Source organism: Cottoperca gobio, chromosome 12, assembly GCF_900634415.1.
Source record: "Cottoperca gobio chromosome 12, fCotGob3.1, whole genome shotgun sequence".
Classification (NCBI taxonomy): Eukaryota; Metazoa; Chordata; class Actinopteri; order Perciformes; family Bovichtidae; genus Cottoperca; species Cottoperca gobio.
Genome location: NC_041366.1, coordinates 1375446 through 1445000, shown reverse-complemented (window position 1 = coordinate 1445000; position 69555 = coordinate 1375446). Strand labels below are relative to the sequence as shown.

At 40.2% G+C, this 69555-nt stretch overlaps 4 protein-coding genes across 7 annotated transcripts in view; 1 reads left to right on the top strand and 3 right to left on the bottom strand.

Annotated features, from left to right (window-relative positions):
- Positions 1-6624, top strand: part of LOC115016663 (stromelysin-3-like) — a 34110-nt gene extending 27486 nt beyond the window's left edge. The window contains exons 4-8 of the mRNA XM_029444599.1: positions 4133-4266; positions 4422-4636; positions 4763-4967; positions 6121-6381; positions 6497-6624. Of these exons, the coding sequence (XP_029300459.1) occupies positions 4133-4266; positions 4422-4636; positions 4763-4967; positions 6121-6381; positions 6497-6624 (943 nt within the window). The remainder of the gene's footprint in view (positions 1-4132; positions 4267-4421; positions 4637-4762; positions 4968-6120; positions 6382-6496) is intronic.
- Positions 6625-15873: 9249 nt separating this feature from the next.
- On the bottom strand, positions 15874-27549 carry LOC115016891 (SWI/SNF-related matrix-associated actin-dependent regulator of chromatin subfamily B member 1-like). 2 transcript variants are annotated; one of them, XM_029444974.1, is made up of 9 exons: positions 27524-27549; positions 24072-24183; positions 23552-23660; positions 23116-23253; positions 22019-22146; positions 21715-21881; positions 19483-19673; positions 19137-19268; positions 15874-18437 (listed from the first exon to the last, which is right to left on the bottom strand). In XM_029444974.1, the coding sequence occupies exons 2-9, from the start codon at positions 24163-24165 to the stop codon at positions 18398-18400; spliced, it is 999 nt and encodes a 332-aa protein (XP_029300834.1). In that variant the 5' UTR covers positions 24166-24183; positions 27524-27549; the 3' UTR covers positions 15874-18397. The 2 variants fall into 2 exon arrangements, with proteins under 2 accessions (XP_029300834.1, XP_029300832.1); XM_029444972.1 differs by lacking the exon at positions 27524-27549 and adding an exon at positions 27119-27376.
- Positions 27550-28021: 472 nt separating this feature from the next.
- derl2 (derlin 2) lies at positions 28022-36226 on the bottom strand. The gene is made up of 7 exons (XM_029445306.1): positions 36069-36226; positions 32361-32426; positions 30774-30847; positions 30403-30496; positions 29449-29644; positions 29229-29319; positions 28022-29019 (listed from the first exon to the last, which is right to left on the bottom strand). The coding sequence occupies exons 1-7, from the start codon at positions 36159-36161 to the stop codon at positions 28914-28916; spliced, it is 720 nt and encodes a 239-aa protein (XP_029301166.1). The 5' UTR covers positions 36162-36226; the 3' UTR covers positions 28022-28913.
- A 25663-nt stretch (positions 36227-61889) lies between these two features.
- shroom3 (shroom family member 3) overlaps positions 61890-69555 on the bottom strand; it is a 54190-nt gene continuing 46524 nt past the window's right edge. Inside the window, exons 21-25 of one of the 3 annotated variants that reach the window (XR_003833205.1) lie at positions 68777-68876; positions 68522-68687; positions 68262-68383; positions 66392-66971; positions 61890-62152 (exon numbers count right to left, since the gene is read on the bottom strand). Coding sequence is in view for 1 of the 3 variants with exons in the window: in XM_029444966.1 (XP_029300826.1) it covers positions 66567-66971; positions 68262-68383; positions 68522-68687; positions 68777-68876 (793 nt within the window). In the remaining 2 variants the exon portion in view is untranslated. Of the gene's footprint in view, positions 62153-64343; positions 66972-68261; positions 68384-68521; positions 68688-68776; positions 68877-69555 lie in introns of those variants that run through there. The other 2 variants (XR_003833204.1, XM_029444966.1) reach the window with 2 other exon arrangements.

Below are 69555 nucleotides of genomic sequence, written 5' to 3'. Positions count from 1 at the left end.
TGGTTATGAATCAGTCTCAATTCATAATACTAATGCCTCTATATGACCCACATAAGCAAACAAAGCATCGGTGAGAAGAGGCTGTTTCTGGAGGCCGGTCCACCCTGTCTTCACAGTTCTCATCCACATCACACTTGATGTCCTCTCTTCAAATACACCAAATAATCTTTTTGTACAAATGTGACATTTTGTACAATAGTATGTAAACATGTGCAACATGGAGTTTTAAGAGTTTGAGTGAGACAACAATTCATCAAATCTAAAAGATGTAGTAATTGAATACATTTGTTAATGAAAGGTTATCCACATTCTAGTCCACGTTGACTGCTTTTGTGCTCTGTGAAGAGTTTTGAAAAAGTAGACTTAGTATTGAGAGATATGTATAACCAATTGTAAGAACAGTAAATACCGACACAAAGTTGGCGGAAGTGTTTCCAGATGATCTTTTTAATCTAAACCCAAACATAAATCTTTTTGTCTCAGGAAAAACTAAACCAGATGTATCCCAGCCGAGCTCAAGGGAAGATTACAATCATGAATGAATGCAGAACAGGACTTGTTTGGCAGGGTTTTAAATGGTGTGCCTCCGGCTACATCTTTTTACCAGCTCAGATGAGTCATTTTGGCATTTGCTTTACGATACTTCCATGTCAAATCAACTCTTTTGTTTCGCTGTATGCTCCCACATTACAGTTTCTCTGTGAGGCACAGCACTGCTTGAAGCTAAATGCTAAGGTTGGCAGGCTAACATGTTCACAATGCAGAAGCTAACCTGCTTATGTCAAACAGGTATAAGGTTTAAATGGACCCACTGGTTGGAAGTCTTTGTTTAGCATGTTAGCATACTAACATTGACTAATTAGCACAAAATACCACACAGACAGGCAGTTTTAGTTTTAAGGTCAGGAAAATACCAAGTGGTCGCGGCGGTCATTGGGCCCCCAATAAAACACCAACTAGTTAGTTTCTAAATGATTTTAATGAGAAAAATAGAAGCCTGATAATAGGACGAGAATCTTGTCCTTGTATACAGAATGGCAAAACGCATCTTTCTGACATTCTTTCTTTTTACAAGGGAATCTTGAAATAAAGAATAAATCTGGGATTAGAAAAGGTTACAAGGCCCTCTGCTGTCTACCCTTCCTTTAGCAAAAAGGAAACAAGTCCCTTACCTGCCAAGAGCAATAATGCTGTGTACTTGTCACATTATGGTCTTTCGAGCAAACGCATATTGTGCATGTCAAATATTCACACATGTGACAGAGAATGTGACGGGCATATGGCAATGTTGTTTTAGAACAATCAAATTCCAGAACTGGCAGCTAATTATGGGGGTGTAATGCTGGCTTGTCTTGTGAAGTGCTTTGAGTGTCGCTAAGTCTAGAAAAGCATTTTATAATTGCAGTCCATTTACCATTTAAAAAATATTCAAAACAATATAAAAGAACACAATAAAAGTTGAGAAATCATCATTCATGTGGCCTATACATAAAACCTTTGAGGAAAACAAATGAGATGCTTAATTTGATACATTTCATAAAAGTCTGCTCCTGTTCATGGAAACTATCAAAGGAAAGTGTTTCTATCCTGGAGTAATGTGCAATTCAGCATTCAATCTCACAGGGTTTCAGCACGTCCTTAAAAAGTTTAAAGGCCATGTCGCACATATCCGTATGACAGAATCGTATGCCAGCGCATACGGAAATTTGTCAGCGTCCAAATACATCCAACTTTTCATCGGAAAAGTGAACTTATACAGATACGCATGTCTAACCTATTGATAGAGTATCACTTACTTATACAAAATGTATCATACGAATACCCAACAAATGCATAACGTATACAAAAATATGGCGTATATAAATATCGGCAACACGCTGGTGTACGTTGATGTAAGGTAAGGTACAAGTAGTATTCATTAAGAGCTCACTGTTATGCTGGGGTGTGTAGATATAAGGTAAGGTATAAGTAGTATTCATTAAGAGCTCACTGTGTTACGCTGGTGTACGTTGATATAAGGTAAGCTATAAGTAGTATTCATTAAGAGCTCACTGTGTTACGCTGGTGTACGTTGATATAAGGTAAGCTATAAGTAGTATTCATTAAGAGCTCACTGTGTTACGCTGGTGTACGTTGATATAAGGTAAGCTATAAGTAGTATTCATTAAGAGCTCACTGTGTTACGCTGGTGTACGTTGATATAAGGTAAGCTATAAGTAGTATTCGTTAAGAGCTCACTGTGTTACGCTGGTGTACGTTGATATAAGGTAAGCTATAAGTAGTATTCATTAAGAGCTCACTGTGTTACGCTGGTGTACGTTGATATAATGTAAGGTATAAGTAGTATTCGTTAAGAGCTCACTGTGTTACGCTGGTGTACGTTGATATAAGGTAAGGTATAAGTAGTATTCGTTAAGAGCTCACTGTGTTACGCTGGTGTGCGTTGATATAAGGTAAGGTATACGTAGAATTCGTTAAGAGCTCACTGTGTTACGCTGGTGTACGTTGATATAAGGTAAGGTATAAGTAGTATTCGTTAAGAGCTCACTGTGTTACGCTGGTGTACGATGATATAAGGTAAGGTATACGTAGAATTCGTTAAGAGCTCACTGTTACGCTGGTGTACGTTGATATAAGGTAAGGTATAAGTAGTATTCATTAAGAGCTCACTGTGTTACGCTGGTGTACGTTGATATAAGGTAAGGTATAAGTAGTATTCGTTAAGAGCTCACTGTGTTACGCTGGTGTACGTTGATATAAGGTAAGGTATAAGTAGTATTCATTAAGAGCTCACTGTGTTACGCTGGTGTACGTTGATATAAGGTAAGGTATAAGTAGTATTCGTTAAGAGCTCACTGTGTTACGCTGGTGTGCGTTGATATAAGGTAAGGTATACGTAGAATTCGTTAAGAGCTCACTGTGTTACGCTGGTGTACGGACAGACGTGCAATAGATGTCGTGTGTACAGGATAAACAACATAGTACAAATACAACATTTGACAGAAATTATGTTGTGTTGAAAAAAAAGAGAAAGTATGGATGAATCCAGACATGCGTATAATAATTTGTTATGTATACGTTATGTATACGTCAGCTACAACACTGCTGTGGAAAAGTTGGACGTATTTGGACACTGACAATGTTTGAGTTACTTTTCATATACGCCGGCATGTTTCTGCCGTACGGAACTGTGTGTGTGTGTGGCGTGTTCGGCGTATCGTCTGCGTCCTTCAAATGATCACAACTTACCCTTAATTTATATCAACCTATTCCCGATATTTCGTATGCGCCTGCATACGTTTCTGTCATACGGATATGTGTAACAGGGCCTTAAAATACAATAATCTGAATTTTACGCTCTAAATTGTCTTAAATACAATTTAGACCTGTCTAAAAGTGTATTAGATTATGAAGTTATCATTACTTTGATAAAAGTTATCATTTACTTTTTTGAAAGATTTGTATTGATCATGCTGTAACAAAACTATAACCCAAAACCAAAATGGAGCCAATTACCACTGATGCAAACTATGGTGCCTGCCTGTATTTATCTGAGCACACCAGCTAGTGTGTCGAAATGTGATGTGTGCTAACATGGCTCCTTCTATAAGTAATAAGTTCAAATAGTTTCTGTTAGCGTTACTTTCTTCTGACATGGGTAAGTTAAAGTAGATCTGGCTTGAGGCCAGTGCATTGAGTGCTTGGTATGCCAGTTGCTGCACCTTGTGCAAGATAACGCTCAAACTAGGAACTTTGGGTATAAATGCATTAGAGTCGCATGGGAAGTAAAAAAAACAGAAAGCCAAACATCTGCCATCACCCTATTGTTCTGTATTCATATCGATAGCATCACCAAGTCTGGCCCCAGCGTGACCCACTCTATACTCACAACGTTAATTCTGCTAAACATCAGTTATACCAAAGAAATGAAGACATAGGTGAGCTGTTTTAACCATGTTCCCTAATGGTCTTAAAAAGGGTTTATATTTAACATTCTGCAGTTTTATAAAGACGAAGGTTGGGATGGCAGCAGTTTGAACATGCATGAGAAGGGCATTCAGAAATGGTACACAGGCAGTCTAAATGATGCAGTTCAAAATGAGTGTGTAGAATAAAAGAAGTGCTTGTGTAGGTACTGGCATGGGGACAGCTTACCGTTCGATGGTCCTGGAGGAATCCTCGCCCATGCCTTTTTCCCGAGGACACATAGAGAGGGTGAAGTCCACTTTGACTATGATGAGCATTGGACAGTGGGCAACAACGTGGGTGAGTACATTTGAAATACTTTGAGGTAAACTGTGATCTTTTATGTTGAACAACCTGATTCCTTTAAAACAGCACCTCATTTGTGTTCCTCATTTGATAAGAGTAAATACTAACTTTAGTGTCACTGTCACTTTATTCTTCGCTGTCTTGTTTAGGCACAGATCTCCTACAAGTGGCAGCTCATGAATTTGGCCATGTGCTTGGCCTGCAGCACTCCATGGAGCCTGATGCTGTGATGTGTCCTTTCTATAGCGACTCCTATCCTCTGCAGCTCAGTGAGGATGACAAGAGGGGCATCCAGTATCTGTATGGCCCCCCTCGGCACCAACAGCCCGAGATGACGGAGACCAATGAGATTGACATTGGAATGGTGAGACGATAACACTGGGAATGGACCTCACATGCACTGTCTCTCAAGGTTTCACCAGTCTTGTATTGAATCAACATATTAGTCCGCAGAAAAAATATCCCTGCTGTGTATGTTGTTGTACCTCAGCTGGATGCCTGCAGAACAAACTTTGATGCCGTGTCCATGATAAGGGGAGAGCTGTTCTTCTTTAAGTCTCGATATGTGTGGCGTATCCGTGATGGGCAGCTACAAGCTGGCTATCCAGCCTTGGCTTCACGCCACTGGAGAGGCATTCCTGACCGCATCGATGCGGCGTATGAAGACAAGTCTGGCAACATCTGGTTCTTCCAAGGTTTGTCATAATACAGAAGGTGTGTGTGTGTGTGTGTGTGTGTGTGTGTGTGTGTGTGTGTGTGTGTGTGTCAGAACTACAACTAACAGTTGAAATCAGAGTTTAAATGGCACTTCAAATTGCAGTGCTGAAAGAAGTAGATCTTTGAGTTTAAAATTGAAAGGAAGCCAACCAAGTTAAACTGATTTACTAATTATATAACAAACATGACAAATGTAAGGGCCAAATGCTACGTCACGGGTTGGCTATGTTCGACAGATGTACGATAGAGACAGTGAAGGATGGAGGAGCCACAGGACACAAGAGATGACACTATTGTATTACTGCTAGCCTAAACAATCCATTTTCATTGACTGACTGTTCAAAGACAGTGTCACAGACAGAAAGCACTACTTTATTCTGATGTCCATGTTATAGCATTTTTGACATGTAACTTGCCTGTAGTTTCCTTGTCGGCTTTATTTATTATTAGCAAGCTGGCTACCTGGTTTCTGCTCAATAAGTATACCAAAACCACAGTCTCTAAATAAACTCATGTCAGCAATAATCCCTAGAGACGTTATTGGCCTAATGTTAACCGTGTTCTCCTCTCCGGTGGGCTAAGCCCATTATGTATTCAGTGCAGTTAGGTGATTTGGGCACGACAAGTGAAGCCGAAGTATAATTTACTTATTAGTTTCATAAGTGCTGAAAGGAGTTGCATTGTTAGTTAAAGAATAGATGAAACATTTAGCTGGAAGTCCTGCAAAAATAATAAGTGTCATTTCAAGTGTTTAAACTGAAATATATCAGCTGAAATATCAACTAGGAAGAGCAGTTGGAGTACAATGAGTATATATCAGAGGTGAGACAGAGCTCAACACCTGAACCAGAGAGGACAACCTGTCTGCTATCTGTTAATTATATAAATCTGTCAACATAATTCACTTAGTGGCAACTCTCACTGTGCAAAAACAGTGGGCTCAATAACAAGAAGTGTACATTATTAATGTGAATAATCTTATTACACAGGTATTGCTATAGAACGCTGTGGTCAGCTGTAAATGTTTTACCCTGAATAAGAAATAAAGAATCTTGACAGTAGTCTGATATATAAGGTTCAGGTGAATGAAGTCCAAATGAGTGTTTTGTTGTGCATCTCTTTCACCGACAGGTGACAGCTACTGGGTGTTTGATGCTGAGAGGAAGATTACAGGACCAGACTCAGTGCGGCAGCTGGGCCTTCCAGTTACAGATATCCAAGCAGCTTTGAAGTGGAAAGAGGACCGGGTGGAGAAAGTCTACTTCTTCAAGTCCACTTCTTACTGGCTCTTCAATCCTCAGGAGAATCGAGTTGATGATGTCCATCCTGGCAGCATGCACAAGTGGGGAGGAGTGCCCGCACATATTGATGCAGCCTTTCGGGACAGTTATGGTGAGGACTGGGATACGGAAAAGGCTGTTTTAACTTTTACCATTAGTTTTAATTGCGTCTGGCCTTGTGACTAAAAGTCCACAGATGACTGTTGCCTTCTCTCGCCCTCTGACAGGTTACGCCAATTTCCTGAGTGGGCTGCACTATTGGAAGTTGGACCCTATGGCGTTGAAGGTGCTAGAAGGCTACCCACGCAGCATCGGCAGGGATTTCTTTGGCTGTTCGGCCTCTCTGTCTAAATAAGTTCATACAGATACATCTGCTAAACTTGTGAAGAACAGTGTGTGTGTGGGGGGGGGGGGTTCTGCTCAAATCCAGATACAGAACATTCTGGCTATTTTGGACACCTATACATTAGGCTAATGTATTTCATTAAGATGACTCAAAACTCATATAAACACATCCAAAGTCACTGCACTGCAACCACATTAGTTCTTTTAAACAATGAATTTGCATTTTAAAATACATGAATACATCTACTGTGAGTAAGTTAGCAGTAACAGTCAGTCAGTATCTGTTTACCTTTGCAGGGCCAGGAATGATTTTGTCAATTTGAGATGACACATCTGGAGAAAGCTGGTTGGAGTTGTGGATGGTGGGGAAATTATGTCCCCAAGCTTAAGTCCCAAAACTCGCCTTGAATTGCTTGAATTTGTTCACATTTGAAAAGCAACTCCACTCTAGAGGAGGAGCAGCACTGCTGCCCTGACCTCTGGGGGTTGAAAGGTTCAAGTCAGTAGTGAGGGCCCATAGTACAATGTGAAGGGAGGTATAGTAATGGCCACTAAAAGTTGGAAGCAGGGTTACTAGACTGCGTGCAAGTACTCTTTCATGTCCGGGGTAAAAAAACTAAACGAATCAAGCGCTTCCAGGCTAACTAGCAAAGCTGAGACATGTATTAAGGCTTGAGTTTGCCCCAAGGAACCAGACAACATGTCCGACCACGTCTAAATGCAAACATGATTATGATATATGATATTACCACACCTGGAGGTGGGCCAGAAAGCCTTCCACTTCCTGGATGCATCTAGGTTTGAATACTGGAAATTGAGATCACTATATTCTCAGAAATGCTCCTCTGTCCTGGGAACATTTACATTACTCCGTACATTACTTTCAATACTCAGCACAGCACCATCAAAGGTGTGTTTAAAGCAGCCTGAGCTCACAGAAATACGTGAAATGAGCATGTCCTCTTAACACCAGATTATGCGGTGGTGGCACGTCATTTTAACGTGCAAAATCAAAGTCTGCATATTTATTTAAAATGACGTACGCACTGAAGTAACGTAACTTTTCTTTCCTAAACCTAAATTGTTTCTGTGTTGTGGGAACATAATTTGAACGCGCTATGTGCCACCACCACATAATGAATGTATTTCTGTACGATAACATTGTTTTAAACGACGCAAAACCTCCACACACACACACACACAAGTCTGGCTTCTGTATTAACACAAGTACAAATAGAAAACAAGATATTATAAATGAACAATTTACTGACCATCGTTCACACACCCTCCAACTCTGAAAAAGTCCTCTCATTACTGTCTTTAACTGTTCAGCTGTGCTGCTACATATTTGTAGAATGATTGTGAAAGAATGTGTAAAGGGAAAGTGCACGTTCTATCAGACATGTAGGAGGGAGGCTTCATCCCTGTTACTACTGAGCGTTAATCCTACAGAGCCTCAACACACCTACTCATCCACTCCACGCTAGTCTGGTCTGGGAACTCTGGATCACTTAGTTTTTCAGCGATTAAAATCATAACAAAAAAATAATAACATATCCTATTAATGATATAACAGTATTAGTAATACGTGATTATGTCAAAACAAACTGGTAATACGGTATTATGCACACACTGTAATAACCTTAGGTCAGCACTATATACACTCCTGTAACAATCATTGTTTTCCCCTTACATAAGCTGAAATATCATGAGGACATTTACATTAACACCTTTTATGATCAACTTGAGGAGCACTCAGAGAGCACAGACATCTGCCAAGGCCATGCACTATCTCGCAATGTTCATGAAAGGGAAAAATAATTTGTGTATCTGCCCCGTGATATGATTCTGCTCCAAAATGGAACAGGTTCTTCCTTGGCCCATAATATTTCAATCAAATCACATCAACCCTAGCTGCACCCCACTACCTCCTTGATATCCCGCCAAGAACTCTGTGTGTTTGTAGTCTATGTGCTGTGAATCATACTAATGGGGATAGTTCTCCCCTTGAAAGCATTAATGGTGTTGTACTCAATTGTAGACACACAAAGTGACTGAAATAGTTTTTAGTTAAGAGGTGTTTCTCTAAAGCATTGTAACAGGACACTCGTGCCTAAAGGCCCTGTCACACAGTTCCGTACGGCAGAAACATGCCGGCGTATATGAAAAGTAGCTCAAAAGTAGAGTCCAAATACGTCCAACTTTTCCACAGCGGTGTTGTAGCTGACGTATACATAACGTATACATAACAAATTATTATACGTATGTCAAACATTGATAGCTTATCACTTACTTATTTAAAACGTATCAGAGCGTCTGGCCAACAGAGCTGGAAAAGTGCTGTTTCACGTCATGCTGATGCTGGAGAACGGCTAGAATGCTGAACGTTAGCTGTACTGTAGAAACACGTTTAATAAGTTACTCCGTCGTCAGGCATAATGTGAACATAGGGTAGGAATAGGGTATCCACTCGTTATCAATAAGTTGGCTGTAGGGTTCACCGTCAGCCGACGTTGCCTATATCTAACGTTCCTCTAACGTAGTCACGTAGGTATTTACATACTCTATTTAGGTTGGTAAGTATTCACGTACTATATTTACGTAGGTAAATATTCAACTACGTATTCCGTATTCACGCATGTCTAACGTAACGTAACGTCTGGATATCTTATGAAGCACACGTCGGGTACGTCCGGTAATTTTGAACATGCTCAAAACATCAGCGTTCAACAACGTACACCAGCGTAACACAGTGAGCTCTTAACGAATACTACTTATACCTTACATTATATCAGCGTACACCAGCGTAACACAGTGAGCTCTTAATGAATACTACTTATACCTTACCTTATATCAACGTACACCAGCGTAACACAGTGAGCTCTTAATGAATACTACTTATACCTTACATTATATCAGCGTACACCAGCGTAACACAGTGAGCTCTTAACGAATACTACTTATACCTTACATTATATCATCGTACACCAGCGTAACACAGTGAGCTCTTAATGAATACTACTTATACCTTACATTATATCATCGTACACCAGCGTAACACAGTGAGCTCTTAACGAATACTACTTATACTTTACCTTATATCAACGTACACCAGCGTAACACAGTGAGCTCTTAATGAATACTACTTATACCTTACATTATATCAGCGTACACCAGCGTAACACAGTGAGCTCTTAATGAATACTACTTATACTTTACCTTATATCAACGTACACCAGCGTAACACAGTGAGCTCTTAATGAATACTACTTATACCTTACATTATATCAGCGTACACCAGCGTAACACAGTGAGCTCTTAATGAATACTACTTATACCTTACATTATATCAGCGTACACCAGCGTAACACAGTGAGCTCTTAGTGAATACTACTTATACCTTACCTTATATCAACGTACACCAGCGTAACACAGTGAGCTCTTAATGAATACTACTTATACCTTACATTATATCAGCGTACACCAGCGTAACACAGTGAGCTCTTAATGAATACTACTTATACTTTACCTTATATCAACGTACACCAGCGTAACACAGTGAGCTCTTAATGAATACTACTTATACCTTACCTTATATCAGCGTACACCAGCGTAACACAGTGAGCTCTTAATGAATACTACTTATACCTTACCTTATATCAACGTACACCAGCGTAACACAGTGAGCTCTTAATGAATACTACTTATACCTTACCTTATATCAACGTACACCAGCGTAACACAGTGTTGCTGATATTTTGTATACGCCATATTTTTGTATACGTTATGCATTCGTTGGGCATTCGTCTGATACATTTTGTATTAGGAAGTGATGCTGGAATTCTGCTCCTCTAAACTGTACACAAACCACTACATCTGTGAAACAACTGTGAAATAATATGGATTTATCAACGTAATGGATGGGACAATGGGCAAAGTATTAAGCGCCTTCAGGGCCTATGTTCTGCTAGAAGATCACTTGTGGCCGACCTCGAGAACTTGCCAACAGGATGTTGGATCAACACACCAGCTTTCTTGACATTGTCTACACTATGCGATTTTTGAGATGTGTGTGTCGACCCATAACCCCCCCCTCTCCGTAGATACGCAAATCTTTGCAAAAGCATACTTCCAGCTTCAGTATCGTTCCTCAGTGCCACCTGGGCACTAGCTTCAACCTTGGTTCACCATTTCATTGTTCCCTCATGTGACGTTAGTTTTGGAGGCATACACATTATCTCTACTCCGCCTTTTTTCATTTCCAAAACGTTTAATCTCATTTGTGCTTGGAAATGGAGGATTTTGAATCCTCTTTTAATGGTCACAGCACACAGAGACATTTAGAATCTGCATTTAACCCATCAGCTGTTGTATCAGCGCCCTGGGAGGGTGCCTTGTTCAAGGGCACCTCGGCAGTGCACAGGAGGTGAACTGGTACCTCTCAAAGTAACAGTCCACACTCCGTACTTGGTCTGTTCGGGGATTTGAACCCACGACCCTTCGGTTTCCAAGCCCCTACTGCCTGAGCGACCGCCGCCTCGACAGCTTCAGTTGTCACTACGCTCTTGTGCTTGCGGCCCCCTGTTGCCTCCTCAACCACAGACCGTTTAGCTCTGCACAAGTTATGCAAGCACACACAGAAAGGGACTTGCTCAATTTTTGGAGGCAAATCATTTTTCCACGAGAAATCAGAATCGGTCACAAAATGACATCTTGCTAATGCAGGGCAGCAATGTAATAATTATTATTTACAAAATTCTTCCAGTCAAGTATTTAGCATGAAGATAGAGAAAGAGTTAACCTGGTACTGACTGTCATAAAGAGTTGTGATGCTTCTTGTATTGTAGAGGACATGATTTTCATTGACAGTCAGTATTGAATATCAACTTTTGGTCGTGTGTTCCCGCTTATTTTTGTAAATTCACTGCAGCATGTCGAGAACGAATGAAAGTTTGCCACTTTGAATGTTTAAGGTGCTATTTAAAGTTCTATAAGGTAAAGCAGTCGGCTACCTCATATATTAGGCCTACACAAATTCAGAAAATATGTTCTTTTCACTGTTCAATGTGTTCTTTTTGTGCATCTCATAGAGCCATCCTATCGTCCTCTTCATCTGTGGAAGAGCTTTGTTTCAGTTTTTTGCTTGTTATTGGGTCTACATTAAAAAGATCTGAGACTGTATCTTTCTGAAAATATGAAAATCATATTATAGTTGGCTGATGTACATCATGTGTTTCATTCCTAATCAGAGAAATGAGACAGATCTTCTCTTTGGTTTGACTTACTGTATATGTTTTATGAATATTACATTTGGCGATTTGTATTAAAGTTGTTACTGTTTGCAATCAGTGCAGGACACTGGTTATTGCAAATACACTGGTGTGTCCAGTGTAGCGAGGACACAGTCACTTGTGATTTTAAAGTGTCAACATGTCCTGACGACAATGTTTTAAGATATAGTTTGATGTATTTTCAACATATACTGATCTGTTTTCCTTTATCTGCAATCATTTCAGTCAATATGTATTTGTTATTTGATTAAATGTGTAAAAGTTTTTGTTTACAATAAAACCAAAACATTAAAACATTTCAATTTGATTTTCTTTTTTCTACAAGTAATATATTACATGCTAGCAATTTAGATTCAGAGCAGGGTTGTACACTGTGCTGTCTGAGGTCCGTGCGACACAATGCTAGGGGAAACACGGCCTTGTCTTGACTTTTAATATTATAAAGACAACAGAACAATGAAAGGCACTTTTCAACCATTGCTTTGGTCTGAGTTTACTCTTCACTGATTGGTTACAGAAACTCTAAACATATTGGCTATGCAAAGCAGAATGACGGCTCTCTACCCGACGGAAATAGCATCAAATGTGCTATTATATACGTCATAACAAGGTTAATTATGGAATGCTGTAAATAACATTATTTTTGACGGGTTTTGCACCCTTGCATATTTTTTGACAGCTATTATGATGTAAATAATGGCATGCTGCTATAAAGCATGTGTAAATACAGCCGAATTATGGCTTTCCAGACACGGATGCATGTTGGTGTCAAACAGTGTCAAACTTTGAATAGCCCTGATTTAGGTTGTATGTACGTATGTAGTCTAGCATGGGCCCTTAGATGCACCACTTTATCATCTTGCCTTGAGCGTCTTAATGCACTGTACAGTATGTTAAATGACCAAAATCAGTCTGAAACACGTTTCCCCATCACCATAAATCCCTTCAGAGTACACTCAGTTATTCGCTGCACATTTGTGGTAAAGACACTAAAGGCTAAATGTGCTGTCTGCATTTTCAGCAGCAGGAACTCTCCCTGAGGGTTAACAGGCCTGCACATGTCCACACAGAAAGAATTGCATTTATCATTTGTAAACTTTGGTACCCTGGCTGCATGTTAAACATGGTCCCCCCAGTCAGTATGTGTAGGCAAAGAACATGTATAACTGTAGTGGTCTACAACACTATGGATGAAGTGCCCTCTTGGAGGCCATGTGGTGGATATAACATGATGATGTGGTGTAGATTAAAAACACAGGTTACACTTTTTAAAGACCAATAACTAAACTGAACTAAAAGCATCCATGAATCAAATCAAGTTTATTTATATAGCCCAATATCACAAATGACACATTTGTCTCAGTGGGCTTTACAGACTGTACAGGATACGACACCCTCTGTCCTTAGACCCTCACACCACACAAGGAAACACTTCCTAAAAGAAACCCCACAATTAAAGGGGAAATGTTCTAAACCTCAGAGAGAGACTGAGGAGGATCACTCTCCCAGGAGGACAGACTGTAATAGATGTCGTGTGTACAGAAGAAACAACATAGTACAAATACAACATCTGACAGAAATGATGTTGTGTTGAAACATGATGAGTAACTGAAGGGGGCTTCACTTAGTTTAGCCCTGGCACTGAGCACGACTAGCAGCCCACTCCCACTCCACCTGAGACGCTGGCAGGAGTGTACTCCTCGTAATATCCTCCCGATCACCTCACACCTTCACTCCTCCACTCCTCTGGGGTCAGAAATGACCCCACCTGGTTTGACTGTTATTTAAAGCGTATAGTATAAATTGTCAATCAATTCAGTGTAACACCTTTAGTCTTACTTCAGTCCAACACATTAACACACATTTTTCCCTTTGTTTTGGAATTTAGGGGCAATAGACCTTAAAATTAAGTTAAAAAATAAATGAAAGTATGAATTTAGTTGACTGTATATTATTGTGACTATTTGTCTTATCACAGACTGGTAAATGTCAACGTTTAGTATAGATGCTGTTTTTGAATCATTTACATTTCTTTAATGGCAACACATAATCACACCTGTTGTCCTCTGGGGTCAAAATTGACCCCGTCTGGCTTCACTGTTATTTAACATGTCTCTAATGTATTTTGTATGTTTTGAGTTATGAAAAAAGCAGCATTGCCTTATATTCAATTCTGTGGCTGACAGGAAGCCAGTGTGACTTGAGAATTGACTTGTCCGACCTTTTGGTCCATGGTTGCTATATTTATGCTCTGCATGCCGTACAACCTTTAAGGAGGGACATATGGAACATTTTAGTTTAGAACCATCTGTGGAGGAAAGTATTTTTAAATACATGTTTAATGGTGTCTAAATGATGTGAAACAGAAATTGTATCTTTTTTTATGACCTTATCATATGAGCTCACTCCAAAGTGACCGAGAAGACTTCTGGAGCTGAGACCAAGTCTGAGTGAACACTTAAGAAACTGTATGATGCAATGTGCAATTATTGTTAACTGTAAGAATAACAGCAACAATGTTTTTGAAATTTGACACATTTAAGAACAAAAAGTTTGTCCAAGCGACTTTAGATCTCTGAGAACGTCTTCCTTTCACTAGAATATATACAGCATCTCAATAAATTACAATATCATGGAAAAGTTTATTTCACTAATTCAATTCAATCAGCCTGTGGCACTGCTGAGGGGTTATCCTTCAGCTCGTCTGCATTGTTGGGTCTCGTGTCACTCGTCTTCCTCTTGACATTACGCCACAGATCCTCGATAGGGTGTAGGTCAGACGGGCTTGCTGGCAAATCAAGCACATTGATTCCATGGTCATTAAACCAGGCATTAGTACTTTTGGCAGTGTGGGCAGGTGCCAAGTCCTGCTGGAAAATGAAATCAGCATCTCCAAAAAGCTTCTCAGAAGAAGGAAGCATGAAGTGCTCTAAAACTTCCTGGTAGACGGCTGTGTTCACTTTGGACTTGAGAAAACACAGTGGACCAACACCAGCCGATGACATGGCTCCCCAAATCATTACTGATTGTGGAAACTTCACACTGGACTTCAAGCAACTTGGATTCTGTGCCTCTCCAGCTCTTCCTCCAGACTCGGGGACCTTGATTTCCAAATGAAATGCAAAATCTACTTTCATCTGAAAAGAGAACGTTGGACCACTGAGCAATAGACCGGTTCTTTTTCTCCGTAGCCCAGGTAAGACGCTTCTGACGTTGTCTCTGCTTCAGGAGTGGCTTGACATGAGGAATGCGACAGTTGTAGCCCATGTCCTGGATACGTCTGTGCGTGGTGGCTCTTCACTGACTCCAGCCTCAGTCCTCCCCCAAATGTTTGAATGGCCTCTTCTTGACGATCCTCTCAAGGCTGCGGTTATCCCTGTTGCTTGTGCACCTTTTCCGACCACACTTTTTCCTTCCATTCAACTTTCTATGGATACGTTTGGATACAGCACTCTTCTTTAGCAATGACCTTTTGAGGTTTTCCCTCCTGGAGAGTGTCAATGACTGTCTTCTGGACAACTGTCAAGTCAGCAGTCTTCCACATGATTGTGAAGCTTACTGAACCAGATTGAGAGACCAGGAAACCTTTGCAGGTGTTTTGAGTTCATTAGCTGATTAGAATGTGATATTTTCACAATATTCAAATTTTCTGAGATACTGATTTTTCATTAGCTGTAAGCCGTAATCATCAAGATTAAAACAAATAAAAACTTGAAATATTTCACTTTGTGTGTAATGAATCCATATAATATATGAGTTTCACTTTTTGAATTAATGAAATAAATGAACTTTTCCACGATATTCTACTTTATTGAGATGTACCTGAACATCTTCATTCATGTTGTGCAGGGTGAGTGATCCATAGACTCCTGCCTCTGCATCACTTACGCAAAGTTATTCACATCATAGTTGAGAGCAATTAACACAATATCAAAATGTAAAACATACACAACTAAACAAAGCAAAAATATGTCCAACAAGTTTTCTTTATTGTTATTTTTCATATAAAAAAAGAACTATAAAGGTAAAGCAATTTTACAAAAGAAGAGAACAAGAAGCGACAGTACATATGTTAACATCATTCTCTGGAATATGTTCAAATCATCACTTTAAAAAGACACCATTGGTTGTTGTTTCCCTCTCTACTACCCAAAACACATTTACCAGTAAAAAGGACCAGTCTGCTGACACTGATGCAATGTGAGGCACAGTGCACACAGACGTAACAATGGGAACAACTAGTCCCTCATGCACAGGGTTACACTATGAACTAGCTATGTGTTAGCATGCAAATGAACACTGGTGCACATAACCGATCAGAGTCGGTGAGTAAGATCGGGACGCAAAGTCTTCATGCGAAAATCAAACCAACTCTCCGATTGGCTGCAAACACTCGACAGCTGAGCAGGACACAAAAGTAACATTAGCAGGGAGTGTTGTAGTTAGATTATACACGTTATTTCTGTCAGATAAAAACACTAACATCAGCCTCTGTACCAAAGTAGTCAAAACACTTGGATGTGGCTCACTGACATTTATTAAAGCCCAGAGATGGAGGATTTACTGACTTAAATTTTTCTTACCAATTCACACGATCACAATGATATTTTCTCCCATGTTCAAACCATACACATAGAGGCATTATGTAGTATTCCTGGGGTACCCATCAACAGAGGTTTGATGTGCGCAGGTCAGTTTCAATTGTAAAAAATAAAATAACAAAAAGGCCATCACAACTTCTCAAAGCCCCGGGTCACATCCTCACACTTCTGTCTGACAACAGACGGAAACTCAAACTTATTCAGTTTACAGTGATATTTGACAAAGAACAGCAAATCCTTATTTTAGAATCAGAAGTTAATGTTTAACACCTTTTTACTATTTTCGAATGATCAATTATCAAAATAGTTCATGCTCACTTTTCAGTTGATTAACCGACTAATCTTTTCAGCTCTACAGGACACGCTGCCTCAAACCGCTGGTCATGTGGAACATCTCAATGTACCGACACTGTGAGCCTGTTTACACTCACTCACTTCATACCAGTGGATCGGACAGCTGCTCCATCTACCCAGATAGGATTGTTCACGCTCCTCCGGAGGACGTTTGAGCAGATTCCAGCCAGATGTTGAAAATGTGTAAATATATCCATCCCTCCAAGACTCTCTTACTATAATCTTTACTCCTCCCATCGTGGAACTATGTGAGTAAGCATCTGTGGCTATGTCCTTCATATATCCACGGTCTGTCTGCTCTGTCCTTGTGCAGTTGTTCTCTCAATGAATGAGAAACAAGGTGCACCAAGATGCTGTAGAGTTCAACCACTGAATGATCTGTGGGTGACACAGCATTTATCTGTATGGGTGAGGGGGGGCGTGAGTTAGAGCCTTGAAGACGGTTAAAACGTCTCGCTCGTCGTTTATAAATAAAATTCATTTGTACGTTTGTTTTAGCTTATGGATAGTTGTTAGTTAAAACTAGCTAAACTGCTGTAACCAAACGGCAGAATTGTAGTCTTCTTCTGGAGATGCAGGTGCACTACCAACTACTTCTGGCCTGGAGGAGTGCAGACCCTGATTTACATGTAGCCGGGAAAACAAAGACGGATGCAATCAGATGTGTGATCTGGCCACCAGAGATGCATACATGTGCCTGAGTGTAAATTAAAGTGTCTTCAGTAAAAGACATTTGAAATGAGAAGTGTAAATGGGGCGTTTGACTTTGACATAGCTGGAAGATCCCAGTGTCATTATTATTACTAACGACTTCATTCCATCCAGCTCTGTAAGTCAGCGCGGGGACACAGAGCCATCGTTAATGTGATTAATTTCCCCTGTGCTTTTCCTTGCCAACATGTTCACAATGTTAGCTGTGAAAAACACCGACAGTGCAGTGCTAGAAGTTGATAAAGACAGGATCTGAGTTAGAATCGTAGATCATTCAGTCATGGCAACTGGAACTCTTTCTCTTGTAGACAGAGAAAGGGCAGACTTCTGTTACAGATGTGATAAAGCTCTGAAGATCTTCAAAGGACTGTTGGAAGAGTTGCCCCGATGATGTTAAACAAATGCTGTCCATATTGTATTCATTCACATTAAACTCAGTAATTTTACTGTAATGCCAATTGTTTCCACCTGACGTGTGTAGTGTGAATGTTGCATGGTGTGGTGTGTGTAACAGTAACTTATGTAGCAGACATCAGACAAACACAAGCGAACAGTGATGTTTTGGTTTAAAGTGTTGCTGTGACCGACGTGCTAAAGGCAAGGTGAAACATGATGACGGCAGACAGTGCGTGCAGAGGAATGCCTGAATGTGTGTGTTGTCAGTGAGACGGACCCCCGAACTGTGAGTGCAGTCATGCTTACAGGAACATCCAGAGGCTTCATCAATGCATGATGTGTGTGTGTGTGTGTGTGTGTGTGTGTGTTCACTTCAGAGTAACAGTAGTCTCCGGGGAACACGTCATCTGATGCAGCTTCATGACTCTTTCTACCAGGAAGGAGCGGTGTTGGCCAGTCGTCTCATACGCCTGGAAAAACACATTTTACTCACATTATTTGAAGAATTCTCCAAACTGGTAGGTAGGAATGATCTGAGCATATGGGTTATAATTCTCTAATTAGACAAGACTAATATTATATGGAGGAACGATTTGGACTAAATACATAAACACACATCTTTGTGTTGTTGAGTTAAGTGTGTGTGTGGTGAATGAAAAATCACAATACTTGATTACCAACAATTAATTTTTGGCATTTCAGACATTTTGGTTGGCTGTCTGCAGTTCTTACAGTCCAATTTAATTCTCACATGACTTGTCACATGTTACTGGACATGACCGGCTGGGGTTTCATGTTAAGCTCAGTGTGAGTTCAGATCATCTGTCAGTTGATCTGTGCAGAACGAACAACGACACAGCAAAAGAAAAAGAAAAGAGAAAATAGAGGGACAGACACCCTCACACACGTCTACTCATAATATGATTGAGAGATCATTTTATTATGAGTATATACATTCTTTTTAGTCCATTGTTGTATATTATACCTTTAAAGGACCCGATGAAAACAAGATGGTTCAACTCAAGGGGTTTCTCCTAATAAAATGTCTAAACTTCAAAATGTTCTTGTACTAGACCTTTTTACTAAAGATCATCTTCATCAAGAAGCCAGCGACATACGGCGGTCAACAGACCTCAGGTAGCATCATGAGCCATCTGTATCTGTCTCACCTTGTGTTCCTGTCTTGGTCTCGGATCTTCTTCTCCATTTCGGCATCTGTGAGGGTCTCCAGCAGGGGGCACCACTGGTCTGCATCACCTGTGTTGCGGATGGCAATCTCTACTGTCGGGAGTGGGTTCTCACTGTGAGCAAATGACAAGCATGGCAGTAATGAATCAGCCCAACATATTACACTATAGATCACCAGCTCACAACATATAGAAAGTTGGGGATGAGAAGTAAGCCCTCCAAAGTCAGTAACCGTTTGTAGTATTGAAGTCAAACCTCTTTAATATATTCTGTGTCCAGTGTCTCTCTTTACTCTAACAGCCCTGTTGAAGTGAGTGGGTGAGATACCTGAAGGCATAGGTCCTCTGGTGCCAGCTAAGCTGACCACGAATGCTGTAGGCGATAGTGGTGACGAACTCTCCCCCCAGACCCAGCTCAGAGCACAGCTTCAGTGCAAACGACTCTGGCGAGTTCTCCCTCTCCGACATGTCCCACTCAAATTGGTCCACCAGAGAAATGTTCCCCACGTGGATGTTCAGCTGAGGAATACAGAAAATAGTTTTTGTACACAATGTTTTTTTACAGACTAAATCCTACATGGGCAGTATGTGTCTCTGATCCCTCAGTCTTTAACATTACAGAGGACACGGCGTTCTACCATCACTGGAAGAGACGCAGATGTCCACATCACCGAGTGGGGAGGAAGGCAGAGACGCTTTCACCTTCCGGCAATCCCCTCAAATACTGAGGAGTTTCTACTCTGGCACCATCAAGAGTGTCCTGACGGGGAACATCACTGCCTGCTACGGAAACTGCTCTGAACAGCAAGGCCTGCAAAGAGCTGTTCCTTCAGCTGAACATACCGAGCTAAAGGATATGTACACCAGCCGCTGCAAGCACAAGGCTGGAGCATCATTATGTATACATTACATAACATTACAGTAACTGCAGGATTACATTTCCTTGTATGATATATGATGTATGATGTGACAAATAGTTTGATTGACAAAGGATAAAAGGAGTGACATAATTCATAAATATTCACCTTTTTCTTAATATATTTTTTTATATTACTAAGGCTCATAAATGACCATGGACATGGTTCTTATATTCCATCCACACATACAGATACACTATATGGACAAAAGTATTGGGCCACTGCTCTTAATCATTGAATTCAGGTGTTTCATTCAGTCCCATTGCCACAGGTGTATAACATCAAGCACCACCGTGCAGCCTTCACAGACATGTGAAAGAATGACTCGTTCTAAAGAGCTCACTGAATTCCAACGTGGTTCTGTAATAGGATGCACCAAGTCAGTTGGTGAAAGCTCTTCTCTCCTAGATATTCCACGATCAACAGTAAGTGGTATTATTGCAAAGTGGAAACGTTTAGGAAACGAAGTGGCAGACCAGGTAAAGTTACAGAGCGGGTCGGCGAGTGCAACATCAGTGTCTGACCTCACTGATGCTCTTCTGGATGAACGGGACACGCTCCAACATGTTGTAGAAAGCCTCCCAGAAGAGTGAAGCTGTTATAACTGCAAAGGGTACCAACTTCATATTAATGCCTATGATTTGGATTGGGATGTCATAAAGCTCCTGTAGGTGGCCCAATATTTTTGTCCATATAGTGTATTTTCCCTGTGTTGGAAGTCTGTGGACATGTAGACAGAAAGTCCACCAATCAGGTGCTTAAGTTTTTGTCAATGGGAGGGGGGACTACGCTTCTTTCTTGGGTTATACATTAAATGTCCAAAACGACTCACATGCTCTTAATTTCCTACTCATACTGTATCTTCATGAAAAATACCAACCGGATCGGGACGAGGACTCAGTGAAATACTACTTCAATACCATTGTTGTTCAAGGGTCTATACCTATAGATATCAATATCTATAGAAGCCGTAGATAAACTGTACAGCGACCAAAGAATAAAAGGGTTCTCCAGTTCTGAACATCTATTATAAGATAGTCCAACTAAGGCTTTTAATAGGTTGGTGTACAGCAAACTATAAAGCTTATTGGAAAAGAATGGAGCAAACTCCATGGATTATTAGCTCACTACAGATCTGCAATGAAACACTTAAAAAGTTCAATTTGAGAAAGGCAGCTGAAATTCTTTTAATGGTTGGCACGTGATTTAGGATTTACACCTTGTAAGGCTGACCTAAGATTCAAAGATTGGCCCTCCATTGGGCTCTCAGCGCTCTCACAAACGAAACTAAAACAAGGAGTCTGCAGGATAAACTCCAGACCCTTTTAGATCATACTGGCAACAGAAACTGTGGCAGAATAAAGGCCTTCAGCAACTTAAAAAAGGGAATTCATTCAACGTTAAAACAAAGTGGGAAACGGAGGTTAATCTGATAATCACAGAAGATGAGTGGGAGGAGATATTTAGTGGAACAGTGGAAATGAAAAAGCTTTCCATCTTGGTGAGATGGAGTGTTTATATTCATTAGGTCCTTAAAAGTCAATAAAAGGAGAATTACAAAAACAAAACAAACACGGTTCTAGTATATTCCTGTAAAGCCCGATATCCCCCGAGGACTTTCAGTTCTTGGGTTCAGCACCCACCTTAATGATGACTCTCTGGTCTGCCTGCTCTTCCAGGATGCTGTCTATGGGGTAGGACTCAATCTGCTGGCGAATGGCTGAGGCAATAGCGGGGACAAAGGCCAGAGGATTCAGGTCCAGGTCATCACATAGAATCTCTGCAAACATCTCCGGTGTCATCAGTTTCTCTGAAAAGGAGCGGATTGGTGTCGTTAGACAAAATTCAAAAATGTAATAACTAATAATTCGTATAACTTTAATATCGGGAAAAATTAGACTTGATACTGTATGTTTGGGATGTTGGTAAAATAGTTGACATATTTACCATTCATGTTCCAGGTGAAGGCGTCTCGCAGTTTCTGTCCGTCTATCTCCATGTCTAGACGAATGGGAACCAGCGCCTCCACCTGGGCTGCGTTCTCATGGATCACTGCAGGGTCGTGGTCATCAAAACTGAGCCACACACACGAGACACAACAAATCTCAGTGTTGGATTATTATTGTTTATCCAAGATATTCTAGATTAACATCAAAATGACCTGACCAGTCACACATCAACATCAATAATGCTTAAAAGATAGAGTCACATTTTTCATGTCCGTCTTAATACAACACTCAAATGCCCAGCTGTGCATTCACAGAGTTAGTGGCTGGGACTGTTCCTCTGTTTATACTGGCCACACATGGAAGTGAATCAGTGAATCAGCTGAATGACTTCCTTGAACAAAATCTAAATATGAAGATTAGTTTAAAGCTTATTTTACTTAAAACCTTTCACTTGAGATAATGTGTAAACTGACAAGTCACTAGTCCTACTGGTCACTGTATGATACTGAGCTGCTCTGACCAAATCCTCAATCATTAGCAGTTTGTTCATTCAGTGGCAGCTCAACACATTCATGTCTTAGCTCTCACTGAAAACACAGTGGCTGGAATATTTGAATACAAGTGGAATGTTGTTAAATTTGACATAGAATCTGGCAGTTTACATTCTTTCTTACTTTGTAATGTGTGTCATGGTGGCTTTTTTAAATGATGCTTCTTATTAATATAGTGTTCCATGAAGTATTTCATGGAAGTGCAATAAAATGGCAATTCAGTCAGATTACAGCTGGGATTGAAAATACAGTAATACAGTGTTTTTAAAGTAATAATAATAATAATAATAATAATAACAATAATAATAATAATAATAATAATAATAATAATAATAATAATAATTCAAAAGGTTTCAGGGCTAAGCCCCAGATTGCTGCTGTTGTGTCACATTGCAATATTTTTACTCCTCAAACTCTGTATATGGGGTGACAACTGAAGCTGGATACAACAGCAGCTCAAAGCAACACATGTAAACAGAAATAGTCACCATAAAGATACAGATTGTTTCACACTGATACACTTTTTGCTGCACAGCTCTCTCACCACAGGGGGAAGGTCCTCTTTTTGTCTCGGCCCATTCGGTTGCGGTTGATGGTGGTGGAGCAAGGCACAGCATCTAGATGGTGAGAGCTGTTGGGCAGAGTGGGGACCCACTGACTGCTTCTCTTTGCTTTCTGCTCCCTTATAGAACGGACAAAAAACACAATGTTGACAAGGTACACGATAGGGGTGGGCGATGTATCGCTCATATCCAATATATTCAAATATCATTTTATTGTGCGATATGGCAGATGACCATATCGTTGAAGTACGCACACAAAAAAGTGCTGTAAAAAGTATTTGGGGCCAACATCTGCCCCTTGATTGTCTGAGTCCAAAGTACAGGTTTGGATGACATATACGTTTTTGAGGCAGGAAAAGAAAGTATGTAAATAAAACTCGACAAACGCTACATCAGCCATCGTCTCATAGAGATTACCTGAGGTAAGCTGGGGGCTCTGTGCTGATGGACACCGCCTTGTACTTCTCATCATTCCCCTCGAAGATCTCTTCACATTCTGATGCCTTCAGCAGAGTAACACTAGTGGCTACAGATGGACAATGGGCAAGAAAACACAGACGCATGTTAACTTTTGCTCAAATTTCAAGTGGTAACCTAAATGTTAAATGCATTATGGCTAAAAGTGCTAAGCAGTTGTAACTGATGCACTCGTTAATCATTGTCTACTGTAAATGATGTTAGTTGGGTTAACCATGGTAGCTTCATGTATAAGTTCAGTCACACACTGGCTATTTATGTCACAAAATAACAACAATTTAAGAAAATCAAAAGATATGAAGTTTCACCTGACAACTCACTTAATACAAATATGATTGTTTTTCATCTACAATATTACATATCATTGCATATGAACCTTATCTACACCTTTCAGACGAGAAGTGGTCCACAATGACTTTATCAATGTGCAGTGTAAAACACACAAAGACACACCACGAACCATGAGATGATGCTACGATTTTCTTCCTCTCCTCCACTGAGGCCAGCCTCCTCCATAAAGAGGGATATCTTTTATACAGAGAGCCTCTGAACATACGCAGATAGTTTCCAACCTGCAGAGCAGAAGGCAGATCGTTTAGTGAACCACAAATGAAAAGAAAAATACAAAAACAAACAAACACATAAAATAAACAAACCCTCCTAAAGACACAGATAATTAACATAACAGCACGGTTCTCCGACTATCAGAAACATTATGAACAGTGTTATCCACAATTTCAATACTTTTGATCCAAAATAATAAATGTGCAAATTAAAGGAGTTTAGTATTAGTATAAGTGTTTTTTTTCATTTTTGCAGCTTGAGAAATTTGCTCTCAGTAAGCCATTGTGAAGGACATTGTGAATAATTATAATTATGTATTCCACATCAACAGCAGGGACATCCTTAGCAAAGAGGTACAATTCATTTGGAGTCTGAATTTGGTCCTGAAATAAGCAAAACTAGCTCAAAAGGGAAAATCTCAGCAATCTGAAGCAGCATCAGGTAGAAACCAAAGGGACTTTCACAAGATATCCTGATCAACTTGTGGTTGATTTGGTGTCACAGTGAAGCTGACCTTTGGGATATAAAATAATAATAATTCATCATCTTATCCTATTAGAATGTGTGTGAAATGTTGTAAATAGCGTATAAATCCTAGAGTTACGGCCAAAAACTTATTTTGTTAGGTCACAGTGACCTCGACCACCAAATTATAATCAGTTCATCCTTGAGTCCAAGTGGACGTTTGTGGTAGATGTAATGAAATTCCCTCCTGTTGTTCCTGAGATATCACATTCATGAGAGTGGGACGGGCACATATACACACCACCCAAAAACATAATGCCTCCGGCCACGACTTTAGCCGGCGCAGAAGCATAATAATAAAAAAGTTTTGATCTTAAACTTTGAAAAATACAATATTATATTCAAACTAAAAATAGTAGTAAAGGTCTTCAGCTTTAATATTATTTTGATTCAGTTCTGTAATTCTATTATTTATTTTCATTTTCATATATATATATATATATATATATATATATATATATATATATATATATATATATATATATATATATATATATATATATATATATATATACACATTATATATTATATATACATATATAGACTTTTGGCCCTGACCTGGCGTGGGGGGCTTCAGCTGAGAGGGGCGTAGAAATGTGAGTGACAGCAAAACAAAGAAGGCTTGAGGACCTTCCTCAAACATGTTGCCTTCAGGAAACGTAGGTACCTCGAGAAGTATGATTCAACACTTTCTATACACATACTCCTGTGATTGGCAGAAAAACACTGACGCCAGTGACAAACTTCCGTTAAGCATGCTGTCTTATACCATACTCGGTACCAACAGCCGTATAAGAGCAATAAACTGTGACAGATCGTGCAGTTCAACAGCCACACTTTAGGATTTGACATTTCCCACTTCCATAGAGCACTGTGAACGCAGCGTAGTATTTGCTTAGTGCTTGCAATGTGTCGCTCCACCAGGACAATTTGCTAAATCAGCTAAATAAGATCTGAATCTGAAAACATAAAATCTGCAAATGAAAACAACTCAAATATTAAAATATATATGAAAGTGAGCCAAGTGAATCAAAAATAATATTCAATCTGAAAAAACTTTTCATATACTTATTTTTAGTTGGAATAAATTATTGGATTTTTCAAAGTTCAAGATCAAAACTTGATCTTTCAGTTTACTTTTTTTTTGTCAAATGATGAAAACTTCTGGCCCAGATTTAGCTCCAACAGCGCTTTTACGTGTACGTTTCTTTTGCAAATTAAGATTTAAGGACGAAGAAATAGTATATATATATATAGATATTTTGTTTTTTGCACCAAAATTAAGGAAATTGTGCGTAACCTTATTTGTTAACAATCCAGTGATCAGAGAACCATATTATTTTTTTAAGAAGATATCTGATATTCAGGTAGGTTGGGACTCTGAAGCGGGTCAACTTTGAGGCCCCCCTATCATGGTTTGATTAACCAGAATGGTTATTCTGGTTAATCAAACCCCATTCTAACACTCTCTCATATATTAACATGTATGTATTAAAAAATGCTTTCAAATTGAAAGGGGTGACGTCAGAAAGTCATCGATTCTGCCTATATTACATGACATACAAACTGCCTGGAATTGAAACATCTTCTCCCAAGCTGAAGTTCACTTGCCGACTTCACTGCAACAGGTATTCCTTAAGGATTTAAAGCCTTCAAGGGACTGCTGCAGAGAAGCATCACCAAGCTCCATGGTAGGAATGGTGTGTTTCTGCCTTCTCTGATGTTGTGTTTGTTATAGTGTTTACTGTGATCGTCGAAAAGCTAAACTCATTGGGCCATAGAAGCTTTTTGTTTCTTTGGAATTGTGTTCCAGGGTCTCTTTCTTGCTTTCATGTGTATCAATGAAAATTGGAGATGTTCTTTAATGCACCCAACTTTAAAGAATATTGTAAATCCCCATAATCTGGTGCTTTGCTTTTCTGGTCTTTTAAAACACATCTAGTTCGTATACTAAACTATAGTATACTACTGTAGACATTACTGAAAAGCATTACTTTTCTTCAAATTAAACATGATAAGTCGTATGTTCAAATATGATCGATATCGATAAAGACTGAGTGGGTGACATTCTTTCAGACGCAGTAAATTACTCTTTTGCACGTTAATGTTACTCATGTTGATGTAACTTACTGGTCTAGCACAACTAACGTCACCTTCTCTATAGCAAGACAGCAAAAGCTAATTTGATAGCTGTTATTTATTTGATTTTGAACAGCATAAATTAATGTTTGGTTTTATTGGTTGCAGGTTTTACTTCAGCCGGTTATATTCCGTTCTTCGTTTTTAGGTATTTCTTTGTTTATGAAGCCATCAATGTGGCTGGTTAGCATGCTAGCATTAACTAGCCAGAAGAATCGCTACATGAGGCTAAAATTAGGGAGCTAAGCATTGGAAGTTAATGAATAGACAGTCACATACCTCTGACCCAACCATGTAAAAGTCCCCATCTTGTTCTAATTGAAATTTAACTGGTTTCTGGCCGAACGTTTTACTTAGAGCCAATTGCATCTTTACGCTATCGCTAACCAGCTATTAAGCAGCCTTCTCTTCTTCAGATGTGTTTGGGATCTACGATGAAGATGGGAAATTGGGTGTCCTCATATAAAGTATAACAGTCACTTCAGCTTTCTGTATTTAAAAACCCCAGCTAGGAGCACGTCTGCCCAATAAATGGAAAATGGCATAAAGAAAAAAAATACAACTAACTCTACTAACACGTCCCGCTTTAGAAAGTATGCTATGTGATCGCATCGTGTTGTAGCTTTTTTACATCTTTTGTGATGTTCTTTTTTCCGAAATTACCGAACGCTGCATTGGACTTACTCTTTCGTTTCAAGGTAGAGGAACAAGTTCCCAAGTCCATCACCGCCCCCTACTGATCTAAAGTCAGATCAGATTTAACTCATCTTTGTAAAGTTTACCGAGCATTTCCATCTCATTGAGGATTACTCAAATCTTCTTGTAAATCTAATGTTCTATATTACAATAAAAACGTGTTGGATCAAAAAACACAAGGCACAGACATATGAATTAGATGAATGAATGTTACATAAAATTATAAAAAAATACAGTGCATTATGTTGATAACTTGGCTTCCAGGGCATCCCTTAATAATGGTCATTTATATCTGTAACAGTATTCCAACTCTATTTGTAAGGCATTTTTCTTAAGATTATTGAGAAGTGTTAAATATAACATATTTACACTATCAGCTGTAATAAAAAAGACTGACTTCATTAGAGTCCATTACTCCATTACTCATCTCAGTGCAAGTAAAATTCAACAAAAGGGTTGAATCCTACCCTCAATTTCACATATGCGTCACCACATCTCATATTTATTTTATCACTCCTCAAGAGCAACAAACATAGGTCAAACATTCTTTATCCCACATGCTGCTGGGCCAGTAAACCGGATCACTAAAAAATAAAAATGTGTGCAAGATCTATTAACAATAGCCAAACGTATTGTCACATACAAATTACAGACAAGACGCACCTTTTTTGTGTATAACAAACCTACATGTATCTGATTTGAGGCTGTTTGTATTAAAAAAGTACAGCTTTAACCTAAATGAATGAAAAGTTGAAGTTGAGGACATACTACAAATCTTGATATCTGTATATTACAATGACCTGCTGTGTACAGAGAATTAAGTTACAAGATCCTTTCTACTGACCATAATGTTATTTCTGTGAATCAATTCATTTAATTTGTTGAGACGTCTTTGGTTTCAAGCAACATTTCAAAGAGATGAAACCAAAGCATCATTTTCCACACACATTTATTTTTTTTTTAAAGTTAAATGAGAAAGAAAATGCACTCGCCATCTGAATAAATTCATTTAGCTATTTTACTGCTGTCTTTTTTTCACTTTCATATGACAGTTCTATTATATCAATATTTTTTTTTGAGATGAAGACAAACATCATCCGAGCCCAAAAGCTCACCATCCAGAGTTCCATCCGAAGATTGTTTTCTCTCAAATAGTCTTAGAGCAACGATCTTGCATCAAGAAGAGTTTCTGGGGATGATTTAAGCCCATATACAAAGACAACAGACGGTTATCTCAAAACCACCTCTGGTTGTTTGGCATTCTTCATCCAGAACTAAACAACAAAGTCAAAAACGAAGACCATGTTTGTCCCCTTCATCTCTCTGAGGGAATGTCCTTGGGAGTGACCTGATAATCAGGGACGATCAGGTGGCACATTTAACCTCCAAGGCGCTGTCCCTCTCCCCAGGCAAACCCTCCTGGGCGCTCCTCAGGCAGGGGGTTGTAGTTGGCATCTTCCTCTGGTGTGTCAAACAGCATCTTCCTGTGAGAGACACACAGAGGAGGAGGACGATGAGGGACATGAAATGTTCTTAGCAGGTTCAGGCTCCTCAGAGGACTAAACCTTTTCATTTTGACAAAAACATTCCTACACTTTTAAATTCTAGGGTGTATTATACATTGAATCATACAAGTTTAGGTTTTCACTCTTCAGTTTCATTCATCACAAATGTTAGAACAAACTAGACTCACATGATAGATGGGGTCCTCAGCCATCTCCCACCACCTGGCTGGTTGGGGAAAACATCCTCCAGAAAGAAGTACACGTGACCGACAACGATACCTTGAAAATGTTAAAAACATATTAACACAGCAATATTCACACTGTACACCACCAGTTTCTTTTGGCTCTTAGCAATCTCTCCTATCACCAAAATACTAAATAATGACTGCAGATGACAGTGACGGGTACCTAAAAGATCCACAATGATGGAGTTGCCCAACAGAAGTGAGAATCCCATCAGCACCCAGGGAAGGAAAGGTGCCTGGAAATTCAGCAGGCCAAAGAAATTCATGCGAACATTTGGGTTTCGTCGACTCCACACGTACACCAGCATGATAGTGAAGGCTTGGCCCAGGAACACCAGACTCACAAAAGTGCCAAATATCTGAAACTTTGTTAAAGAACATGGCAAAGAAATTATTTTTGGGCAAACTGGTTATTGTGCGGACTCAACCATGCTGGTGCCAAACAAAGGGCATACAAGCCACTGCTTTATTACAGCATTAACTCAGTCTGGATCAAAGAAATTGATGAGACGAAGATTGTTTGAGCTGTAGTTGGATTCTAGTGAAACATTTGATCTAACTGGCCATAAAAGGTGTTATTGAATGAGTTCAATTGTTATAGCTTTCAACCATCTGCAGTTGCATGGATCAAAATGAGTCTTACTAACAGGAAACACTATGGTATGAGGTAAGTGATGGTCAGTGGGAAATAAATGAAATTCATTCTTTAAGTGGCCCGCAGCAGTGGCATACAAGGATAATTTATTGCCATTCTGCAACACAGGGTTGCACAATGAAATGCAGTTGTAGCCTAGTCCATTTATGCTATGACAAAACCAAAAACTTTTTTGATTTTGGCATCACTCACTATTAATTAAGTAGCAAATATGCAGGTGCGATGCGTCCCACAAGCTCGTTGTTGGGAAATCGGTAGTTTCAGAAAAACCTGATATTTTCTGTAAAACAGTACAAGTTTGTTTATGGACCAATACTAAGTTGCTGAAGAAGGAATCAAAAGATGAAGTGAGTAAAATTCTTACTGACCCATAATAACGGCATCACAAAAAAACACAATATTATAGACCTCATTATCTGCACATGAAAATGTTTCTTAATTAAACATTAATGGAAAGGATACAGTCATCAGAATCCCACCAAAGAGGAACATGAAGACAAAGTCAGCCGTGCGTCCCCTGAAAGAGCCCTCCTCTAGCATACGACAGTATCTGTACCTGAAAGCAAATGGTTAAGGAAATCTACACAGAAATACTACCAGAACCATTTTACAGATTTCATCAACACCACTTAAATACTTAAGAACTGCCAAGTCATACTGATTTTTGTAATTAGTCTAGATGATTGCATCTTACAGTACGCATCTCTATTATGTGTTTATCGACACCATCCTCCCATCTCTGACACCACATGCAGCCTGCCCCTGTGAAACAGAAAGTATGCAAACACGCTTCACATGCTAAATGAAGTGAGACGTGCTACTGAGAAGGATACAGAAAAATCATATTGAACAGGAAATTGAAGCCAACTGGACCAAAAAACAGGAAGTTGGTTATTAGTCGCCATACCTACAAAAAGAGAAAGAAAGAGAACATTCATCTGTATGTAACAGAGTACGATAAACACATCCAGGTCATTTCCTTGAAATTATGGATAGAGGCTTTGTTTAAAAGCTAGGGTGGGTAATGTATTTTAGATACATATTTTGTTATATTTGTTGAAATACTCTTTATATCCCAACAGCAATCAATAAATCAAATGCTCTGACAAAAAAAGAGAAAGAAATCTGGTGTCTGTCGCAGGACTGTAATAAGTCTGAATGAAATAATGACGGCCGACCGGCCTGTCTGTCTGTCTGTCTGTCTGTCTGTCTGTCTGTCTATCGGTCTGTCCTCCTCATTGTCTGTCTGTCCTCCTCATGGCCGGCCTGTCTGTCTTCCTCATGGCCTGTCTGTCTACCCGTCTGTCTGTTCTCCTCATGGCCTGTCTGTCTACCTGTCTGTCTACCTGTCCTCCTCATGGCCTGTCTGTCTACCCGTCTGTCTGTCCCCCTCATGGCCTGTCTGTCTACCTGTCTGTCTACCTGTCCTCCTCATGGCCGGCCTGTCTGTCTACCCGTCTGTCTGTCCCCCTCATGGCCTGTCTGTCTACCTGTCTGTCTACCTGTCCTCCTCATGGCTGGCCTGTCTGTCTACCCGTCTGTCTGTCCCCCTCATGGCCGGCCTGTCTACCCGTCTGTCTGTCCTCATGGCCTGTCTGTCTACCCATCTGTCTGTCTGTCTGTCTGTCTGTCCTCATGGCCGGCCTGTCTACCTGTCTCTCTCCCCCTGAGTTTTCCACCAGCTGCTAGCTTGACAGCTGTAGTACTAACAACAGTCATGTTCGTTGTTCACGTTCATGAAGATATTTTGGAGAGTCTGAGGTCTGAAGAGACAGTGGTGCCAACTTAACGACTTTCTCACTAGATTTAGCAACTTTTGGAGCTAATGCTGATTGGAGAAGAGTTAGCAACATTAGGTTGTATAGTTTTTCAAATCTAGCTTACGCTTGCTGGCTTCTCCATTGTTACCTACCCAAGCTTTAACTGTTGTCTTATTTAAGTGTAACTCAACAACTATTTATTGATTCTCATAGTTTAAATGTAACATCATATAACACTGATTTGACTTAATGTTCAGCTGAAATCACATTTAGTAATCCCTTTTATAGCCAAAAACAATATCAACTTGTTTTTTTTAATGTATTTAGAATATATATATATATATATTTTTTTTTTAAATGGAAGAAAAATCAGAATTTCTCCTTTTGGTTTCAGCTGGCTGGATGGGGTGTGTCAGTCTGTGTTTGATTGACAGCAGCTGGCAGGCAGGCAGCCAGAATGCAGGTGTTACATGTTTGGAAGTAAGTTAAGATGGAGACTTATGTGGTTGTGAATAAAATAAATGCTATTTCATGTCAGCTGAACATTAACAGTTCTTTTTGCTTACCTTAGACAGGTAACTGAGGTTATTAAGGATGTGAAATGTTACTGTATGTGCCCTGAATCCACCTGAGGATGAACCAGTGGGTCAGATTGCTCACCTGGTAATTCCTTAGAATCAAATCCGGATTGAAGTATAGCTGAAATGGTGTGATGATCTCTAGTTGCTGTGAGAGAAGACAAAATAAACATGTTAAAAATCAATGATCCAGCTGTGACAAACATTAACAAACATCCGACAAAAAAACCATCAAAATATTAAACCCTTGTCTCTAACTGTGTCTTTGTCTAAATGAGTTTTGCTGGTTCTTAGCTGAGATAAGGCATTTACATGGGATGATAAAGAAGCCAGTTTCTTCACGGTGGCGACTTATTAATGAGCTCACTGTTGTTATAACTTGGTTTGACAAAAATACACTGAAATCTTTCCATTATAACTCATGAGTAGATGCGTCTCTGCTAACATTAAAGATCCCACATATGCATATAGAGAGTACAACAAAAGACTGAGACTAACAGATGCTAACTGGCTAAACCTGCGAGCAGTTGTTGAGGCTGCTTGCATGAATTTCATGAAATTTTATGAAATAAAAAGAGACATTATGAAATGTGGCGTCATGATATAAAAAGTGGCATAAAATTGTTGCAATCAACATCAAATGTTTTAAAAAAGGATTTCTATTATACATTAAAAATTCAATCCTATAAAGACTTAAGAATGAAGCATTTATATATACACGAGTGGGGTTTGAATACTTTCTTTAATTATCTCACAAAGTATTGTTTAATTTTACACAATCTATTCATATTTACTTATTTAATAACACTTGGGGGCTCCATACTCCACCTCCAGTTTCTCTTGTTGTACTATATGTAAAGTATGTGGTATCCCCTCGGCAGATACAAAGTTTATATATAAATAGGTTGCATCCACAATTTAGAAAAGATTAAAGAGAAAATGAGGACAGAGTTTTAATTAGAAAATGTTTAACCAATGATTCCGCCAGCCAGCATAAAGGGTGTGCCAAATAAATTTGAATAAGACTAAAAACTCCTGTTGCAAATGACACTGCACCTAGTTCAGCAGGTTTATTTGACACTATTTTGTACACTACACTACACTACACTGCACACTTTCTAAGGTGTTCTCTATGTGTTACTGTGTAATAAGTGTAACTTCTGGCAGTGCTATACAGTAATCAACAACAGAATACAGTACAGTAAAAGAATGAGACATTGAGTGCACATTTAGTCGACGTACTTTCAGAGTCAAGTCCAGGGACTAGCTGAGGTCATTAACTCTTCTTCGAGGTATACCGAAGAATTTAAAGAAGCTTTTCTCCATTTTCACAATGACAGAAATAATAACTGCTCTGATCACTTCACTGGTCAATTCCACTTACCGCCACAAAAACATAAAGGCAGTTACTCCACATAGTCATTCATCAATACTTATGTACTAATGCTTGTTCTTAGCGGAGTGTAAAATGTAACACAAAGAAGCCGATACGCACAAAAGCCACAAAGTTTTGTGCTGTGAAATATTAATGATGATGAAAAAGCAATTTACTTTATGAAAACACGGAAGAAAAAAGTTCTACAATTATTATTCATTGAATCATTTTAAATGTTTACACTTATTAAAGAAGATTAGCCTAAACGACAACACAATTAGACCAATATGCCCGCACACACAGACATCACCCACCACCACCTGGAGACATGGAGGGTGGTGGGATCTACTTTTTTAACATGTAAGCAGATCGCTTCATGAAAGGTGATTACATTGTGAAATAACCTAGGTCTATAGTCAGGGTATAACAATTGTAATGGTATTCCAAATAAAGAGATATATAAATATAATGTCAAATTAAATATATAAGGATGCGCCGATCCAATACTCAGTATCAGTTCTTAACTGGCCAAAATCCCTGGATCAGAAATAGGGTTGTGCGATATTGTAAATATCCATGGACTGGACACGGGAGCTCTCCCTCCGCTCCTCGGAGGCTTTCAGCCGCCACTAGTTAACCGATCGCGGATGGCGTTGTTCTCTCGTGCGGATACATGTGTGGGAAACATACAGAAAGCAAGAGAACAAGAGCAAGAGAGTGACTGAATATAGTGAGAAATGTATAACAGGCATTATTATGGTCAACCAATATCGTGTTGAACCATAATCTCTTCATGTTGCCCAAGCCTAATCAGATATTGGGGCCTGCCAAAACTATCTGTTTATCTACCATTGAGGTATGGGCTACAATGAGTGTTAAGTTATATTCAGTGTTTTACAATGGAATTATAATTTATTTGTAATTCTAAACATTCAGATTTAAACTTTTGCACAAAGTTGCACTTTAAATTTTATTTTGAATGTTTAAATGATGCTGACCAATCAAAATGCGGCTAAAAGTTTATAATAGTGTGTAAAAGTTTAAATAAAAAGAAGCAGCTGTATTGCATAACATAAAGTCATGTTGTGGGCTCTGCATTTCATCCTTTTAGGGGAGCAGAATATTTGTTTCACAGTTTGAGAATTAGGTTTTTTAGATGGTTTTTGGAAGTTAAAGGCATTATTAACAACCTAGTTGTTTAAGAGAGGGGAACAGACGGTATTAATACTCAAGGCTGCAGTACTGGACATAAAAAAGAGGTATCGAGCCATCTATAGGTTATTGTAATATTATGAATAGTTTGATGTCTTTTCCTGTCCAAAAACACTGCAGTGCAGTCAAGTAATAAACTATTCATAACATATTACACTGTTCTCATATCACATAAATTTGTGAAATACTTTTTGAAAACACAAACTTTGACACAAACAATATCATCACTTTACCAGCAGATACATTGTGTTAAATTGTTAGGGATATTTTACTTTGTTAATAATTGTAAGGACTGGTTTTAACCTGTGGTTACATACATTTAAGATTTCAAGTCATACATCTGTTATCTGTCATTAATGGTGCTTCTAATCTATGGAAATACATTTAAATTATATTACATTTATTTGACAGCTTGAATGACTACTCTGCAGGTTCAGATTTTCCGCCAACATATATGATCGGCTTATGATACATTGTAATAGATTCAACTAACGTTACCAAATAGTATAATGTAGTTCACGCCATCTTGGCTAAAACGTTCAAATACGGCTCGTATTCAATAATACAACAAAAAAAGTAATATAACATAGAATAATACAAAACCTGACAACTCTGCATAATCAGTCATTTTCCTTTTGATACTTTGCCAATTTTAAATTTATAACAATTATATATATTTATTTAAGAAATATGTTGAATGATAATAAATAATAATTAAATTGTATAATAATAACAATAATAATAATAATAATAATAATAATAATAATAATAATAATAATAAATGTAATAGAGTATTGTGAAATTACTACTTTTTCTTTTAAAGGATCGGAGTACTAGACAGATAGATGGATAGATATATAGATAGATATAACTCCATATTTAGTAGCAAAATACACACAAACTGTCGCTTGTGAGCCTTCCGTAAACTGCCACGATACGGAAACGCAGTTAAGCGTAACAATTTTGGATCACTGGTTATAATTAAGCCGAGGCTTTGGTCACAGTTACCTTCGCTTTTAGCTTTTATGTGGCTAGAATAAGATAGTTCACATCCTGGATGACCAGATTCGGACACGTATCCTTCTCACAGGTGCTATAGCTAAACCATCGAGCTAGCAGCAAAGCAACGACGTTACGTAAGCTATGTTAGGCGGCACCAAGCTATGCCCTAGCCAACACAGTGAACATGATCATTTGTCTTACCACTGCAGCAGTTGTGAGGACACAGGCGGTTGTATATGCCCTGGTAACAACAGGAATCTGTAAGTACTCCTGTTGTAGTGTCTGGTAAGCCATTTTGGACAGACTGAAAGCTTCCGGCACTTTCTTGACACGTCATTCCACAAGGCAAAAGGTTGCGTTCAAGCACAAGCGACACATCTGCAAAATATCAACGACTGACGTAATACGTCCGTGTTGACGTTACACTGTACAGACCTTTTTTAAATTAACCTACATTACCCAAAGCTAGAGAAATGAATTTTAAATGAATAATTAATATTTATATTAACTTCTTGCCAATTCCTTAAGTTTCGGTTTTGAAAGTAATGCCTGTCCCTTTTACACATATTTTCTATTCCTTTCATTTTTTACAAATGGAGGAATGGTTTGTACAAAATAATGTATGTGTTGAACTCAAATCACATACAGATGTAGTTTTTTGGATTGGTTAAGAAAGAGAAACTAGAAAATATGCTAATTAACACAACTCTTATGATGGCAAAATATTATCTACACTAGGGTTGTGACGGTATGAGATATTCGTGGTACGATAACAGTCTCAGGAAAAATTCCACGGTTTCACTATGTATATACGGTATTACATTGTTATTATTATTATTATTATTATTATTATTATTATTATTATTATTATTATTATTATTATTATTATTATTATTATTATCATTGTTATTATTATTATTATTATTATCATTATCATTATCATTATCATTATATTATTATTATTATTATTATTATTATTATCATTGTTATTATTATTATTATCATTATTCTTATTCTTATTATTATCCTTATTATTATTATCATTGTTATTATTATTATTATTATTATTATTATTATTATTATTATTATTATTATTATTATTATTATTATTGCTATTAGTATTTTAAACCATTGCAGAAATGCTAAATGAATTGCTTGAAGAATCTTGACGCCTAAAGGCAATGCACTGCAGAAGCAGGGACACAAACCCCTGTCCCTGCAGTTCTCATAATGTGTGTGGACATGTGACAAGCACTGTGACCACTCTTCTACTGAACATTCTGGCAGAGTTTGAATCAATGCACCACTGACTTAGTAAAGGTTGCAGTAGAACTGATTTCACAAAATCTCCACAACCAAAAACCATGATGTCCAAGCCCTTTATCTGTGTGATTTCTTTTGACAGAGAGGTCCAAACCATCAGAAACAGAGGGAGATTAAATATTACTTTGAAACAGTGATAATTAAAAAATACCACTAAGTCGTAATAAGTAGCAGAATGGTAGTAGTAGTAGTAGTAGTAGTAGTAGTAGTAGTAGTAGTAGTAGTAGTAGTAGTAGTAGTAGTAGTAGTAGTAGTAGTAGTATCAGCAGTAGACGGGAATTTAACCTGTTACCATCGGTTCCCCGAGTTCCTCATTGACTATCAATCTAAACATTTGTTTAAAAAACCCTAATATTTAAAAAAAGTATAAATGCAGTAAAAGATGTATAGCATGCATGTCCTTAAAGAGCTAAACATTTTGACATTTGAATGGTTTCTGTAGCACAAAGCGTGCAGGAGTAGTCCATTGGGAGGCTACTCCATAAGAAGGGGTATGATGAGGGGTATGATGGCCTGCTGACTTCTTTTTCACTGTGGGGGCAGACAGGAGCCCTGTACTCAGAGAGCAGAAAGTCCTGTTCGTAAAACAGAAAGTAGTATTTGGGTGGAATAAACCTTGAAAAATTACATATTCTTGGAGTCTAATCCCGGAAGTTATCATCACACTGTCCCTCAACAAAAAGCCAATGGTAGCTGAGAATAAAATGTGTGGCAAACAAACATTGACTTTACTTACACGTTTTGTTCAGCAGGATAATCTGGACATATTGACACCACTTTTTGTTTTTTTAATCGTAAATGGTATTGCAAGAAGTAAAAAGCTAATAAACAAACTATACCACGGTCACATGACTTCACGTCACCACAAATTCAGCCGCCCGTATCATCACCAGAACTCCTTCCATAGACCATATCACTCCGGTTCTCCAACAACTCCATTGGCTCCCAGTTAAATACCGCATTGATTTTAAAATTCTGCTCCTCACCTTCAAAGGCCCTTCACAATCTTGCGCCTTTATAGCTCTCTGAACTCCTTCACACCTACACTCCCTCTCGCTCTCTCCGATCTTCCTCTGCCTCCCAACTCACTATTCCCTCTGCCCGCCTGATCACCATGGGGCCCAGAGCCTTCAGCCACCCTGCCCCCCGTCTCTGGAACTCTCTCCCACTAAACATCTGCAACATCCACTCCCTCCCCGCATTCAAGTCTGGTTTAAAAACTCATCTTTTTAAATGAGCATATTCTTAATAATTACTCATTTGTTAACTGATTGTTGTTTTTGAGTTTTATTTTTCTCTGTTCTCTGTTCTCTGTTCTCTGTTCTCTGTTCTCTGTTCTCTGTTCTCAGTTTTTGTTTTTTTGTTTTCTTTTCTTTGTGAATGACTGTCTGACTTTGTTTTGTTGCTTGTTTGTTCCTTGTTTTTAACCTTATGTTCTGTACGGTATCCTTGAGTGCCATGAAAGGTGCCTATAAATTATTATTATTATTATTATTATTATTATTATTATTATTATTATTATTATTATTATTATTATTATTATTATTATTATTATTATTATAAGATAAAGGCAGACTCATGTTTGGCATGATGACGTTTAGTCTTATTTGGCCACTTGTTAGCATACGCCATTTTTAAGACACATTGAAGCTTCAGAAATTCACAAGTGGGGTGTTTACTGACATATTTTATGTCGTGGAAAGAAACGTTAAAATCTCTTAAGCTTGTGTTACCACAGACCTTATTTCAGGCTTCTAATCAAAAACCCATTAAAAAAACCATTGACTTTGAGACGAGGGAGCTGGAGGTGCTAAAATGCTGACTCATTTCTGGGTTTTAGGACTCATTCCTGCAGCTCTCTCTTTGTAGACAAACAAGCAGCAACTGATTAGAATCACCTGTGTGTTTCTGTATCTGAAAGTGATGATTCATGTTTGGGCCTAACTGGTATGCAGAAGTTCCTACCTGAAAAACCCACTCACAGGTTTCGGGATAACCTAAAATTGCTAAGATTACATTTTATTGTGTAACAGACCTGTTTCACATGTTTTTTTTAAAGGACAGATGTGAGTAAACAATAATTCACTGAATCCTTTCACCCTTTACAATGTTATCTGGTAAACTTCCATTTTTCCTTATATACAAATTAGGGCTGTCGAATTAGCGCGTTCATTTCGATTAATTAATCTCAATTAACGCAGATTAATCGCACTCTTAGGTGCCCCTGAGCGCATTTGCCGATTTTCAGCTCCGACAGGACCCCCCCTTCGCACAGAGCTCCGACAGCAAATATTGATATATGGGATTGATCTAGATTAATTAATCACAGAGCATGTAATTAATTAGATACATTTTTTTAATCGCTTGACAGCCCTAATAAAAATACATACAAGCGGTTTTACTCAAGTTAATCGAACATTTTGGACATTGCTGATGTCAATTTGGCTGCCACTACATGTCTGTCTTTACCATGTTGTCATCCGCACACAGTTGGTAAGTGGCAGGTTGTTAATATATAAACTAAATAAAATAAGTCCTAGAATTGAGCCTTGTGGAGACAACATCAGAGCAATCAACAAAGTCACATTGTTTCATCAAATCCCACAGTTACTCATTAAACCAAGGTAGATTATTCTTAATGTGCCTTGGTCTTAAATGCATTGGTACATTTTTCTTTAATTCTATTAATGCCAATAAATACTTCACATGAGCTCTCTGGGTCATCGGTGAGTAGAACATCACTCCAATCAATTTGGTCTTCTTCAAATGAACCCTTTTCCATTCTATGGAAATATTTCTTTATGCCTTGTTGAAAAAGAAACCTGCTTTTTGTTAGTTTCCTTGAGATAATTATATTGTGGTCTGACAGCTGTGGGGTTCAAGAGTTCTGAGGACACTATGACTGCCTTTCCCATCAATCCAGCAAACTTCTGAATGTTCAAGATAATATTTATTTAAAGTGATGATAACAGCATTTTGGCCCAGCCCAGTAAGAATATTGGAGAATTTTGTGATTCTCTCAGGCTTATTACTGAAGATGAGATACATTTGTGTTTTTAAGGAATTTGTTATAGTAGTTGGTCTATTTTTAATTGAGTTAGTTAAAATTAATTTGTAAGTGCTTTAGGCTTTAAGTAGTCGTTTTTTCTACCCAGTTCAGATTAAAATCACCAAGAACTATACATTCTTTCTTAGTTTTTAGTTCCTTAAGCAGGTTTCTAAAATGTTTCAAAAACTTAATGTCAGATGAAGGTTTTACGGTTAAGGACAGGGGAGGACACAAACGCAGTAAACCAGACGATTTTAGCAAAAAGAGTTTTATTTTAACAAAGTTTGTAAAAATGCAAAAAGGTCAAGAGTAAACCAGAACTAAACCAACCAGGTAGCACGAGGTAGCATGAAGGAAGCCCGAAGGAAGCACAAGGCAACATGGGTGACATCCACGTAACTTGGATGACGAACAGACCAGGTATCCCAAGATTCATTGCGCACCCAGAGAAGTTTTTTTTGGACGAAAAATGGCGGACCCAAAACCCAGCAGTAACGGCAAATGGATATACTTTAAATGTAAGTATTGGGTTTCAACTCGCTAGAATAGCTAACGATACAAATGTTATAAAATCAAAGGACCTTAAAACATACAATTTTGGCTAAAATGATAGGTTAAGTTACGGGGCGTTAGTGCCGATACTAGTTAAGCTAGCTGCTAGGAGCTGCTGTACGATGCAGCTTGGCTGCCGGCATCTGTTGGGTTTTGAGGCCCAAAGGGCGCTGAGATAGTCTTTCAATTGAATCCAGTAAACTTCTAGTTGATCAAGATACTTATTTATTTAAAGTGATGATGACAGCAATGTCAAAAAATACCCTCAGCCGAGGACACTTTCACACACCAAGTCCACAGTCCGAATCAATAAAGAGCCAGTTAGCTGTCTGTTGGTAAAAGTGAAAGTGGTACAAAAACATCATAAACATTTTGCTATATTCTCTACAGAAGGGTGTCGTCGTCCCTCATTGGTCCATTGGCGCGGTGATGCCCCTTGGTGGGCAGTCTTGTAGGTGGCGAGATGGAGGTGGACCTGAAACTCTTTGAAGAGAACCTACAGTGCTTCACATTCATAACTAAATAGTGCTCATTATACATTTGTGCAGAAATACATGTTGTGCAATAATACATTTTGATTGAGGTGGACGAGTACATGTGATAATCATTAAATGTGACACATACAATCAGGAGTTTATTTACTTCTCAAATTCCCTCCGTACACACCATTTATGGTGTGTATATCATTCAGTAAATATAAAGCACCAATTGGTGCAAAAATACAGCATATGGTATGAAATAATACATTCTTAGTTTGTTGTTTGGTTTTTATTTCAATCAAAAACGTACCAGAATTAGAGAACAATGACTATAAAATAGGGAATACCTCAATTAAATAACATATCTGAATTTAAAGAACAATGACTTATAAAAATAAGTATAAAAAATACCTTCGGTAATGTGACTTTGTCTTTGATAAAAAATACCTTTAGTAGCAGCTTTGTCTTTAATAAAGAATACCTTTAGTAACAGCTTTGTATTCTAGTATAAAAATCCCTTTTAGCTTCATTTTTTATAAAAACACTTTTGGTATAAGACTGTAAATTTCAGCACACTTATAACATCAATAAAAACAGTAGAAAAACAGTAGAAAAACAGTAAATCTCAGTATACCTGGAACATCAGTAAAAGACTGTAAATATAGGTAACTTGCAATGTCTATGTAAGACTGAGGTAGCTGTATTAGACTGTACCTACAGTGTGAGACTAACTACAGTAAAATCAGTAGCTGGGGCATGGCAGGAGTGATCATTTAGTGGAATTTATTCACACGAAAACATCTACCTGCAGGCTTTGTCTTTCCTCCTCTAAGAGGAACTCGCCTTCTCCGTGCATCAAAAACTGACCTGCTTCAGCTCTCTCTTTGGTCAGGGCGGTGGTGATTAGCTTAGTGGTTAGGGTGCGGATGCATGGGATGCAGCAACATCCACACAGGATTAGTATACCTATCATTATTGGTACGATCAACAGAACGCTCAACACCATCATCTTATACTGACCAAACCAACGCTCCATGGAGCTTGTGAAGTAATTCTCTACCCCACTGTTTGAGGCTAGCTCTTTGCTGAGTGCGCTGAGTCCTTCCAAGGCTTTGGTAATGGATCCATCAGGGGCTGTGTTATTTGGGATGAAAGTACAACACATAGATCCAAACAATTTGCAGACACCCCCTGTTTCAGCCAACAACATGTCTAATGCAATTCTGTTCTGATATGTCATCAGGCTAGTCTGCCCTAATTGCTCATGCACTCCAGTGAAAGCATCTACGGTGTTGTTTGCTAATCTCTGCTGGTTGTAATAAAGGTAATTAATCCAAGCTACATTTTTGTTGGCAGTCACTCGAACGAAAATGGACTCAAAACCTGCTGCAATTTCATTTCTAGCTTTGAATTCGTCAGGGACACCACGTGGTACTCCTATGGAGTCTATGTAAATTGTGGAGCAATTAAAATAAAAGGACAATTTATCCTCTGGTGCTGATTCTAGATTGACAAATCGATTAGTCAGTACTGTTTTGTTCCAGCAGGTTCAAATCTTGACTAACTTCTGCTAAACAGCGAGAAGGCGCCAGTGCAGGTACACAATGTGTGAGGTGGTGCCAATTAGCTCCTGTTTTACCTTTTACCCGGAGCGCGTGTGAAGTACGTTCTGTCACCTTCCACGGTCCAGTCCACCTAGGTTCAGACCACTTTCTTTTGTGGACCTTGACCCTTACCCAATCACCTGGTCCAACAAGAGTCTCTGGTGGTTCGTCAGGTTTTTCTGCTGCTGCTTCCACCTGTGTAGACAAAACTTCGATAATTTTAGCCAAAGCCTTGACATATTCATCTGCCTCAATCTGCCATAGATCTAATACAGGACCGTGCCCTCCTTCGCGTGGAGGGCCAGGCATTGGTCTACCGGTTAACAGTTCATGTGGAGACAAATGTGTTTGACTGCTTTGTGAGGATCTCATTGACATGAGTGCCAAAGGTAGGGCATCTACCCACTTTAACTTGTTACCATAACATGCTTTCGCAAGTTTTCTTTTGAGTGTTTGATTAGCTCGTTCTACCAAACCCTGTGATGCCGGATGATATACTGACCCAAATTTGTGTGTTATGCCAAAATACTTTTCTACTTCTTCAAGCTTATGGCTCGTGAAGTGTGTCCCATTATCTGATCGTATGCAACGTGGAACTCCATACCTTGGTATGAGTTCATTTTTTAACCATTTGATTACAGAATTGGCATCTTCTTTTTTGCAGGGAATTGCTTCAATCCACTTAGTGAAACGATCGACCATTACCAAAACATATCTGTACCCTCTTACCACATTTTCTGCTCCCATGTCTGTATAGTCAATACATATCTCTTTGAATGGTGCATCTGGCACTGGAAAACGACCCATAGGACACTTGTATGTTCTTTTATTGTTAAATTTACAACAGGTATCACATTCTGTTACAAAGTTTTCAACCATCTCTTTCATAAATGGGTGCCACCATTCTACTTCTATGTCCCTTGTTGTTCTTAGTTTTCAGTAATGAAATGCAGTAAATCGGACTCGTTCCCAGTGAATGTTGGCCTCTGCAAGGGCTGCGCTTTATCACTAATCCTGTTTGTGATTTTCATGGACAGGATATAATAATAATAATAATAATAATAATAATAATAAAAATTGTATTTATAGGCACACTTTTCATTTGCGTAAACAAAACTCAAAAGTGCTACAGAGTAAAAAGGATGAGCAAAATATACATTTAAAAAAAAAGAAAACATTTCATATCAAGGCGTAGTCGTGGAGGAGAGGAGTTGCAGTTTGGTAGCCTGAGGATTTCATCGCTGCTCTTTGCAGATGATGTGGTCCTGATGGCATCATCGGTTTGTGACCTTCAGCAGTCACTGGATCGGTTCGCAGCCGAGTATGAAGCGGTTGGGTTGAGGATCAGCACCTCAAAATCTGACGCCATGGCTCTCAGCAGGAAACCGGTGGATTGCCTACTCCGGGTAGGGAATGAGCCCTTACCCCAAGTGAAGAAGTTCATGTACCTCGGCGTCTTGATCGCGAGATGAAGTGAGAGATTGGCCGGAGAATCGGAGAATCGGGGGCAGTACTGCATTCGCTTTACCGCACCGAAAAGAGAGCTGAGCTAGAAGGCAAAGCTCTCGATCTACCGGTCGATCTTTGTTCCTACCCTCACCTATGGTCATGAAGGCTGGGTCATGACCGAGATCGCGGGTACTAGCGGCTGAAATGGGCTTCAGTGGCTGGCGTCTCCCTCAGAGATAGGGTGAGAAGTTCAGCCATCCGTGAGAGACTCGGAGTAGAGCCGCTGCTCCTTTGCGTTGAAAGGAGGCAGTTGAGGTGGTTCGGGCATATTGTAAGGATGCCACCTGGGCGCCTCCCTATGGAGGCGTTCCAGGCACATCCAGCTGGGAGGAGACCCCGGGGAAGACCCAGGACTCGGTGGAGAGATTATATCTCCTCACTGGCCTGGGAACGCCTCGGGATCCCCCAGTCGGACCTTGTGGATGTGGCCTGAGAAAGAAAGTTTGGGGTTCCTTACTGGAGTGTCATGTCTCGTCGAATTTGTTGAGTTGTTCATGTTGTCTTGTCACTTCCTGTTTTATTTTGTACCTACCTCTTGTTTCTCAACCCAGATCCCTTTACTTCCTGTCCTGGTGTGATGTCCCTCCATCGTCAGCGTCTGCCTTGCCCCTGATTGTTTTCACCTGTTCCCACTCACCTCTTGTATAAACTGTCTCCCCTTGTCGTGTCTCAGTTCGTCTTGTCATATCCATGTCAAGCCTATGCCTGTACCTGCGATCCCGGAAGTGTGAATAAGCAGTAGACGATGGATGGATGGTCTTCTGACAGTTAAATATCACTTAAAGTCCAGTGCAATCGTTGGGATTGATTATACACATTTTATTATTTATAATATGTGTACTTATTTTGCAACTTAATCTGCTTTTGTTTAGTGGTGAATAGCTAAACTTACTCTAACATCTTGTTTTGTTTTAGGGAGAAGGAGACGGAGGCAGAAGAGAGGAGAGCAGGGAGAGGACTGAGAGCAGGGAGAGGATGGACACTCTTCTCTCTGCTGGAGAAACTTGTTGACAAATGAATTGAGATAAATAATAATAATAATAATAAAATATATATAATGATGAATATATTATGTATTTAATTTACATGAACTATAAATGAAAATGAATGAATGAAAACTTAGCAAATGATTGATTAATTGATTTCAAGGTTCAAGAAGAATTTATTTAGTACATATGATTTATTAATTTAGAAAAGGGATTATTTAATTTAGAATCAATGAATGGAAATTAATTATCGAAAAATGATTGAACGATTATTATAAACAGAAAAGTGTTATAAAACAATATAACATTTACAGTATATACAGATAAAGTTTGCTGCTGGACTTGGATGGGCTGGTGTCTCCTGATGGGGGCATAATCTGGGGGTCTCCAGAGTGTGTATGAGATGCCCCTCCACTGTCTAAAATACATTATGCGGCGGTGATAAAGCATATCTTCAATCAAGATTGAAAAGAAAAAAAAAAGTATTATTTCTGGTTCCGTTCTCTGGGAAAAAATGCTAAAGTAAGCCATCAACTGCGCTTGATAACTTCTGAGAGTTGCTAGGCGACGGGTGCGGCAAAAGGTAGGGGCGTGAAAGGCTTAACGAAGTGTACAAAGGTGTAAAGGAAGGGCTTGACTGTTGCGCTGTTGTTGCAAATTGGTTGAACAGCACTGTGGACATTACCGTGATATCGGCAACTGTATAAATAAGCGCCTCATGGACAAACACCCTTTCAAGTGTTGGGGCCAAGTAGAGTTAGGAGCTACGCCCTTTTCGGTAAAGTTTATTATTATTATTATTATTATTATTATTATTATTATTATTATTATTATTATTATTATTAATAATAATAATAATAAATTGAATTTATATAGCGCTTTTCAAGACCTCAAAGCCGCTTTGCAATAGTAGGGGAAATGGGGAGAGGGGTTAGGACGAGGGAAGAAAGGGAAAGAGAAAAGGAAAAAGAAAATAATAATAATAATAATAATAATAATAATAATAATAATAATAATAATAATAATAATAATAATAAGGTTAACAGGAGGCTAGCAAATGAGAGTTGAGAAGAGGTGCGTCTTGAGGCGGGACTGAAATATGGAGAGGGACTGAGAGTCACGGATGTCTTGGGGGAGGGAGTTCCAGAGCCAGGGTGCTGCCCTGGAGCTCTGTCTTCAAAGCTGCACAGCTTGGATTTGGGGGTGGAAAGGAGACCAGCTGAGGTGGATCTGAGGGACCGCGGGGGTTGGTAGGGGGAGATGAGGTCAGTGAGATAGGAGGGGGCTAGGTGGTGGAGAGCTTTGTAAGTGAGGACCAGGAGTTTGTAATTGATTCGGAGGGAGACAGGTAGCCAGTGGAGTTCTTTGAGGACTGGGGTGATGTGGTGATATTGTCGCTAACAACCTGTTATGACGGCGCAAAAAGGGGAGGACCAAAACGCAGCACACAGACAGTGTTTAACAAAAAGAGATTTAAAGCTTAAAAAATACACAAGGTAAAAAATTTAACTGAAAGAACAAACCAGGATCGGCACCAGAGAGCACGAGGGAGAACAAGGATGCGAAGGAGCTGTAGGACAAAACACACCAGGTTACATCGATGATGAACTGACCAGGAACAAAGAGACAGACAGTTATATATACACACACAGACACTAATCCCGAGAACGGGACACAGCTGGAGCAAAGACACAAGGGCAAGGTGATTGGACACAGGAGGATCAAATCTACCATCACAGAAGGAGGGAAAAACACAAAGACAGGTAGTAATACAAGACATGACACAAGGGGAGTGAACTTTACAAAATAAAACAGGAAACACAAAGCCGGAACCATGACACAACCGAAGCGTCTGCAATAGCTGATCCAAGTCCAGGGTAAAATGGATGTCTAGAATGGTGTTGTCAGGCACCGGTGGTGTGGGGTCAGGAGAAACCATCAAGTTTAGCTGCCGGTTTGCACTCCTAAAAGTTGGATTTACTTACTTACTTTACTTAGGTAGATCCTGCTTTTGGTTGTTGAACCAGCGTCGGAACACTTCAAAAAGTCTCCCCTCATTTGAGGATGATTCTCTGGTGGCAGGATCGGTGTCGACCTGTGTGGCTTGGGGTTTTTGTGAGTTGCATCGCTGGGAGGATTTTTCCGCAAAACCCTTGTGTTTGGTTGGTTTGACCCAGGAGTCAGTTCTTGCAGGACTGGGGGGTTGAAAGGTATTTGGAACAGGGGTGTGGCCTGTTTTCATAGCTTGGATTGCAGCTGTCCTGTGAGTTGCTGTGAAGTGGGGATGTTCGGTTTGGCGCCTGCTATTCTTCCAGTGCATTTTGGCCGACGGCCTTGGGGCTTGGACCGTACTGGTCCTGTAGCCTCCTTCAAGTCTGTTGCTTCTTCAGATTGTCTGCTTTGGACGTGACGTCCTGGAGCTTGTCTACTAGTAGAGTGTTGCCCGATCGGTAATGTACCGTTGTAGCTCTTCTGGGTCGGGCCCATCCAACTTTTTGTTTAGTTCTCAGTAGAGATCTGTGATTGTTATCTGGGCTTCAGCGAACTCTTGCATTTTTCTGCTTGTGACCTGTTCACTTGTGAGGGCCTGCTTTAACTTGTTGTTTTCACCTTTCAATTCAGTGTCGGCATCGGGTTCCGACACCTCTTACTGCTTGGTTTGGAGCTCAGCTATGCGTGTTTCTGCGTCGCCTGGCATCTCAATTAGCTGATGATATTTCTGCTGGCCAACCTCATACTTACTCTTCATCTGGTCCAAGTCTTGGTTACTTATTTTTAACTGTCACCAAATTGAGGATCATGCACCCTAGAACTTTAGTCACAGACATTTCAAGCTCTATTCTCTACTTCGTTCATAAGTTCGCCTATACTTGTGTTTTAGCATCTTGATTTGAGCTGCAGAGACTTTCGAGGTTCCCAGTTTGGTTGGGGCTGGCTGATTGACATTTGTTTTTCTAGTAGAAAACTAAGTATTTTATATATTTAACTTTGTACATGTTTAATTGCTTGGAGGATGTTGTTGCGGAAAGAGGTCGTTTTAACATATTCAAAATGTTCCAATAAATGGCACCTGCACTTATGCTTTCTTGTTAGGCCGGCAACGTGATGCTGGTTGTTGGTGTGTTATAATGTTTTGGATTTATTCAAATATTCAGAATTCAAACCAGACTAGCTGTCTTCTAGAATTATTCATTCTAAAGTATAATACATGTATGTGGGTACAAACTTGAAGACCTCGTTCTTGTGATTACCTTCTAGGTAAGACTTCTAGTTATTTAATTCTAAATTTGGGTTTTAGAATTGAAAGGAAGAAATTAATGTATTGATTCACCTGCGATATGGTTGGTTAGTAATAACAGCAAATTGGTTTGGTTTTAATCAAATAACACTATGAGGTAGAGCTTTGATTCACTCCTAATTAATCATTTGAGGGAGATTAACTTGGTTAATTGGGTCCAAATTTTGCTTGTAAAAGCAGGGGGAAAATGTAAAAATGGTTAAACTGATTCAATTCAAGTTTACAACTGTGCACTTATTTGTTTACCAGGTTGTTAGTTTTAAGTTGACACAAAGTAACCCATAAAGCTTTAATGTAGCAATTAATTAATTCACCATCAAAGATCAGGGAAGTAAGAAGATGTGAGAGAAGTCTGTCAAAACAGAGATACACACTACTCTTATCAACACAAATCTATGAAGGAATCAATCAAGGGTAACAGAATATTTAGAAATTGAATCTACCAGTGACGTGCGGTGAGGTTCATGGCTGGGGAGGCACTAACTCTTTCAGTGTCAGATTTACAAACCCAACTGAGTAGCTTATTCACCATTTTCTTGGCAGCATGAACATTGACTACTGGTTATTTTTCATATCTCATATCAGAATTTTTTATACACACACAGGTAAGGTACATATTTAGCCAAAAAAGAACGTTACATTTATAGCGGCACATGTATTGTGCTCAAGCATGCCTTAAGGACATAAAAACTTGGATGTCTAGCAACTTTTTGATGTTAAACACAGACAAAACTGAAGTTATTATACTTGGCCCTAAACGCCTCTGAAACGCATTTTCTAATGACATAGAAGCTCTGGATGGCATTAACTTGGCCTCCAGCACCACTGTAAGGAATCTTGGCGTCATCTTTGATCAAGATCTGTCGTTTAACTCCCACATAAAACAAATCTCAAGGACTGCCTTCTTTCATCTACGTAACATTGCAAAAATAAGACACATCCTGTCTCAAAATGATGCAGAAAAACTAGTCCATGCATTTGTTACTTCAAGGCTGGATTACTGCAACTCATTGTTATCAGGTTGTCCCAAAAAGTCGCTTAAGACTCTTCAGTTGATCCAAAATGCAGCGGCACGTGTATTGACTAGAACAAGGAAACGGGATCATATTACTCCTGTCTTAGCTGCTCTGCACTGGCTCCCGGTAAAATACAGAATAGAATTCAAAATCCTTCTCCTGACTTACAAATCAATTAAAGGTCAGGCTCCAGCATATCTTAAAGATCTCATAGTACCTTATAAACCAACTAGAGCATTACGCTCCCAGACTGCAGGGTTACTTGTGGTTCCTAGAGTCTCTAAGAGTACAATGGGAGCCAGAGCCTTCAGCTATCAAGCTCCTCTCCAGTGGAACCAGCTTCCAGTTTGTGTTCGGGAGGCAGACACACTCTCCACATTTAAGAGTAGGCTAAAGACTTTCCTTTTTGATAAAGCTTATAGTTAGGGCTGGCTCAGGTTTGCCCTGGATCAGCCCCTAGTTATGCTGCTATAGGCTTAGACTGCCGGGGGACACCTCCCTGCTCTCTTCCTTCTCTCCCTCTCTCTTCTTCTCCCTCTCTATCTGTATGCATTTATGTAAATGTATGTTACTAACTCACCATCCGGGGTATCATCCCCGCAGTGTCTGTCTCTCATGTGGCAGGTTGCCTCTGATAAAGTTTACGTCAGGATCATGAATCGTGACAGCGCCTGCTGACCTGGTCCTGCTGGACACCGGGAAGCCTTATTGACATTTTCCTGGATTCATCCAAACTTTCTATTTCTTTTTTTTCCAACACAACATAATTTCTGTCAAATGTTGTATTTGTACTATGTTGTTTATCCTGTACACACGACATCTATTGCACGCATTATACAAATGTATAATTTGTGATATTGGGCTATACAAATAAATTTGATTTGATTTGATTTGATTTGATTTGCTCACGTGCGCCCCCTTTAATGTGGCAGAGAACTGTCTGCCTCACCTGGTGTCTTTTCACTGTGGTTTTATGTCACAGCAAGACTAAATATTTCACACACATACATTACATACATTAACTGGACTATGGAAAGTCAGGACGCATAATAAAAGTGTAAACATTATATTGGCGACATATAGAGAGATAGCAACAGGCATACCAAATGCATGCACTCAACCTAATTTGCAAGGGATTGCTATTTGCTGGTTTGTTTAATGTTGTACAAGAGTGTTACCAACCTCTACTATCAAATAATTCAGAAATCCTTCAACCTTTACTAGCTATTGATATTTTGTTTATTATTATATTTATTAATTTAATCATTAATCAGACTACCTAATTTATTTTTACGAGACTACATTATCTGGCTATCGCTTTACTCTGTTAGAGTTGGTGCCCCTATTGGAGTGACTTAATATAAATTAAGTCATACTAATTAATATAATTAACATTTATATTAACTATATTAATTAAGAATTGTTTGGATAATTATTAATTCCTTCTGATAGCCATGTTACTGTCTTTTTGAATGATTTCATTGTAGTGCCAGTTATTATCAACTCCTATTTATGATTTTATGACAGGCAGGATTACTTAGGTAGAGTAGTACGTCATCAGCATACAAAAAATATTTTATGCTGCTTCGCCCCTGTTTGAATGCCCCTAATGTCAGGATCTATATGGATGGCCGCTGCAAGTGTCTCTATTGCTAAGGCAAACTGGAAAGGTTGATAGCGGTCAGCCCTGTGCAGTGTCTCGTTCAAGTGGAAAGACGGGAGTCTATCTACCATTTGTTATTACAGAGGCTTTTGGAGACGTAAAGAGCACCTTTATCCATTTAAGGAAGTTATCACCAAGTCCAAAGTTAGCAAGGATATGAAATAAGTATGGCCAGTAGTATCCTAGTAAAAGTTTTGTTCTGCATCTAATTCACTGTGCAATAAACTGGACGAACTTCAGCTACTTGTGGCGAAAAACAGAGACTTTTCTTCATCCTCCGCTTTGTGTTTCACTGAGATGTGGCTGTGCGAATCGATCCCGGACGCTGGGCTGAAGCTACCAGGCTTTCAACTCTTGAGAGCGGATCGTAACACAGAACTTTCAGGCAAAGCGAAGGGTGGGGGAATCTGTTTTTATATCAACAGTGGCTGGTGCAACGATGATCCTACAGCACTGTTCTCCTATTCTGGAACTATTTATCATTAACTGCAAACCCTTCTACTCCCCCCGTGAGTTCGCTTCATTCATTCTGGTCGGTGTTTACATTCCACCGCAGGCCAATGTGCAGGATGCGCAGCCCGTGCTCGCCGATCAGATCCTGGATGTGGAGCGGACATACCCGGACTCCTTAGTTATTGTCCTCGGTGACTTTAACAAAGGAAAACTCAACCACGAACTCCCCAAATATAAACAGTTTATTAAATGCCCGACCAGAGAGGGGAGTATTTTGGATCACTGTTACCACTGTTGGACCAGTGAGACTGTGGAGGGTGTCCAGGCATGTTTGGACTGTACTGACAGGGATGTTTTTAGGTCTGCTACCAACAGTCTGGATGAGTACACAGAGGCTGTGACGTCATACATCAGCTTCTGTGAGGACAGCTGTGTACCATCACGCACCAGGGTGAGCTACAACAATGACAAACCCTGGTTCACAGCCAAACTCAGGCAGTTACAGTTGGAAAAGGAGGAAGCATTCAAGAGTCGGGACAGCGAAAGGTTTATAGAGTCAAAGTACAAGTTCAGCAAGCCGGTGAGAGAAGCTAAGCGACTGTACTCTGAGAACAGCAGTTCTCAGCCAATGACTCTGCCACTGTCTGGAAAGGGCTAAGGCAGATCACCAACTATAAGCCTAGAGCCCCCCACTCCTTGGGTGATTTGCACCTAGGCAATGAACTGAATGAGTTCTACTGTCACTTTCAAAGACAATGGCACAGACCTGACACCATCCCCCGCGACACTCTTCATCAGCCCCAGTCCAGGAGCCCCACCTCAGCAGAGGCCTTCTCCACTACTGCCCACCTCAGTGCCCCTACTTCCACATCGACACCTCTCTCCATTCTTGAGAGGGATGTTAACAGCCTATAGACGGAATCGGAGTTTCGGGCTTCCGGTGGAATCGCAATGCATGCTGGTGTGGCAAGCCTAGAAAAGTGAGCACCAACTCTACAAGGGCCGCCATATTGGATTTCTTCTCTACGTGTTTACATTGTATTTAGCTTATTCTTCAAGCGTGTTTACATTGTATTTGGCTAGTTTTTAGTGTGTAATCATCGCTCTTCTAGTTATGGGATTTGGACACCGAAATTGTGTGGTGAAAGGATGTTCAAACAGTGGGAGAAAGCTAAATAAATGGGCAGAATTTCATTGTGAACTTCACGATTGCAAAAATTGCGACTGCAAGCCCCCGTTCGAACTATTTCCATTTCCAACAGCACTAAAGAACAATGATCGAAGGCTAGCATGGACCAAAGCTGTAAAGAGACAGGATTACAATGGGAAGTCTTGAGAGCCCAAGAAATCTTCGCGGATTTGCAGTGAGCATTTCATGCAAGGAAAACCAACAAATGAATTCCCTGATCCTGAAATCGACCTGGGGTATGTAGTCTATCTACTTGATTTATATATTGACAAATGTACTTTCTATATATTGAGTTTTATAATAATTAACAAACACAAGTTAGGTATATATTTATAATAGCTTACCTTGCAACACAACTGCAATAAGCACTTATCGCCAGTTTTCTTGATTGCGCAGATCCATGCCGAATGTGGCGTTTGGGAAATTTTCATTGAATTGAACATTTTGCTTTCAAAAAGCAATACTCAGAATCTGCGAGAGGATTGAAAGATATGTGTTTCAACCAGCCAGAGTCAAACAGTCTAAATGCTTTGCCTTCTTTGTATTTGTTCAAAGTTTGTTTATGAAACTCGACATCATTCCCTGGGTGGTCAGACATTAAAAATAATGTTATATCGCTGAGGTATATCGGCGGCCAAGAAGTCATGCTGTTGTTTTCATTGACCCAGCCATCCTGCAATGTCAAGGAATCAGGCACTGAAACGCCACTCGGCATAACCAAAAGCTTAGTCTTTTCTTTTTCTGTGATTGAAATTCTTGGCTCCTCAATGCCCATCTCTGATGCAGCAAACACCCGGGCAATAAGCTCGAGTTTTGTTCCTGAAACCTTTAAATTCCACTTGCGGCAAAATACTTTCAAAGCTTCGACTTTCCACATCTGAACCTCATCATAAGAAAGGAGTTCAGAACTCATTGTAGAGTAGTAGGTTTGTTTACAACACGCTTGAAGAATAAGCTAAATACAATGTAAACACGCAGAGAATAAATCCAATATGGCAGCCCTTGTGGAGTTGGTGCTCACTTTTCTAGTCTTGCCACCCCAGCATGCATTGCGATTCCACCGGAAGCCCGAAACTCCGATTCCGTCTATTATAAGCGGCAGAACCCCTGCAAAGCAGCCGGACCTGACTCTGTATCTCCTTCCACTTTGAAGCATTGTGCTGATCAGCTGTCTCCAGTGTTCACAGACATTTTTAACACCTCACTGGAGACATGCCACATGCCAGCATGCTTCAAGGACTCCACCATCATCCCCGTCCCCAAAAAAACAATGATCACAGGACTAAATGACTACAGACCCGTCGCCCTGACCTCTGTGGTAATGAAGTCCTTTGAGCGTCTTGTTCTGTCCCACCTCAAAACCATCACAGACCCACTCCTGGACCCCCTGCAGTTATAAGTGGGAGCTGAACATCACCTCCCTCATTAAAAAAGCACAGCAGAGGATGTACTTCCTGCGGCAGCTGAGGAAATTCAACCTGCCAAAGACGATGATGGTGCACTTCTACACTGCCATCATCGAGTCCATCCTCACCTCCTCCATCACCATCTGGTACGCTGCTGCCGCTGACCGGGACAAGGTCATACTGCAGCATATCACTTGACCTGCACACCTCCGGAAGCGTACCAGGTAAGATTGCAGTAGACCCCTCCCACCCTGGACAACGACTTTTTGAGTTACTTCCATCCGGCAGGTGGCTGCGGTCCATCAGGACCAAAACCTCACGCCATATGAAAAGCTTCTTCCCCTCTGCAGTTGGCCTCATCAATAAGGCCAGAGACCCCCACTGATACTGTCTCTCCCCCCCTGTCATTTGTGATCACATCTGTTCCCTACAAACTCTACCTCATACTCCGTATGTGGGTACCTTTGCACATTTCTGCTACTACAACACTTTTAATCCTAATTTAATTAAGATATACTGTACATATTTTTCATTACATTCTGTACATTCTTCTTTCTATATTTTATATTATTCTGTATTTGCTCTTATTTTAAATTTCTCCTACTTTGTTTATGTTTGCACCATTACACACCAAAGACAATTCCTTGTATGTGAAAACCTGCTTGGCAATAAACCAGATTCTGATTCTGATGTTCATCACGCTGAACGTCTGCTCACACACGTAGGTGGAACCAAACAACACCAGCATCCTCTGTGCCATCCTCCTAATGTTTGGAAACCTGGCTTCTCTTAGTGAAGCATAAAACTCATCCAGTTTAAGGGAGTTGAACTTCTCCTTTAAGACAGAGTCACATTGAAGATCGATCAGTTCCAATTGCAACTCTTGCGGCGCTTGCGGCCCTGTCTTGTGACAGGGGACATGACACCAGCTCAAGTGACTTTTTTCAAAATCAGAGAACCGACGGCAGAATTCTCTGTGCAGGTCGTCCAGTTATTTGCTGTATTTCTTTACATGTCGAGGAGCCTCTTTCAACGTCACTAGTGTGGGGAAATGAGCGAATGATTTGTTTGACATTTGTCTTGACAATAAAGTCAACTTGGCTTTGAAGGCTTTCACATGTGTGTACATTTTGTGCACAAATTGATATTTCCCTTGTAGCTTCATCCATCCATCCATCCATCCATCCATCCATCGTCCACCACTTATCCGGGATCGGGTCGCGGGGACAGCAGCTCCAGTAAGGAACCCCAATCTTCCCTTCTCCGGGCCACATCCTCCAGCTCCGACTGGGGGATCCTGAGGCGTTCCCAGGCCAGTGAGGAGATATAATCTCTCCACCGAGTCCTGGGTCTTCCCCGGGGTCTCCTCCCAGCTGGACGTGCCTGGAACACCTCCCTAGGGAGGCACCCAGGTGGCATCCTTACTAGATGCCCGAACCACCTCAACTGGCTCCTTTCAACGTAAAGGAGCAGCGGCTCTACTCCGAGTCTCTCACGGATGGCTGAGCTTCTCACCCTATCTCTAAGGGAGACGCCAGCCACCCGTCTGAGAAAACCCATTTCGGCCGCTTGTACCCGTGATCTCGTTCTTTCGGTCATGACCCAGCCTTCATGACCATAGGTGAGGGTAGGAACGAAGATCGACCGGTAGATTGAGAGCTTTGCCTTCTGGCTCAGCTCTCTTTTCGTCACAACAGTGCGGTAAAGTGACTGTAATACCGCCCCCGCTGCTCCGATTCTCCGGCCAATCTCTCGCTCCATTGTCCCCTCACTCGCGAACAAGACCCCGAGGTACTTGAACTCCTTCACTTGGGGTAATGGCTCATTCCCTACCCGGAGTAGGCAATCCACCGGTTTCCTGCTGAGAGCCATGGCCTCAGATTTGGAGGTGCTGATCCTCATCCCAACTGCTTCACACTCGGCTGCGAACTGATCCAGTGACTGTTGAAGGTCACAGACCGATGATGCCATAAGAACCACATCATCTGCAAAGAGCAGCGATGAGTTCCTCAGGTCACCGAACTGCAACCCCTCTCCTCCACGACTACGCCTCGATATCCTATCCATGAAAATCACGAACAGGATTGGTGATAAAGCGCAGCCCTGGCTGAGGCCAACATTCACGGGAAACGAGTCCGACTTACTGCCGAGTATCCGGACACAACTCTCGCTTTGGGCGTACAGGGATTGGATGGCCCTCAAAAGTGACCCCCTCACCCCATACTCCCGCAGCACCTCCCACAGTATCACCCGGGGGACCCGGTCATACGCCTTCTCCAGATCCACAAAACACATGTAGACCGGATGGGCGTACTCCCAGGCCCCCTCCAGGATCCTTGCGAGAGTGAAGAGTTGGTCCGTTGTTCCACGACCAGGACGGAATCCGCATTGTTCCTCTTCAATCAGAGGTTCGACTACTGGCCGAACCCTCCTTTCCAGTACCTTGGAGTAGACTTTACCAGGGAGGCTGAGAAGTGTGATACCCCTGTAGTTGGCACACACTCTCTGGTCCCCCTTTTTAAATAGGGGAACCACCACCCCGGTCTGCCAACCCCTAGGCACTGTCCCAGACTTCCACGCAATGTTGACGAGGCGTGTCAACCAAGACAGCCCCTCAACACCCAAAGCCTTCAGCATTTCTGGACGGATCTCATCAACCCCTGCGGCTTTGCCACTGTGGAGTTGTTTGACTACCTCAGTGACTTCCATCAGGGAAATTGACGATGATCCCCCATCAGCTTCCAGCTCTGCCTCAACCATAGAGGGCGTGTTAGTTGGATTCAGGAGTTCCTCAAAGTGCTCCTTCCACCGGCCGATAACCTTCTCAGTTGAAGTCAGCAGGGTCCCACCCTTGCTGTACACAGCTTGGATGGTTCCTCGCTTCCCCCTCCTGAGGTGCCGGATGGTTTTCCAGAAGCACCTTGGTGCCGACCGAAAGTCCTTCTCCATAGCTTCTCCGAACTTCTCCCACACCCGCTGCTTTGCCTCTGACACGGCAGAAGCTGCCGCCCTTCTAGTCCTTCGATACCCTGCAACTGTTTCCGGAGTCCTCCCGGATAACATAACCCGGAAGGACTCCTTCTTCAGTCGGACGGCTTCCCTGACCACCGGGGTCCACCACGGTGTTCGAGGGTTACCGCCCCTTGAGGCACCTAAGACTTTGAGACCACAGCTCATCACCGCAGCTTCAGCAATAGAGGTTTTGAACATCGCCCACTCAGGTTCAATGCCCCCAACCTCCACAGGGATGGCTGAAAAGCTCCGCCGGAGGTGTGAGTTAAAGATCCCCAGGACAGGGGCTTCCTCCAGACGTTCCCAGTTCACCCTCACTACCCGTTTGGGTTTACCAGGTCTGTCCAGAGTCTTCCCCCACCCCTTGATCCAACTCACCACCAGATGGTGATCAGTCGACAGCTCCGCCCCTCTCTTCACCCGAGTGTCCAAAACATGCGGCCTCAGGTCAGATGATACGATTACGAAATTGATCATTGACCTTTGGCCTAGGGTGCTCTGGTACCACGTGCACTTATGAGCATCCTTATGTTCGAACATGGTGTTTGTTATGGCCATTCCATGGCTAGCACAGAAGTCCAACAACAAACGACGTTCGGGTTTAGATCAGGGAGGCCCTTCCTCCCAATCACGCCTCTCCAGGTGTCTCCATCGTTTCCCACGTGTGCGTTGAAGTCTCCCAGCAAGACTACGGAGTCCCCTACTGGAGCCCCCTGCAGGGCTCCATTCAGGGTCTCCAAGAAGGCCGAATACTCAGAACTGCGGTTTGGGGCATAGGCACAAACAACAGTCAGAGTTTTCCCCCCCATAACCCGAAGGCGTAGGGAGGCGACCCTCTCGTCCACCGGGATAAACTCCAACGTAGCGGCGCTCAGCCGGGGGCTAGTGAGTATCCCCACCCCGGCCCGACGCCTCACACCTTGGGCAACTCCGGAGAAGAATAGAGTTCAACCCCTATCAAGGAGTACGGTTCCAGAGCCAAGACTGTGCGTGGAGGTAAGCCCCACCAGATCCAACTGGTAGCGATCCACCTCCCGCACTAGTTCCGGCTCCTTCCCCCACAGAGAGGTGACGTTCCACGTCCCCAGAGCCAGCCTCTACTGCCCGGGTCTGGTCCGTCGAGGTCCCTGACCATCACTGCCACCCATGTGACAGCGCACCCGACCCCAGCGGTTTTTCCCATGAGTGGTGGGCCCTTGTAGCTTCATGTTCAGCTTATTCATGTGTGTCAATATGTCCACAACAAAAGCCAACCTGCGTCGCTCAGCTCAAGAAAATCGTCAGCTTTCCTGATTAACTTAAAAAATTAGCTAATCTCCTCTTTGAGCTCCCACACTCATTGAAATACTTTCCCCAAACTTAACCAGCGGACATGAGAGTGGTAAAGCAAGTCCTGGTGATCAGCATCAGTTTCCTTAAGGAACTTAATAAATTGACGATGCTGAAGTCCCCTTGCTCGTATAAAGTTAACAAGTTTTACGACTGGCTTCACAACATTATTAAGCTGTAATACAGATTTACACAGGGCTTCCTGATGGATTATGCAGTGCAAGAAAATGACATCCAGCTCATTGTTTTCCACTTTCACCTTATCCTGGATTCTTTTCAGCAGCCCGACGCGTTTTCCTGTTAAGTTCGGCGATCCATCTGTGGTGACATTGGCAAGTTTACACCACGGTAGCCTCAGCCTCTCGATGACACCAGACACCTTGTCATACAAGTCCTGTCCTTGTGTTGTCCCCTTAAGAGATTTCATGGTCACAAATTCCTCCGTTATCTCAAAATTGTCATTAATCCCTCTTATAAAAGTTAGGAGCTGAGCGGTGTCTTTTACGTTGTTACTTTCGTCCAGTGATAACGAATATAATTTAAATGACTCAGCTTTGTTGTTTAACTCGCTGGCTCAGTCTTCGTCAATTAGTTCTACACGGCAAGCCACTGTCCTGTGTGATAAACTCATTTTTATCAAATTTGTTTTTGCTCTCTGGACACAAGAGACCGGCTGTCTCTACGACGCATTCTTTCAAAAACTCCCCTTCAGAGAAAGGATTGCTGGCTTTTGCTAATTTGAATGCTAGCAAATAAGTTGCCTTGGTGCTTGACTCCTGAATTGAACTGCAATTCAGGAGTCGAAGAAAAATATTTTGCTGAATCTGTAAATTGGCTGCCAACCTCTGAGCAGGAGCCTCCCGTACTTGCGTTAACTGTTTGCTATCTTAGTTAGCATGCCTGGTGGAAAAGTGGCGGCTGATATTGTATTCTTTAAAAACCGCAACGGTTTCTTGGCAAATAAGACATACAGCATTTGATCGCACTTCAGTGAAAATATATTTAACTGTCCACTCTTCATTAAACACTCGGCACTCACTGTCCACTTTTCTTTTCTTTGGTCAACTCATTGTTACAGAAGCAATCAATGCAGGGCAAAGGTGAATTAGAGAGAATAGACCAGACTTCAGCAAAGGTCAATTGTGTCTGGAGTGCGCCATCTAGTGGGAAACGCTGGGTATTGCAGGAAAAAGGTCAAATGAATGTGGTCAATTTTGTATAAATATTTGATGGGCCGGATTAAAAAGCTCAACGGGCCGTATAGGGCCGTGGTTTGCCCACCCCTAGTCTAGGTGCTAGAAAGCTCTGAATTTCTAGTCAAAGCAATTCTTGAAAATGATCCCAAATTATTTTTTCTCTCTGTTTTCAAAACAGTTTAACATGCATATCTTTTAAAAATAGACAATCTTTCATCGCAATTTTTGCAACTACACCACAGAGGTGGACCCGGTACCGGGAGCCCGCCGGCTCACGAGGTATTAGCCATTTGTCACAAGGCCAATTTTACATTATTTGTCACTTATTTTGTTGTTCACAGTCAATAAACAACAAGGCCACAATAAATAAAAAGAAGTAGTTACATAAGGACAAACAATTGTGAGAGCAATTGATCATTTGATTAGGTTTGTTTAATGGTTTTTATGACACTTTTTGACTTGTAATGAACATTGGAAGTTGCATCTTGCAGCAACATGTATTGACCATAAATCTTACATACAGGTAAGGTCTGTTGCAACACATTTGTATTTGTCAAATTTGTTTGTAGGATCTTCTGATTGTCCAGTCCTATACCATAAAGCAGACTGCAGCTTTAGAAGAGACTGTGTACTCTTAAGATCCATATTCATCCAACACTAAGCCGTACTGTAATGCAGTGGTTCTCAACGTGGGGTCCAGGGGGTTACGGGGGTCCCTAGCAAAAAGGGGAATAATTAATTTTATAATTCTAACCATAAGTAATACAATGACAGAATGTGTGACTGTTTTGGGTTTCATACACTTTCTGTAATATAACATCTAAAAGCAAAAGTCCTGTCAGATGGGCGTCCGTGGTGTAATTTGTGTCAGTTTGGGGGTCCTTGACGTAAAAAGGTTTGGGAACCACTCCTGTTTGTGTTCATTGCTTCTTTGTCCAACCCTTTTTCTTCACACTGCCTGCCAGTTAAAGACGTACACCCTGGCCTGCAGCTATTTCACAAGGCAGACACCACAGAAAGAAAAGCTCAATTTAATACTGCAACAAACATGATTCTAAGACAAAATACTTCCATTTTGACGTACTCCAGTCCTTACACTATGATCTGAATATGAATATATGAACAATATTACTGATTATATTATTCAATGACTGGCAAAGAGGTCCCTGATTGCACCATTCCAGCAAATGGAAATCATTTATATGTCTTGTGCATAATTTTGTACACGTTTTTACAAATTCAGCCAGACATATTTGGTATCTTTTGAAACTTTGGGACCATGATTTAAAAAAGTTCTGTGGGTTTGATAAAGACTCCACTGGCAGGTCAGTGGGGTTGAAGAGGTTAATAGGGTCTGAATGTGTCTATGTAACCTATGTCAGTGTGGATCTTCTGATTTTCCACACACATAACATAAAGCAGAATGAAACAGCTTTAGAAGGGATAGTGTAATCTTAAAATCTCAAATCAGAATGCGGAGCTATGTCAACAACTTGCACACAGTGTTACAGTCATAGCAGTGTAGTATTTCTACTTTTACTGAAGTAAAAACTTCTTCCACCACTGGCCTCACTACAGCCACACAGAGCTGTTACTATTGTTAGTCTTCCTTTAGTTTTGCTTTATTCAGGAAAGTTTGCAGGCACTCCTAACACACAACAATTTATTTCAAAGGAACTTGTCAGTGTCAGGAAAGTAGGGAAACTGGACTTCAGTCAGTGTGGAAGTATTTTCTCATTTGGATTCTGTCTGCTGCTCCCCCAGGGCACTCGTCAACAAGCTGATGGTTTGTGTAATCACACGTGAACGTTAATAAGCCATGTCTGTGTTAAGGTTTGTGTAAATTTAAGGGATTTATTTACCTTTTTTCTATTTATTTGTAACCATTTCTTCCAGCCAAGACCAAAAATCCGACTTCACAAAAGAAAAGCAAGAAAATAATTTTTTTAAATGCTTTAATCTTTGATATTTCTTTAGAAGGTAGTGCATTCAACTTGCTGCTTCCCAACACCAACTATCTTTATCTATGTGTTAATACATTCAAAATAATCATTTCAGAATAATGAATCAGAGCATTTAAATTAGAAACTGCAGCCTGTTGATCAGAGCGAGTCGTCTTCGGTTTTCTGCATCACACGAGCAATTCTATTGGGTCGTCTCTGTCAGGGGAGAGTCTTTGTAAGATACCCAGGTGAATGTACTCCTCTCCTGCAACAAAAACCTGCAGGAAAAATAAAGGAAAATTGGACATAAAAATACAAATATGTTCATCTCGATCATGTGTTGCTGAACAGCAAGGATCTTGTACCATCAAGGGCGTATTTAACAGGTGTTTACTGTCTTGCCATGAATATAACACAGCATCAGATTCAACTGGAAGTCATTATTAATTCAACCAGTATATTATACAAAGACACATATCTGAGGCTTTCAATTATTTCTTCAAATATCACATTATTTTTTACCCGGACTTCGTTCCATACACAGTCTGCCTCTTGTATTGTATTGTACTGCTTTAAAATCTGCATATTTCTTGTTCAACGTTTCCTCCACCTGGCCTTTCACCTGCATATGAATTAAATAAAATGTGATATAAATCCAGATTGAAGGATGAAAGTGGAATGAAGCTCACCTGATCACACATTTTCTGGATTTTCTCATCGGCATCCATTTGCTCAATCTATTGTCCTAAAGCTATGTGTTCCATTGTCACATATATATATTTAGTCTGTAATAATTCTGAGATAAAGGAGCAGAGCATTTTATATGCAGCAGTTAAATCAGGAAAACATTTTAACGAATTCCATAAGAAATATAAAAAATAGTTTGGTACCAATTAAAACAACTGTCAGACTGCTTGTAGTTAACTACAAACATGTGAACTATTTCATGGGTTGCCAGACAGTCATGGTCCCCAGAGGATGAATCCTAATGACTCTGGCTATCACTTGACTTTTCCTGTAGCGCTTAATGAGGTTCATGGTTGTGGTTTTCAGTGAAATGCCTCCATACTATTGGATGGATTGTCAGGACATTTGGTACAGATATTCATAGAGACGCTAAAGGGTGCCTTGTGCCCAGTGTCAATACGCTGACCGCCACCGCATTGGTATTTGACAGCCTGAGAGTGAGACCCGGCTGCCCCCTCAGGACAAATTGTAATAACTCTGGTGAACATTTCCTCTAGTGCCATCATCAGGTCAAAATTTCAGTTTGGTTGGTTCAGTTTCGAATACTTTGGTTTAAGAGTAAATACATGCAAAATGAGTGACATTCTCATCAGCCTCAGCATGTGAACACGTCAATGTTAGCATTTAGCATTTAGCTCTAACCAAAACAAAACCAAACAAATTGTTTATATCTATATATAATTGAAACCTCTCGTTTGAGACAAAGTGTTTGCTTGGCTGTAAAGAAGCAGAGTATTTTAAAACAAGACTGCAGTCTCTCAGTGTTTAACTGTTGAAAGAGGCTGGGGCGGCAGCAGCTCAGGCGCCGGACCCCCATACTGCTCGCCGGGCTCTGTATATATAATAGCTGCCCCCTGCTTCTAATACTAGGATGAGTTAAATGTACATGTGCGTGACCACTAAAAGAGGATTAAAAATCCTCATTTCAGGCTGTGGGATACTTTAGAAATATACAATGCGGTCGTCTTTTCCCCGGTCCTCCTGTACATCATACAGCTCAAGCGCTCCTCTATAGCCTACATAAGCCTCAGGTGACGGTAATTATCTCCTCCTACATGGACCCGCAGGAAAACTAGAGGGAACAAATAAATATGTTGATCTTGGTTTTTTGTTGGTGAACAGTGAGGGTCTTCTACCATCGGGGATGTGTTGAACAGCTGGACTGTTCTGTCATGAACTACAGCTGTGTGCAATGATCATCAAGAGGATCAGTGACCAGTGAGATTGATCTGAGTTTCCTCAGTGGCATCTTTTGTCTCACTGAAACTTTAGCAAAGACATTGTGTTAAGGTACAATGTTAATGTTAAGTGTTCAGCCAGTGAGCACCAACCGGGATTTAAACATTGATTTCTAGTTGAAAATGGGATGATATTAAATCTGATTGTTAAGCCCTAGGTTGAAAGAGAGACGATATTGATTAGTGTGAAGGTATTTCTCCACAGTCATATTGTACTGGTCGGGGAAGTGTGGTCTACATGAAGACGCGATTTCAACGTATTTAATGTTTCATATAATAACATAAATATGGAACTATATAGGCTGTGTGCTGCCAACAAGAAGCGGGACAAGACATTGGGAGTAATTCTGTACATAATGTGAAATAAGGAGTTGTGATTACTGCCATAATAAGTATTGAATTCCTCTCAGTGTTACAATGTGAAGCCTGTATTTCTCTGACTGTTGACAGAAAGTTTGATCAGAATTGGACTTCCTCAGAAAACTAGAGAAATAAACGCTGTTTTATTTCACAGACACCCTACAAGAGGACTGTTAAAATACAATTTAAAACAAGGTTTTATCCTTCATGTATGGTAGGTTTCAGCAGCTGTTCAAAGTCAGATCAAATCATTGTGTGAGACAGCTACTTACTGGGAAACTAAGTTTGTTAGAACCTGGAAAACTTGATATGCATTCAAAACTGAGCGAGGAATTGAACCATAAACACAACCAGTCAGTTTAATGATTTAGGTGATTGACAGGACATTTATCAGCAATTTCAATGATTGTTTAATTGTTGCTTCTTTTCTGTGTTTCATATCATTATAAATTAAATATTTGTTGGTATAGTAAATTGTGGCATTCTCTTGATATTTTAAGGACTAAATATCTAATCGATTTATCAGAAACTGAATGAGATTATTCAGAAGTTAAGGTAATGGTTGCAGTCCCTTGTAAATGTTGTAACTTTTAACAGGGAAGAAAAAATAATTGAAAACATAAAATTCCAAATTAAACCGTGTTGATGTCTGCAAACAACTCATGCCGTGGACATCTTTAGAATCTAAACTCCATTTTTGACCATTTGAAGTGTTTTATCAAATCAATGTTTAAAGAGGCACAAGTAGAACAATGTTTATCATTCAGTGTAAGTTCTGCAGCAACAGTAATCAAGCTGCTTCAGTAAAAAGTGCTACAAGCTCCAGACATACAGACAGTGACAGTAGCAGTGTTACAGCATCATGTGACAGTGATCACAACAGTTAGCCTTCAGGATATACTCACTCAGTTTCTAAGAGTTAACTGATGATTGATTCTTTTCGTAGCAGTAAAATAAAAATAGTGCCCATCCAATTTTGGGGTAATTCACTTTTGTAAGTTGCCTGTGTATGTGCGGAAGCTTAGCTGATCTTGTAAAATCTTTGAAAGTTTGACAAGAGGACAAAATTATATCTTATTCTAAAGATATTATTTTGTCTTTTGGAGATAAAAGCAGTAGCTCACTTCATCTTGTCAGCAGAAATGAATAGTTCCTGGATGAGCGTCTGAATGTTTGAGGTTCCTGAAAGCACCGTCAGGGTTGTTTAAGGACAATTCCAGAGTGAGCAGGACTTTTCTTTCATTTGTAAGATTACATTTCTATCCTTTTACATTTATGGTGATTCAAGTCTGATCTAAATTATTATCTCACAGAGGAAAAAAAAAGTTTTTCGAAAATAATCTTTCCTTATTAAATAAAAAAAGAAAAGAAATCATCTGTGTAACAGGATAGAAAAAAAGGTTTTGCCAAGTGAAAAATAAAAAGGTTTTCCTGGATCAAGTCACTTTTTCATCTGTGAAAACAGTTTTGGAAAAACGCTATTTATTCAGGATAATTTTTAGTGTTTGTTGTTGTAATACTCATTTTGGCTACAATAGGCATTAATGTTACATAACTTAAGGAATTTAAAACTCACCTAATGGACGAAAAAACTATAACTCTATAGAGTTAACTCTAACTCTATAACCAGACAAAACTTTTTTTCTCACCTGTTTCACAGATTAGAAATATTATCCTGGTTAAACCTTTTTTTCACAAGTTCTTAAGTCACAGTAGAGGAAAAACTATTTAGATCAGACTTAGAAAATGGATCATGAGAAATGTATCACTTGCCTTCAGGGTTTCCGTAAAGAGTTCTCATGTTATTGGTGAATGCAGGGCCGAAGCAACCGTTGAGCGCATGGAGGTCGTCTGGCCTTCTAAACTAACTGGAGAATGGAACATACATTGAAGCTGAACTTCACATTTACAGCTTTAAATCTCTGCTCTCGTCTTTACTGAGAGGGATGTGTAGAATATTTAGATATTGAGACAAAAATATTAAGTATTTCGAACATGAGCCAACACTGGAATTGACCTTTGAAGTATTTGCACAATGAGTTTCCAACCTAAAAACGCCTGGTGGTTATTATCTCCTTTCAGAGCAGAGGATCATTAGAAATATTGGCAGCAGTCGGTTTAGTCCACACAGCGTTGGTTGCAGATTTTTAAGTGAAAGGAGATGTAACGTACAGTCACGTGTGAATAGAATGAGGCACAAGGCTTTTCTTCTTCATGTGTAGAGTCTGCATAGTTGTTTACTCTTCCTCCATGTAAAGCTCCTTCAATTTAGAACATAACTCGAGCTCGGGGTGAGTTTTTAGGGAGCCAATTGTCTCTTCTTCATTTCCCATCCATTTCCGTGACTTCACAATGATGTCACAGTTGTGGACCTGACTAAGTGGGCGGGGCCTGGAAGCAAAGAGGGTGGAAGGAGTGGTTGAAACGGAGAAGAACAGTGGGCGAGGCTTGATGACGAGAACAGACACCCTCTCGACCAACCGCGAGCCTCCGCCAGCTCGTGTGGCAGGCTCTCGGCCAATTGTGTCAGCTTCTCCTCTCCCTGCCGTATGAGGTCGTCGAGGTGCCGTTGGCGGATCAGAAGGGAGGGTTTGGTGCTGACAAAGTGGCGGTAGTCCTGGAGCTGCAGTTTGGTGAAATATCCAGACACAATGGCGTGGACCACACGCTGCCGCCGGTCCAGGTTCTCCTTCAGTTCCCGAGCGTCTTCGGTTTGACTAAGGAGCAGAGAGCGTTTGTGATGGAGGCAGTCCTGAACGGGAGGAGACGGCAAGATATTTAGCAGTTTACACACAATCCTGTTTATTTTAAACTGTTCATGTCAACATCCAAATAGAACTACATCTACCACAGCTGCACATTTCAGCAGCAGTGTGGCACAAAATAGATGTTTTCACAGTTGACAATTTGACATGGAAATGCACAGGTAGATGAATAATGATTAAATTCCAATTAGCTGCTTCAGTTTCAGGGTCCTGGTATTGTGCATGCTTGCGCACTGTTCACAGTCTTGGCGTGTTGGGACACTTGAATCGAAGAAGTCATCAATAACACCTGTGCTTTTCCTACTATGACAAGTCAAAATGTCTGCTGGGACATATTCCTCAGAGCATGAATCCTAATAACTTTAATCAAGAGGCAGCTGCAGTTCAAAATGTCCAACACTTCAGTCATGACAGGATACCTAATGACTGAATACTGAATATTAACATGTAACATGTTAATATGGTAGCATGCAATGTGTGTACATGACACTATAGTAAGTGTGCACAATTAGCATGTTAACATTCTAGCTGTTAGCATGTTAGACATACAATGTAGTCTCCAGTCTTATTGAGTCAAATTGCTGTAATATATCCTCCAGCCATCAGTGGCAGCAGTTCTTGTTACTTCACACCTGCCCCATGTTGCCACCTTTCAGGGTGTTTTGGTTTGGAATTAAATTTCCTCCGGTGCACCCTCAAGACAAATTTGAATGTACAAATAGCAGGGGGGGGCTAGCATAGCTGTAGCTGTTATTCTTGCTCTGAAAACTCCGATATATCTGCCAATAAATTATACTGAAGTATATTAAAAGCAAACAGGCATGGATGACAAAGTCTGTCATTAAGAGTAACCAAAGTAAATCCTGAAAGTCATGATGAAACAACTGCCATGCTGTACCTCAACACCACTTCATTCAGTCTACTAGTCACACTCATTATTAGTGACACTAACAACGGCTTAGTCTGGTGAATGTTAGCAAGACGTTACCACAACAATCTGTGCGTTTACTACTGTATAAATGAGAGTTGGATTATACTGCATGAATTTTCTTCTTTTTGGATTTTTATGTTCACCATGGAGGCATGCATGAAAGGTTTTTCTTCAGGAATTCAAGGTAACAGGAGTCGAGTAATCGACAAACAAATGGTCACTTTGGGGGCGAAGTTATCCTGTAAAGTCACTGGAGACCTTAAACCCTGCTAATGAGTCCTATGCAGACACAGCTGAGAGGTAAAGTGTCAAAAGTGTCAGACAGGTAGATCCTGTCCTGTCTTACCCTCTCGTCTGCCGTGTCCTCCTGCATCAGCTCCTCTCTCTCTAGAGCGAGCAGAGATCTGTCGATCCTCGACAGCCGGCTGCACAGAGACAGCAGCAGGTTCACGATCTTCTCCAGATCTCCTGCAAACACAACCAGGTAAAAATCTCAGTTTCTGACACACTGCAGGCACATCACCAAAGAACCATAGGAGCTGTTGTCCTTGAATATTAATAATATCATTTAAAAATATTTTTTACAGTGACAGTCATAGGATGTACCGATGAACATGCTGTACTTGTCCCTCTCGTTGGTTTTGAGGCGTTCCTGCACCAATGTTTCAATGCTCGCCCCCAGCGCCTGGTGACATCTCTGCTCCTCACACAGCACCTCCTTCTCCTGCTGCAGAGTCACCACGCTGCGCCTAAGAGCCTCACACAGCTCCACCTGTTTATGTTTATATAAATAATAATAATAATAATAATAATAATAATAATACAATGAGTAAAGACTTTCATAAGAAATTCATTTTGAACCTTCTTGGTGTTTAGGTCTTTCTCATCCTCATCCAGATCTGTCTCTTTCCCTGGATCCGTTGCCGTGCACTGAGCAGGATCACAAACGCCATCTTGGACCCTAGGTCAGGAACAACATTATAGGAAATCCTAAATTATTATTATTTTTTAATGTTTTTATTTCAAAGGCTATTTCCTCAACATCTGGTTTATTACTTTTAATAATTTACACATTACACTGCTGCTGTTGGTCACCAAGAGGAGACCTTTTCTTTTAAAAGGAAAGAAAGAACGAAACAGGAAACAACAGAAAAGGACAGTGATGTAGATTTAAAGAACAAGACCATACAATTGAAGAGAAAAAAACATACAAACAGAAAAAGAACACAATAAACCAAACAAAAACAGAAACCATTGACATCAAAAAACATTATAAAACTAAAGTATGCAACAGTTTCATTTTTATGTTTTTATTCTATTTACTGTTTAAATTTGTTTAGAGTTTGGCTACTTTCATACACAACACTTAAAAAGACTAATCTTGAGTTTCCCAGTACAGCCTCTGAAACACCCACACTTTTTTACACTTCTTAGTATTCAGTATTCAGTCAATATAACACATATGAATATAATCATAGTCAGATGGGGAGGGGCCTCTATTATAAAACATTCACAATAAAAGTTCACATCGTGCTGTATTTAAATCCAACTCTGGCCACAAGGTGTCAGCGTCGTTCAGCTGTTTGGACTGCAGGAAGCCATCGTTCTGTCTGTCACACTGATATGTTGAACCGATCCGT

Bases quoted from the DNA above. Each gene is read 5' to 3' on its own strand.
- LOC115016891 (XM_029444972.1), bottom strand. From the start codon at position 27,208: ATGCAATTGGCTCTAAGTAAAACGTTCGGCCAGAAACCAGTTAAATTT. The intron at 22,147-23,115 runs GTGAGAGAGCTG...TGTGTGGCTCAG, and splicing joins AAGAGGACCTTCCCCCTGTG to TTTTGATGACCACGACCCTG. The intron at 19,269-19,482 runs GTATCTCACCCA...ATTTGCTCACAG, and splicing joins CAGAGGACCTATGCCTTCAG to TGAGAACCCACTCCCGACAG.
- derl2 (XM_029445306.1), bottom strand. From the start codon at position 36,161: ATGGCTTACCAGACACTACAACAGGAGTACTTACAGATTCCTGTTGTT. The intron at 30,848-32,360 runs GTGAGCAATCTG...CTCTTTTTGTAG, and splicing joins TGATTCTAAGGAATTACCAG to GTATGGCGACTAATAACCAA. The intron at 29,020-29,228 runs GTGAGTCTAGTT...TGTCTCTCACAG, and splicing joins CTGAGGACCCCATCTATCAT to GAAGATGCTGTTTGACACAC.